General features: G+C 38.6%; 6 protein-coding genes across 6 annotated transcripts; 3 read left to right on the forward strand and 3 right to left on the reverse strand.

Moving 5' to 3' along the window:
• Nucleotides 1-2,631: 2,631 nt before the first annotated feature.
• LOC120777547 lies at nt 2,632-3,611 on the forward strand. The gene has a single exon (XM_040108936.1). The coding sequence runs from the start codon at nt 2,903-2,905 to the stop codon at nt 3,260-3,262; it is 360 nt and encodes a 119-aa protein (XP_039964870.1). The 5' UTR covers nt 2,632-2,902; the 3' UTR covers nt 3,263-3,611.
• A 5,412-nt stretch (nt 3,612-9,023) lies between these two features.
• LOC120778319 (cuticle protein 16.5) lies at nt 9,024-10,225 on the reverse strand. Its single transcript, XM_040110114.1, has 2 exons — nt 9,659-10,225; nt 9,024-9,589 (listed from the first exon to the last, which is right to left on the reverse strand). The coding sequence occupies exons 1-2, from the start codon at nt 9,668-9,670 to the stop codon at nt 9,257-9,259; spliced, it is 345 nt and encodes a 114-aa protein (XP_039966048.1). The 5' UTR covers nt 9,671-10,225; the 3' UTR covers nt 9,024-9,256.
• Nucleotides 10,226-14,346: 4,121 nt separating this feature from the next.
• On the reverse strand, nt 14,347-16,287 carry LOC120778318 (slit homolog 2 protein). Its single transcript, XM_040110113.1, has one exon. It carries the CDS (start codon nt 16,257-16,259, stop codon nt 14,544-14,546), a length of 1,716 nt encoding a protein of 571 aa, XP_039966047.1. The 5' UTR covers nt 16,260-16,287; the 3' UTR covers nt 14,347-14,543.
• Nucleotides 16,288-27,187: 10,900 nt separating this feature from the next.
• Nucleotides 27,188-27,650, forward strand: LOC120778712. The gene is made up of 2 exons (XM_040110674.1): nt 27,188-27,311; nt 27,389-27,650. Exons 1-2 carry the CDS (start codon nt 27,300-27,302, stop codon nt 27,605-27,607), a joined length of 231 nt encoding a protein of 76 aa, XP_039966608.1. The 5' UTR covers nt 27,188-27,299; the 3' UTR covers nt 27,608-27,650.
• A 2,194-nt stretch (nt 27,651-29,844) lies between these two features.
• Nucleotides 29,845-30,248, reverse strand: LOC120779002. The gene is made up of 2 exons (XM_040111105.1): nt 30,192-30,248; nt 29,845-30,128 (listed from the first exon to the last, which is right to left on the reverse strand). The coding sequence occupies exons 1-2, from the start codon at nt 30,201-30,203 to the stop codon at nt 29,856-29,858; spliced, it is 285 nt and encodes a 94-aa protein (XP_039967039.1). The 5' UTR covers nt 30,204-30,248; the 3' UTR covers nt 29,845-29,855.
• A 21,461-nt stretch (nt 30,249-51,709) lies between these two features.
• Nucleotides 51,710-54,035, forward strand: LOC120777978 (uncharacterized protein DDB_G0271670). Its single transcript, XM_040109618.1, has one exon. It carries the CDS (start codon nt 52,063-52,065, stop codon nt 53,353-53,355), a length of 1,293 nt encoding a protein of 430 aa, XP_039965552.1. The 5' UTR covers nt 51,710-52,062; the 3' UTR covers nt 53,356-54,035.
• Nucleotides 54,036-72,089: the final 18,054 nt, after the last annotated feature.

Raw genomic sequence — 72,089 nt, forward strand, 5'->3', positions numbered from 1 at the left:
AAAAAATTAAACAAACAACAGGGCAACATTATTTTTTAACTTCTTTGTTTCAAAAACTTCATTTATTTCCAATAAAAACAGACGTGATAATTGTTGAACATGTTGCTTTCACTAGCGATCAATCAATCATCAATGTGAATCACGATCCAAATATCATAATAAATATTGAAGATGTGACATACGGATTCAGTCAATTCTAGCATAATAAGTGATCCACATCATCATCAGTTCCACAACACAATTAATAATACTCCAATTATTTCTGTCCCCTGCTTGAGTACGCCAGCATCTTATTTCCTATGCTTTAGCGCCCTGGACCACACCATCACTCCATTTAAGCTTCTGTCTTCCTATGTTTACGTTATTTCTATATCTTCCCAGGAGAATTTGCTTAGGAGAATAGTTTATTTTTCGCTCCAATATATCTGAGGTTTCCTCTATAATATAGCAAACCCCTCTAAAAATAGCCAGAACTGGGATTCAAATCTTTATACATACACATATGCGTTCCGTCCCTTGTCCCGAAAGGTTTACCAGGATCACTGTGCTTCACTTTTTATTACTCCTACTCGTGATCAGATGAGCATTTATATAATTTCGAAAAGTTCGTACAAATAATTGTGCCTTGCGTGAACAAGTTTCATGTTGAATGGTACTCGTATGCGTACTTCCACAAACCTGACATTCTCTCTTGCAACCTCTAGTGATCACTAACTGTCCATCTCTCGCAAGTTCGTTCGAATGATTTTGTAGGATGTTTTGGGTATGAAACGCGATCTTGCTCGACTCGTACCGATCAAGCTGAACTTTTTTCAAAAAGAGTACCACAAATAGGTCTCTTTGGACATGCTTGCTGGTGCAAATTCCGATCCCACATTCATGAAGAGCATAACTGCTGATGAGACATCATGGGTTTACGAGTTTGACATACAAACAAATCAACAATCATTGGAAAGGAAACCCTTTTCAGTCGATCGAGGCGATAAAACAAAATTCGCTGAGAGCCATCCCAAAAAATGCTTTTGAAAGGTGTTTCGAGCACTGGAAAAATCGTTGACATAAATGTATTACATTACTTTGTAGACCAAACTTAACTTTTGTTAAGACATCGCTACATCTTCAAAAAGGCACTGTTTGTTGTGTTCTACGGGCATAGTGAAGCATTCGTCCATATTTCCTCAAAGGCGGCAAGAATGTTACAACCAGTGAAGAAAAATATAAAGGCATGTTTAAAGACTTTTTTCTGCCTGAAATGGAGGATGTTGAATTGGACGAGATTTGGTTCCAACAAGACGGCGATACTCGCCATACAGTCAACAAAACGAACAATTTAGTGAAGGAAACTATTGGCGTACGTAATTTTTTGCTTCGTGGGCCTTCAAGATTCTGCGATTAAATACCGATGGACTAACTTTAGTAGCGTTATGTGAAATCGCTTGACTCCGCAGATAAACTAAAGGGTTGACGACTTGGAAAAAAATATTCGGGGAGTTATTGGTGATGGTACATAATGCTAAACCTTATGTGTATAATAACGCAATGCTTTTCGACTACCAGGATGTCATGAAACGCATTGTTGCTGGCGATGAGTCTTGGGTCTATGCTATTTGTGGGCGTGGCAGTGGGCCGATTTTGCCCATCTTCGAACTTAACCTTCTTATGGAGCCAAGAAATACGTGTACCAAGTTTCATCATGACGGACGGACGGACGGACAGACAGACATCCGGATTTCAACTCTACTCGTCACCCTGATCACTTTGGTATATATAACCCTATATCTGACTCTTTTAGTTTTAGGACTTACAAACAACTGTTATGTGAACAAAACTATAATACTCTTCTTAGCAACTTTGTTGCGAGAGTATAAAAAACACGTCAAATGAGGTCAAAAATCTAGATTATGTTGACTGTTTTTTCGGTTATTGAGATCTGGGGCGCCCTAAATTTCTTCCGACCTGTCAACGAGGGATACCATTTGAGTATTATGCGTCGTTTTCGCTAAGCTATTCGTAAAATTCTTATAAAAAATGTACATCTAAAGGACGTGTGTGGGCGACAAAGTTCAAGGGTAACAGCAAATGGCTATTTTCTTTTTGTTTTTAGACTAAATGTTCGTCGTAAAAGCAAAATATTAGTGTAACAATGTCACCGAAAACTATTTACATATTCATTCTAAATTTATGCCGAAGCCCGAGCGCAGCTTAAAAGAACCTTAAAAACAGCCTCGAATGGGTTAAATAAAAAGAAAAGTAGAAAATCATAAACGCAAAAGCAGAGGAACGCACACGGAATGTTGATTTGAGAAAACAGAGCCAAGTAGTAATAAGCGTAAGTTTGTGTGCATAATTTCCACTGATGACATACGAACATACATACCCACCCACATATATGTATGCCTATACTATATGTTTCTACATATATGTAGTATGAGCGTATGGTTTGAGTATCAATATGAGTATTACGTATAAATTCTAAAAGCCGATATCAAATCACATACATATGTACATATGTACATGCATACCTTTGTATGTTAGTAAATGATTGCTTACAAAACACATTTATTTATGTTGTTTTTGTTTTGTACAATTTCATTTTGTTTTGATTGAATGCTGGCGCATTTGTTGGCTTGGCTGGCAAAAGGTTTTCTCATTGACTATATTCGCATTGAATTCCAGTCGCACGGAAAGCGCAGAGTGAACCAAACCGTATAAAAAATGCTTAATTTTGTAAGCTTTTTACATTTACAAAATCGTCGCGAGAAGCATACGAAAATCGACGATACCAACTATAAATACCAAACTAATCACAATCACAACAACAAAACGCCTAAGAACATTAAGAAGTTGTTGCATAAAACCAGTGAAGAGCAGCCACCACTTGTCAACTATTTGAAATTCCACAATGCCGAGCACCATACGACAGCTGATAGTCCTACTGATGCCGTTCCTGCTGCTGCTACTGCGTGGTGTTGCAGCCAGTCCGTCGCCAGGGAATTTCGCCGATGCAGCGGAGACGATCGATGTGCCGCCGGAACATCGTGCGCCACCACCCGGTGCTGCCGCTGCTGCTCCGCCCAGTGCGCCAGTGCCCGGCTTTGGCGTACGCCCACCCTTCCTGGCTGCTGCTGCGCCACAGCCACGCGGCGCTTTCCCTTCTGTCGTCTTTCGACCGGCATTTGCCCCATTCGCCAGCAGCTTCAATGGGCTCATGGTGCAGCACTTGGCCGCGTATCCGCGCCCGATTGCGCCGACTGCCGCTTAGCCGTTTGCCAACAAGAGACTTCGTCCTGCTGCCCACCGTGTTGCACCGCAGCTTCAGCCACCACTGGCAGTAACGCATCGTGCGACAACAACTGCTACGAATGTTGCTTCGCAGAGGCGCTGCCTGCAGTGCTCACAAAGCAGCTTCCTACTACAACTACATCTAAATTATCATCCACCAAACCATGGTCGCTAGCACCATTCCAAATGAAATTAAAACTGCTGACCGGTGCCGCCACGAATTGTTGTTAATCAAGCAACGTTCAGCGATCTTGTTACTCTACTAAATTACATCTGTGAAATTAAATTTAAAAGTGAAATAAAATTAATCGTATTTTTGTTGTTGCCAAGTGATTGCGTACTCATTTGTGTGTTGTCGTGCCGATAATTCTTTCAGTGTATTTTAATTTGCAATTCGTTTCGCAAATTTAATAGCCTCACTTTATTCGGCTCTCCACTAGGCTAACTGCAGAGCCATGTGTGTATATATGTTTGTAAATCGCTTGCGTATATAGTAAGGTATCGAAAATTATATGTTGTGTCTGTGTATTTACAATTTTGTTTTGCTGCGTCAGCGCAATTTTAAATACGTATTTATCTGCCTACTGGATTTTCCATGAGCCATTCTGATTTCATGATTATAATTTTTGCAAAGTTTGCAAACAACGCATGCGTATTGGGAATGTATTCGCATTCCAGACACACACGCGCCATTCACCTGAAACGTATTTTGATTCGCAATTGACGGTTGGTGTTCTCCAATGTTCTTCCGGGTCGGAATGCTGTTAAATTTTACATACGCGTACATACATTTATGTTAATTTACAAGGAAGAACTTGTTTATATTCTTAAATTGATTTTACATACTTTGGTGTTGCCAGTCTGAAGCAATTTCTTTGTCGTTTCGTGATCATTAATAAACATGGATCCACTATAACACTCCAAAGACCGCAGAATAACCGAAGTAGTGAACTTGTTCCATGGTAAGCTAGTCCGAAAAAGTTGAAGACTATGTCAAATAGGTTTTTTATAGTTAGGGGAAGCATCAAAAGCCCGACTGCGGAACTTTAATCCGCTAAACCTTACCTACTCCCAACTCATGTCTATCCTTCGGAACCACTTGATTACGTATTTCTTCATAGGAGAGAAAAATACATATCCTATTGTACGGACTAACTGACTCCTGGTCTGTTGTAAGTTTCTTAGTTCTGTCATAATTAGAGCTAATGCTTAGCTGACAGCTTTCCTTTAGCAGAGGACTGTCTGTTGTCAAATTTCCCTCCGTTAATTTAGCGCCGAGTGTAGATTTTAGCTTTTTCCTTATATTTAAAAAACGGAGGCAATGAAAAAATACGTAATCGGAGTCAATACGAATTAACGTCGTGACTAATTTGGAACAGATACTTTCTAAAGCATCCATGGCCACTCAGAATTTGGGTTAGGTGGAAATTTAGGTACACATGTCTCTATCGACGAATGAATTTCTAGGATCAGTCTGTGGGTCCACTATCCTTTGGCTGAGGTTTGCTACTGCTGCTGCCACATTGTAAGGCCATTGGTCCTCTCTGCTTTTTCGGCTTTGTAGTTAGCTCTGATAGCTGGTATAGTCGCGCGTATTCGTCTCCCTGGAAGTCAATAAGCGGCATGCTGGCTAGTACTTCAGCAGCATCACTTGATAGGTAAATGTCTCATTATTATACCCTAAACAGGGTATATTAAGTTTGTCACGATGTTTGTAACACCCAGAAACAAGCGTCGGAGACCCTATAAAGTATTTACATAAATGATCAGTATGTTGAGCTGAGTCGATTTAACCATGTCCGTCTGTCTGTCTATCCGTCCGTCCATCTGTATATATACGAACTAGTCCCTCAGTTTTTAAGATATCCTTTTGAAATTTTGCCTACGTCATTTTCTCTTCAAGAAGCTGCTCATTTGTCGGAACGGCCGATATCGGACCACTATAACATATAGCTGCCATATGAACTGTACGATCGGAGTCAAGTTCTTGTATGGAAAACTTTCACATTTGACAATGTATCTTCACCAACTTTGGCATAGATTATTTTCTAAGGCAACAATGTAATCTCCGAAAAAATTGTTCAGATCGAATTACTATAGCATATAACTTCCATACAAACTGAACACATAGTTACTAAAACCTGTGAAGGGTATATTAGCTTCGGTGCAGCCGAAGTTAACGTTTTTTCTTGTTGTATGGTGGTTTTATTATATGCAAGGTTGTTTCAAAAAACACTAAGTTCAAGAAGAGATAGGGGAAGATAGTGAGACCAGAAATCTATTATCGCATCAAAACACTATAACTGGAGGCTGCTACATTCATCAAACATACAGTTTCAGTGATTAAAATGATCAGCATTTCGAGAAGACAGGTTCCTCACGGTATCCAGAAAACTTCCATAAAGAAAGATTGCATGTGCGATCGAGGGTCTTAAATATTTCGAAAACGTTTACATTTCCCTCTGTAAAAGTGTGAACAGCTCCATCTGCAAGATGTCCAGTTCTAGTTCTCTAAGGAAATGTTAAAGATATTTTGATATATATTGATTTTAAACACAAGTCCAAGTTCCAAAAGAACAACAACAGTATTTAACAGAATATTTAAGATCTAGGTTGCAGAGCAATAACATATTTTTCAAAACAGACAAGATATAACTAAGATATGGCTCTAATGTGAACGAGCTAAGTTTCTAGCGGAGCGTAATCTCTCCAGAATCAACTTTGAAATCACGGATAAGAAAATTTATTGCCAATTGATGAATTAGGGCCTAAATATTCAGTATACTTGTAAATTTCTAGCAATTTCGGCCCTAGACATTCTCATAGTTTCAATAGTTTTTCACGTAGAGAAGCCGAATACATGCCATCCTTTTACCAATAACTGAGCTGCTATCCTACACGTTAGAATGTCTGGAAACGATGTATGTAACGTGGGCATAAATTGGAACTTTTTGTATCCTGCTATCTCAGAACTTTTAAACAGAGTGATATCAGCTCCATTCTGTAGACGTGTGTCGCCACCAGACAGTGACCAGTTGGTATTCCGATCGTGTTCCTACAGTCTCTCCTATATGTGCCAATAGGAATTTTATGTACTTCCGATCTACCGTTTTGCACATGACTTTTGCACCTCGTTATTTCGTTCCATCGAGTTTTGATTTTATTTACCATGCTTCTGTCCAAATCGTCGCATAGACAATGTGTGTCCATGTTGATGGCGTTTTCGGGTGTTAGCCGTACACCATTCATGGCAATCTCGCCCACTATTTTATTGCCATCGATGCCTTTGTAGCCTAGTACCTATTAAAAGTGAAATTGCTTGCTTCTGGCAACACTTTCCACAGCTGCCCTGCCTCCCAAGACACTTCTGGCCGATATTCGATACGAGATTACTGCCTTGATTGCTGCTTAGATGTTGATTCTGGAATTGCCAGCAGGGGCATTAGAGGACAGATCCGCGGCTTTCGCAGTAGCAAAGACCTCAGCTTGAAATAAACTGTAATGGTTCAGCAAACTAAAAGACTGTCTTATGCCTAACTCTGAACAGTATATCCCCGCACCAACTCTATCGCCCATTTTCTAGCTATCTGTATAAATGTTTAGAGTGTTGCGCGTTACGCCAACCATCTATTACTATATTTACTTTGAACCTTCTTTCACAGTTGAAAAGTGGGATCATGTAGTCGGTGTTTGCCAAACCGCCTGCAGCCAGTAGGCATCTCGCCGATTTTGCTGAGCAGTTTTCAGAAGACAGATATACAAGGTCTGTCGCAAAAGAAACAGAACTTTTTAAATATAACTGTTACTGGTGGCGCCAGCTATTGGTGGGTATATGAAACAAAAAGTTTGATCTTTTGTTGACATTTCGTAAAAATGTATTTTAAGACAAAAAAAATAAATTTTAAGACAATTGGATAACTACAATCGATGTTATCGATCAAAAAGTGACAACAGCTTTTGGTCATCGGTCGTAAAATGCAAAAAGCAAATATTAAATTTTGTTTTAAACTTGGGAAAACGTTTACTGAAACATTTAAAATGATGAAAAAAGTTTATGGTGATCAGTGCCTATCCCGTAGTAATGTGCATGAGTGGTTTAAGCGATTCCAAGAAGGTCGTGAGGACCTCTGTAACGATCAGAAGGCGGTCGTCTTCAGAAGTCAAAAATAAAGACAATGCTGATGTGTTTTTACGATTCCGAGAGAATTGTACACCGAGAGTTCGTCCCACCTGACCAAACGATTAATGCTGTGTTTTACCTTGGTGTTATGAAGCGTCTTTTGTCACGCATTCGTCGTGCTCGACCACAATACCGTGAGGCAGGGTCCTGGCGCCTGTTGTCATCGGTCAACGGTTGTCACTGATTTTTTGACAAAAAACTCCATATTAAGCATTAATCACTCACCCTACTCACCTGATGAGGCACCCTGTGATTTTTACCTATTTGGAAAACTTCATTTGCCCATGAAAGGAAACTGGTTTCAAGACATTTCAGCTATCCAAAAGGCGACGACCGATATTCTCAAGAGCATTCCGAAAAATGACCTTAAACACTCATTTGAAATGCTAATTGACCAGGCTAAACGCTGTATCGAAGCACAAGGAAACTACTTTGAATAAAAAAATATAACTTTTGAAAAATATTAATTTTTTGTTGTTTTTTTAACAGTCCTGTTTCTTTTGCGACAGACCTTGTATAGGTGTTAGGTTTAGTACCAGTTCAAGAGCCGCTATTGGAGTTGTTCTTAAATTCCCATTTAGGCACAGCGCAGCGAGCCTCTGAACCCTTTTCATTGGCTTCCAGCAGGTGGATTTCCGTACGCCTGTCCACCCTACCACTGCAGCGTAGAGCAGAATTGGTCTTACAGCAGCTGTGTAGCACCAGTGCATGAGAGAGGGAAAGAGCCCTAAAAATGGCTAAAAGCTAGTACAAGTATTATTATTTAGAATAGAGTTGACATAAATACATTTTTATTTTCTACTTAAGATTATTTAATCGTGCAAATATATAACCAGTGTAATGGTTCGTTTCGCGCGTGGCATCACACCCTGCGTCCAATATTTGGCAGACATAATTGTCCATCTGAGTCAATTATTCGAGCAACCGTGGATCTGTTTCACAACACGTTTTCTCTAGTGGATATTGCGCAATCTCAGAGACGCCGTACAGTGAACATTGAAGACGCTATTGCTGCGAATATCGACTTTTTGGAGAATTTTGCGAAAGAATCTTCGTTTGTGGGCTTTCAACATAATATTTGTGCAAGAAATGAGCCGAACAGTCATCAACCAAGTCGCACGTTGGGCTAAAGGGGCTCAACACGATATGGCCAACGATCCCGATTTTCACAATATTTTCATATTCATAATTTTGTACAGCTGAAGCTCACTTTTGGTTGAATGAATACGTTAACAAACAAATTTGTAATTATGATAATCCACAAACCATTATAAAGATCCTCAAAAAGTCACTGCTTGGTGTGCTCTATAGGTATAGGAAATTATTCTTCACTGGATAATTTTTGTAGATTTGGGCGAAACAAAAAAATTATTTTGCGTCGTCATTTCCCCGAAATCATTTTAAAACATAATGTCAAATCATTATAAGAATCATTCTTGGCCATAACATTAAATTTTGAAAACGTTTTGAATAGAATATCATAGTCACCTAACTATTTTAGTTTTAACCTTCAAAACGTAATTAGCACAGGTAAAGTAAACAATTATATTTTTGTCAACAATTTTGGAGGATTTATATTATTCCATTTATATAGCCTATTAACAATGTACAATGCAGGTATGCGGCCAAAAAACTGGTTACAAATCTCTAAAATGATCACAAACTATATAATTTATCTGTTAGACGAACTTTTTCCTTAGCTAGAGTCCAATTTAGCTGCCTTATTCCATTTTGTTCATTTAGAATTAGCCCTGAGTAGCATAATGGATTTACTTTCCACATTCGATCCAACATTTAGTAAGCCACGGTGTAAGCGGCGTTGTAAGGGTAATAATTGGCGTAAGAAGCGACTGGAGCGCTGTAAGCTGCGGCAACGGGAGCACTGTATGCAACCGGGGCGGTGTAGGCAGCAGCAACTGGGGCGGTGTATGCGGCGGCAACGGGAGCGGCAGCTACGGCGGGTGCGGTGTAGGCGGCGGCGACGACGGGGGCAGCAGCAACACCATTGTAATTGCGTGCAATGTATTGCGAGCTCTGAGCGGTAACCACAGCTGGAGCGCTGTAGGCGACCACGGCGGGCTTAGCTGAAGCGCAGGCGATCAAAGCGAAAACGGCGAAAAGAACACACTGTAAGCGAGTAATGTAAGATAATGTTACAATATTATATTTTTAATGTTCACTATTTAAAATATTTACCGATTTGAACATTTTGATTGTTGTTTGTTTGCTGCGAAGTTGCTAACTAGCGAAGTGCTGAAGTTGTACTACGATTCTACAAAAAAATCTAGCCAGCTTATATACCAGACTAAGCATATTTTAGCAGCAACTCAACGCCTGCCAGTAAATGCCGTGAACATTATCCATCTGCCCGCCAAAATATTTAAATTAAATGCTTTGTTTTATTTAATATTTTTTGTTTTGAATATTTATGTGTATGCAGTAGATCTGGTAACATCACGCACACAGTCGTAAATGTATTTAATACACTTTTAATTCCAATTGCCTTAATAAGCGCGTTGTGGGCAACGTCATTGGTTTATTTTGCATTTCTACTTGTCGCGCATTTTGCGAATCTTTTCAGTCGCCCTTCCACCGCATGTCCACCCGCCGTTGTTCTACAGAACAGAGCTTCGATCCACAAAGCCCGTTTGTTTGCCAAAAATTGTTATGCACACATACGGACGAAATAAGAGCTCCCATTATGCCCTGCGCCCGATGTGGGCCGAAGTGTGGATTGAGCGCCAGTCAAGGCTCAGCGATGTGTTTAGTCGCCGTACGTGTTTGCAAATACTAATTGTCGTTCAACTATGAGTACCGAACAGATTGATAGCACTACTGACTGATTTATAACAAAACCGAAGGGGTGTGAGCAGGCGGAGGGCGTGATGTATGTGGTTGCTACCGTCCATTGCTCACTGTTGCCGTCTCAAAGTCGAATATTTCCAGCTGCCTGCGAATATTATTGCAAGCACGTACTGAAAGTATAGCAAAAGCAAGAACAATTTCGAGGTGAATTCACAGAAAAGGTTGCAAAGAGTTTGCACATGCACACCGTTGAATATCGTTGATCAATCGAATGCATTCAAAGGAAACAAATGAAGCTCAAATCGAAATTGCGTTCAGTGTTAATAAAGATGCAGAAAATAACAGTTTCTGAACAGTTGGGGAATATGACCGTTTCGTGTATTATAAAGTAAGGTGTACTCAACAAGTTGAAGAACTTGCAACTTATCATCCAGAATATATACATATATGTATGTATATTACTCACATGATCCATGTTGAGAAATAATTTTAAAATAATTTTTTTCAAAAATATTGTTTAATTAACTCAAAAATTTCCATTTCATAATTTTTTTTATAGCAACAGCAACACTGTCGCACAACTCGCAATACTAAGTCTCACGAAACAATTTCATAAACGCACGCACGTGGGTTCAAAATGAGGGTTCAATTTTAAGCAACGCATTCAAAAACCAACGTTTTCGTTTTTCAAAGTGTATAAAGGGTACAAAGTGTATGAAGGGAACAATGTAATAATTATAAAAACAATGTAATTCTGTTATAGCTGAAGTTTATTCAATACTTGCTCCAAATTACCGCGTTGTCTATTATAGCCTGACATAGTTGATAATAACTTGCTCTCTAATTTTACAATGTGAACCTGGAAAGCGTTAAAAATACAGCTTGTGCAAAAACAGAAGTCACTCGACACTCCCAAGTGACATTGCTTCGCTCTATGAGCTTTTGAGAAGTTCCAAGAAAATCCGACATTTTCGAGCGAAATTTTGTTTAGCGATGATGCCCACACTGGCCTACTGTGCCCAAAAAAATATTTTGTTCTTCTTTATTATTCTTCCAAACCAATTTCATCCCCTTCAAAGTAATCCCCTCCCGATGCAATGCACTTATGCCAACGGATTTTCCAATCTTCGAAACACTGGTTGTAGTCACTTTCCGGGATGGCCTTCAGTTCCGTCTTCGCTGCGGCTTGAATCTTCTCTATCGTATAAAAACGGTGTCCCCGGAGCGGTCTTTTGAGCTTGGTGAACAGCCAGAAATCGAACGGCACCAGATCAGGTGAATACGGTGGTTGCGGAACGATATGGGTTGAGTTTTTGGCGAAATGATCCCAAATTACGAGGGCAGTAAGGGATGGTGCATTATCGTGGTGTAAAAACCATGAATTGTCTTTCCACAATTCCGGCCTTTTTAGACGGATTGCGTTACGCAAACGACGCATAACGTTCAAATAATATTCCTTGTTGACTGTTTCACCGGTTGGAAGGAATTCATAATGCACAACTCCACGATAATCGAAGAAAACAGTCAACATGACCTTGATTTTTGAGCGAGTTTGGCGCGATTTTTTTGGTCTCGTGCTCTCTTTTGGCACGATATTCGCTCGATTGATCGGTTGTTTCGGGATCGTAAGCATAGATCCAAGTCTCGTCGCCAGTTATAATGCGTTTCATTACACCCTGGTAGTCGGAAAGCATCGTTTCACACACTTCAACGCGACGCCTTTTTTCCAAAAAATTCAATGTTTTCGGTACCAGTCGAGATTTGACGCGCTTGAGGCCCAAAACATCTTTCAAAATGGTATTGGCTGAGCCTTTCGATATGCCAACTTCATCAGCAAGGTCTCTAATTGTTAATCGACGGTTTTTCAACACCAAATTATTGATTTTTTGAACGTGAGCTTCGTCGGTTGAGGTTGATGGTCGCCATGGACGCTCTTCGTTTTCGACACGTTCACGGCCGGCTTGGAAATCACTATACCACTTGTATAGCCTCATCACCAGAGGCTTTCTGCATCATCCTTAACGTATCCGCAGCAGAAAATTGATTCCGTAAACAAAATTTAATGCAAATTCTTTGCTTAACAAATTTCGACATCGCAAAAAACGAAAAACTCACTTTTGGCAGCTCGCAAAACGACACGTATCTCAAACACTAATGAATATCTTGACATGAAATTTGACATAAATGTGACTGACAGTACTACCAACCTAACAAAAATAATTCTCCAAATCCTTCGACGAGCGCAGTTTAAATTCAAATGTCACCTTATTTTTTGGGCACATTTAAACAAACAAAATAACCGCTTTTGGGACGAATAACAACCTCAAAGGATGGAATCATCGGTCCATATTTCTTAAAAAATTCTGACAGTGAGAACGTAACTGTCAATGGTGACCGTTATGCCGCCATAAAAACCAACTATTTGACGTCTGAAAATGAAGCTTGTGATCTCAGCGACATTTGGTTTCAACAAGACGGTTTCTATAAGTATAGGCGACGCTACTCAAGAAAAAATTTTTGAGACTCTGCAAATTTCTTTGTCCTCCAACTCTGATTACCAACTTTAGTCCAATTGTTTCAAAAATGCCCTTTCATATGGCTATCTGCAGCTATAAGAGCAGAAACATTGCCTTTAAGCTGCTGCTACGTGATGTTTACCTTGTTGCTGGGAGATCTAATGATCCTCATCGAAGAGAGTACTTCTTCACTGTTTTATCAAGCCTTCTAGAACTTCATCACTTTTGCCAAGTTTTAATCCCTTTTTCACAGAAGTGAAAACATTCAACTCCCCACCAAACCATTACAGCAGCTGGATGGTGACCACAATGAATTTTTGCGCCTTTTGAAGCTTTTACGTAGATTTTGTTGCTTTGCTTTCGTTCCCGTTTACCGCATGTCACTCAGAAAATTAGAAAGAAATAAGTTTCTTGTTGATTGTTTGGCCGTTCGGAAAGAAATCGGAGGCCACCGAAAAGAAGAAAACTGTCAACATAACTTTGATTTTTGACTTGTTGTGACGTGGTTTTTCGACTACGGCTCACCTCTGCCTTGTCATTCGGCCGATTGATCGTTCATTTCCGGGTCGTAAGCATAGATCCAAGACTCATTGCCTATATTACGTTTTTTGACATCTTATCATTTTAAAATTTGTTTCACAGGCATTAATACGACGCTTTTTCTCGAAAAAATTGTGTGATTTTGGAATCAATTTCACCTTTCAAAGGCCCAATTGAACTTTCAAAATGGTTTTCACTCTTCCTTCCGATATTCTAGCGATGCCAGCAAAATCTTTGACTGTTAATCGTCGATTCTCACGCACCAATTATTTTATTTTACTGACGTGTTGATCATCAGTTGATTTTGATGGCCGTTCTGGACGTGGTTTGTCGTCAACGCGTTCTCGATCCTATTTCAATTATTTGTACCAATCAAAAACACTTGCTCGCGACAAACAATTGTCACCGAAGGCCTTTTCCAACATTCTGAACGTTTCAGCACCCTAAATTTGATTCCGCTCACAAAATTTAATGGAACTTCTTTCTTGAATAATTTCACTAATCGTAAAAATCACCGAATGCATTTTATGAACTTCAGATTCAAATGTCACTGACAGTCATATCAGCCTAGAAAGAAAATATTTCGACGAATGGGTTTTCAAGCGAGGCTTACAATTTTTTGCCCACAGTAGACGATTTAGAAGCTTTTTCGTGTTAGATATGCACTCGGGGAAGACGAGCACTGTTTATGATCAAGCTCAAGCTTCTGAACTTTAGGTGAACTTTATCAGACGTAATATTAGAAGATTGTCGTTACAGAATCTTGGTATAACAATAACACTACAGTTTCGATGAATAGTAAATCTTATACGGAGGATTTTTGTTTGTTCGTAGAAATTCTGCGAATGACTTATGAGTATTATATATTATTCCCTCTTTAAGGCAGTAAGCTAAGAAAACCCGTGCCAAAATTTCGCAATATAATAAATAATCCACTGATTCGAGTAGTGCATGATAGCAGGAAAGGAAATGCTGAAACAAAAACGCCTTTATTAAATACATCGAAAGATTTTCACTTTTTTCATATTTTTTGTATATATTTTATTTATTATCTTTTATTTTTTATTTGAACTGCGGCACATTATTGTAACACACTTTCTTTTTATAGAGTTTTCTTATCTTAGGTTCTTAGTTTTATTCGCAACATTTGTGGAGAGTATTTTTTACATAATCACTTGAAGTTCTCTTTGGTATTCTTTCCGCTGCATTCGCCACATCACTCATTCGGCACAATGCTCTATATTTGAATTGACTGTTGCACTAGAATGAAAAACAATACTCGCTCCCCGTCTGGAGAAGTACTCGCGTCGCTTGATTTTCCACGCATAAACCACCACAACGCCGACCAAAAGCACGACCATCGCCAGCAAAGCGATCTTCATCAGCAACAAATACAACTCCAGACGTTTCTCGTGCAGACGCAATGTATTCATCGATTGTTGCAGCACTGTTTGTAACGTGTTCATATCGTTCAACTCATGCTCGACCTCTTGTAGCGCGGCCTTATCCACACCCTTCGAAGTGCTGACGCAGGATACATCGCGTATGTGTGAGCGCTCGGCAGCATTTTCCTCTGGCTCGATGTGCAGCATCACCGAAGTGGAGAGTTGCGGCGGCACCAGTAGTGTATGCAAGTAGGTACAGTTGAACTGATTGCGCGATACGCCGAGTTTGGAGAGATTCGGGAAGACATACGAGAAGCCACCTTTACCATGTACTTCGGTCAAATTATTGCCATCGATATAAAGATAACGCAGGTTGGACAGATACGGCACAAACATATCCAAATTCACTTCGGTTAGATTATTATAAGACAAATCGAGTGTCTCCAAATTCACCTGCTTGGAGAACATGCCAAAAGTAAGTTGCCACAAACCGATCGCACGCAATGAAAGCACACGGAGCCGTTTCAAGCGATCAAACGTCGTGATGTTGACCGGTCCAATGGGGTTGTTGGCCAAGTCCAGCTGCAGCAGACCGGTGATATTCGTGATATTCTTAATATCGCTCAGATTATTCGAGCCAAGTATTAAGGTTTCCAAGAACAGGGTATTGATCATTTGCACTTCGGTGATGCGATTGTGATCGGCACGCACATGTTTGGTACCGTTAACGTAAATACGCGTTAAATTATTGTAATCCACCTGCAGCTGTGTCAGTATGCTTTTATTACCCATCTCGAATTCGGTCAAATTATTGGCGGTCAACAGTAGATTCTCCAAACCATATGCTGACTGAAAGCTGTCCGGATGTAAGCGATAGATATTGTTGTAGGATAAGTTGACGTCAACAATGCGACGCAAACGATTGAATACTTCGGGTTCAATGTACTCCAAGCGATTGTTGTTAATCGCTATTGTCGACAAATACTGATTCTCCAGCAGCAAATCTTTCGGCAACTTGCGTATGGAGTTATATGAGAGCTGCAACTTGTCTAAACTACTTAAGCCTTTGAAGGCGTTCTCATTCAGCACCTCAATACGATTGTGACTCAGATCGAGCCGCATCAAATTGCTGGCGCCCATAAAAACAGATGTGGTTATTTGTGTAATGTTGTTGTTGCTCATGTTGAGTATGCTCAAATTGCTCGCTGCGCCGAAAGTGTTGCGTGGCACATCCAAAATCTCCGTAAACGAAACGTCCAGTGTCTTCAGATAGGCAAAGACATCGAACAATTTGAAGGGTATATAAAGGAGGCGTGAATCGTAGAATTTCATAAATTTCGTATTGTTCGCTTTGGGATATTTTTGTATTTTAACGATTTGACTGTGCGACACGACGAAGCCGGACACCGTGCAATAAGCTTCACTTGTGGACATATCGTACATGCGCTCGAATTCATCGCACTTCAATGTGATATCCTCGGTGGCGGCGATACCGTTTAGCACTACTTGCAGGATTAAAATTAGTTGTATATTATTTAGAAGTCGTGTCATTTTCGCGAACGGAACAAATTCACCAGGCGACCGCTGTAAAGCAACTAAATTCCACTTGTAAGCTGAAGTCAGCTCAGATGAAAGTCTCCAATGTCTGAAGCGATTAAGGAAATGGATGTTAGTCTGCTGATATGCATTTGCTGTAATAATATATTGACATATTGAATTACATACACCCAGACTTTAAGTAAAATATAATATATTTGCCACAATATAAGCCCATGCATCCTTATCAAGTACTGCCCAGCGTTTCGAACCGGAAGATAAGTCCACCACCGCGAATAAAACGCCATAAACATTTTTATATAATATATAGGGTAAACACACACCAACATACGCAGCACAGTAATATTTATAACTCAGACACAGCTGGACCAACTTTTATGATCAACGATTTGTATTGCCGCGCCTTAAAATTTTCGATTTATATGAAGCTAGTATATGTAGAGTTTTTAAAAGTTTTTTGAAAAATATATGTTTATATCTTCGCCTAAGGTCTGTTCATTTAAATTAGGCGCATATTGGCGCTAAGATTGTTACAATATCTGATTCGGGACTTCTCTTTCGACACGTAATTGTTCGTAGCTGTGTCAAATTTCTTATATTATATGTTTGTTGGTTAAGATACAGTGGAGCCGTAGTACTATCGATATTAGCTACTAACATTTGTTCCTAAATTATTGAAAGATTTGATGATCATTCTGAAGAATTATGTTTAAACACGCAAATCGTTAACTGCGGCTGCACCGAAGATGTAACACCATCGTTCAGTTTATTTGGCAGCTATAGAGGTAATCTGCAGTTGGCCAATATCTGCAGTTCCGAAAAATGTGCAGCTTCTTTGAATGAAAAGGACCAAGATGAGAGCGAACTTTACTTTTCAATTGCCTACGCAATCCGAAGTAATACCTGTTGGTAAGAGTTTTTCTGCGTTAAATTTCGAGCCTGACGTTGTTGCTAGTGTTCGGGGGGGTTGGGGTTTTTTCTTTCAATCTTTTTTGTCTTATCTTATTGTTTAACATTTCAAGAATATGTCCTTAAAATTTTAAGTCGATAGAAGTAATATTCTTAGAGTTATCGTCTTATTAGTCTCCTGGTCTTTAACGCTCTAACTCTAACAGCTGAGGGCGGTCGGAATAGAAATGCGGCTTTAGAAGCGTTTTTCTCAAAACTACTTTTTCAAAGTCCGTGCTCACTGTCACTTCAAAACTACTTGATCGATTCACTTCAAACTTTGAACACATTTTTAACATATAAAATACCGCAGTAAAATAATAAAATAAATTCACAAAAAAGTATTTTTTTTTTTACCTTGAAATCCCTACAACCCCCTCCCCCCCTTAATGCCGGTGCCAAGACGGACGAAATTATCCACGATTTTGAAGCTATGACTGTCAACAGTGACGAAGGAGCCAAGTCGAGAGTGCGACAGGCAGTGACGTAGCTAGGGGGGGGCGAAGGGGCCGTCGTCCCGGGCGCAACGTCTTGGGGGCGGCAAAACGATCTTCGCTGTTTTTTAATATTCAGAAAAATACTTCAACAAATTTTTTTACAAAATTTATTATAAAAGGTCAAGAGTTGTACACTCACAATGTAATAATCTGAATAACAATGAAAAATATTAATTTTTACTCGAATACTCTTCAGTTTTTGAATTTGTCTTATATCTTTTGGCTTATATCTTTCTTAAAAATAGTGATAGAATTTAAAGATGCACTTTTCTAGCTTTGATCGCTGCAAAATCACATATCATATCATTGTAATTTAACGGATATGTCACAGTTGAAGCATAGGGCAAACTGTGAGAGCGACACATTGCGACGTAGGAGTGACAAAAAAAAAGTATCTTTATTTTACTCTGTCGTCGCGACGTGTCACTCTCACAGTTATTCTATGCTTAATAGTCTTAGTCCGGAACAACGTTTACAATTCGTTCCAATCAATTACCAAAACAATGGTTCGGTTCGAGCAACACCTCGCTTCCTGAGTCCGACATTCGGTCGACATTACATACAGGATTAGACCTTCGGATGGTACTCATCGCTTAATTCTGCTATTTATGCAACAATGATAACTCTGAAGATAACTTTTAACAAGTAAGGAAAGCCAAAGCTCGGGTCTAACCGATCATTTTGTACTCTTGAAATTTCAAAGGATCAAAGCCGACAAAATACGTTTTTGAAAAGTTATAGTCCGATTTCGATCCAAGATGAAATACCTTGAGGGCACTATCTGTACAAAGTTTCATCCGGATACATTGATTGGAAAGTGAAAGAACCAGATGGAATTTAAAATTGTGTGAAAGAATAATATCAAGTAACGACTTTGGTTGAGATTGCTCGAGTAGGTCACAAGATATGGATTTTCACCTAAATATTTGCGGTGTCACGCCCATCATTTCAACTCGCCTCGTCATCCTGATCATTTGTAATATATACATATATCATTTATATATACATCATATGTATATATAATCTTATATCTAACTAGATTATTTTTAGATGATACAAACAAACAAACCACCATTTGCAAGAGTATGAAAATTGATATTTTTTTGCAAATACGAAGCGGTTCATGTCTGCAAAACAATAATAACCGCTCATATCACCAATGACGTGCTTTAGAACCGAATGAATGCACACAGACATATGTATAAGAGTTAGGCTTAAAAGAAAAAGTGTTACTTCCGGTGCGGCTGCACCAAAGCGGTGATAAACACAGAGACCTTGAGGAAGGGCAATGATTATAATTGAAATTAATGCGAATAAATGAACAACGCTTGAGCAAAAATAACTGTTTGTTTATATAGAGAGCGGACAATTATGGAGACCACCACAGTTGCACCAGCTTATTGATGCATAATACGAGTATCAAAGGTCAAGTGAAGCAGTGGAAATACACTGGGACTATACGAGTTTAAAACATTATCACAATTCAGTTTATGTTTTCTTCCGAAAACTCACATTTTATTGCAGACACATGAATTTATCAACAATATCGTATAATTTGTTTATCGTAAATATATTTTTTGCTATAAAATCGTAAATCACTAAAACAGCACACAATTGCATTCACTTCTTCAACAAAAGCGGTGCGGTGTAGGCAGGAGCGTAAGGCGACGCGTAATACGGCGAAGCTGCGTAGGGCGAGGCGAAGTACGGTGCTGGTGCCACGTAGGGTGAAGCCAGGTAGGGCGATGCAAAGTTGCCATGGTACTCACGGGTGTAGATGGCAGCTGACGGCGCGGCGGCGACCACGGGCGCTGTGTACGCGAACACGCTGGGTTTGGGCTCAGCACGGGCGACGGCAGCCAGGACCAAAAGGACGAAGGCGATGTACTTGAACATTTTGTTAATTTTTAATTTGACTGAGAAGCGCGTTACTGCTGAATATGTGTGATTAGCGAGTAGTTAAACTGCTTTGCTGCGGTAAGTTGGGTTTGCAGAGGTTTATATATTAAGACAGCTATATTATAAACATAGCCCATAATCAAGAACCTTGAGCGCCAATTCGGCTAGTTGGTACTTGGTTTTTACCAAGCGTAGTAAGAGTTAAAAGCAGAAGCAGAAACGTGGTAGCCATGACTCCTATTACCCGCAACACATTCCTTTTTTGGATCTCAAAGCCACATACACACATTTACATACATAGCGTGGCAAAGCAGCCGAGCATTGTCTAGTTAGTGACAGCTCTTTAAGGAATTGTCAAAATTATGCAATTTCACCAGAGCGTCATTATGCTTCAAAATACATATATACAATATGTCAGTGTGTGCATATACGTTTACTCTTTCATTTTAAAAGCTTGTTATACACATTGTTTTGCTTCGCTTGCGCACTTTTCGTAGCCGGCAGCAATGCAACGTGACTGCCATTGCTGATTAAGTTTGTAAGTAATATCGCTGAAGCGGCTGTCCGCCGACGCAGCGCAGAGAACGCAACTAATCAAAGCTCTAGTAAAGTTGTAAATGTGAAGCGACATAAAATTTCTTCTGTCTGCACAATCTGTGTTTATGAATTAATACTTTTAAAATCCTTAGAATTAAGAAAGACGGAAAGCCATTTTTAGTAGTTGTTGAACAGTGCTAGCCCAGCGACTCATAGTTCGGGGTGTACTGTGTCGAATACTCACAGAGATGGAGTATTTTTATCCATTCGGATGACAAGACCTAGCCACTGCCTCCTAATTAGCTGAAATATGTCAATGCCGTCGTATAAGTCGTACACCTCAACGTTCCATAGAACGCGATATTCGTCTTTGACAATGCGTAAAGCACCATAAAGCTTCTCGCGAAAGCTCGTAACGTCGACTCATAAGATGACAATCATCGTCTATGCCACCATAAAGCACGACAGGGATGATGAGTGGTTTGTAGAGTTTGGTATTTGTTCGTCGGCAGAGCACTTTACTTCTCGATTTCCTACATAGTCCGAAGTAACACCTGTTGGCAAGAGATATTCCTCGTTGGAGGACGGAGGCTGACGTTGTTGTTGGTATTAATGCTGGTTCCAAGATAGGGGAAATTATCTACAACTTCGAAGTTATGACTAATGGTGCAGCTGTACATCAATGCATCGATGTACGCTAGCACTTGGACAATCTTGTACTTGTACTTTCTCTATTAAGATCTACAGATATAATTTTTTTTGTCCAGCAGTAGATGGAAGAAGTCGCACGATAAGGAATTGCCTTGTCTGAAACTTATTATGATATCAAACGGCTTGGAAAGGTTCTTCCCGATCCTGACGGAGCTTTTGGTATTGCCCAATCTCAATCTATACAGCCGAATTAGTTTTGCGGAAATACCACACTCAGACATAGTGATAAAGAAGCTGGCTTTATGCTTCTTTTCGTGCTGTCAAAAGCAGCCTTAAAATCGACGAAGAAGTGATGTGTGTCGAACCTTTTTTCACGGGTCTTTTCCAAAACTTGGCGCGTGGTAAATACCTGGCCAATTGTTGATTTGCTAGGCCTAAAGCCACCCTGATATGGTCCAACCAGTTTGTTAATGGTGGGCTTTGATCTTTCACACAATACGCTCTATGAAATCTTATATGCAATATTGAAGAGGCTTATCCCACGGTAGATGACGCAAATTGTGGGGTCTCCCTTTATGTGTATTGGGCAGAGCACATTTAAATTCCAATCTTCAGGCTTGCTTTCTTCTGACCATATTCTAGAAAGAAGGGGATACATGCTACTCATCAGTTCTTTCTCGCCATATTGAACTAGTTGGGCAGGCAATTAATTGGCCCCCGCCGCTTTCTTCTTCAAACGGGTAATCGCTATTCGAACTTCTCCATGGTCGGGCAATGGAACGTCTGCTCCATCGTCATCGATTGGGGAATCGGGTTCGCCTTCTCCTGACGTTATACTTTCACAGCCATTCAGCAGGCTGGAGAAGTGTTGTCTCCATAATTTTAGTATGCTCTGGGCATCGATCACTAAATCACATCTGGGTGTTCTACAAATGTATGCTCCGGTCTTGGAACCTTCTGTTAGTCCCCGCATTTTTTCGTAGAACTTTCGAGCATTATCCCTGTCGGCCAGCTTGTTAAGTTCTTCTTACTCACGCATTTCGCCCTCTTTCTTTTTCTGTCTGCAAATGCGTCTCGCTTCCCTTTTCAACTCTCGGTATCTATCATATCCCGCACGTGTTGTGGTCGACTGTAACGTAGGTACGAAGTAGGCAGCCTCCACTGCGACTCGGCACACCTCATCGTGCAAGTTGTTCTTTCGACCTTTACGAAAGTCAATGATTTCGTTTGCAGCTGTACGTAAGGAGCCTGAAATTCCGTCCCACTTTTCCCTTATACTGAATTGGTATGAAATGCTCTCAGAGAGCAGGTGTGTAATTCGGGCAGAAAATCGTTCGTTCATTCAGCTTGGTCTAGCGAATAAATTTGTTCAATATCTTCATTTCTATAACCTCGTCAATTGTTTGCTCTTGAATGTGTGAATCTAGCAATTCTTGTACGCCATCATGATCGGCCTTTAAATTTAGTTGTTTGGCGATATAGACAACTGCTGCTTTAGGACTTAAAACTAATAATCCTTGGTTTTCAGTGGTGAAAAACATGGACACTTTTTTTTCAAGACATCATTCCAAGAGATTTATGAAACCTCATTCCAAGATTGTCCAGTAAATCATGCAGTATCAATATATAAAATATAATATAAAAGATTGAATTGCTTACAACAGTTTTTCAAGTGAAAGCTCATAGTTTTGTCTCATAGTTTCATGTAGATCTACAGATAATCGACTTGTGTAGTAAGATTTAAATTTTTTAATGACTTCGTAGTTCAACCATTGGTTGAAGCATGCAGTTATTTTTTGCTCGAAAAAATACAAAACAAAAACGGAAAAATAGCAACACATTCCTTAACGGTAACAAAGTGAAGATTTCCTACTGCACTTAATATTTGACGTCACTGTAGCGGTTGCCTAAAGGCGCCTAAATGCGCACCACAGTTTCACAACGTCGACTTCGTCTTGTAAATAGATGTGTTTGTTATTTGCATGAGCCAGTAGGAAAGTTTAGACTTTATGCTTATTAAAATAATGGAACGAATTAAATAAATCATTTTCGTTTTATAATAATTATATCTTTATTGGCTTACAAATGTTTGTTCAAGAAAAATTAAAACCACCGCTTGTTCCTAAATGAAATGTGAAACCAAAATTTACGGAAAAATTACCCACTGGCTTAAGTGCTAAATGATATCCCGTTTGAGTTGGTTTGCCATACAATAACGTCTTTTTAATTACTTTATATAACGAGTATCCTTTACGCTGTAGTAACACATAGTAGTGTTTTATATGCTGATTAAGTTCGTCAAATACATTTACGGGTAAATATTTCGTATCCACTTCCGGCGAAGTCAGTAAAATAACTACTGAATCGTCAGCTGACCAATTGGCCGAAATTTGTTGCAAAGCGGCCGTTGCATTCTCGTAATCTTCACTAAGACTACTTAGCTGGCGCCCACTGCTTGAATCAACTGAGTGTTCTGCCAACGTTGAAAGGAAAATTTGTGAAGGAGTCTGTAGAAATAACGTTGGTACACAAACGAATGGCCGACTGCTAGCAATGATAATATGAAATGATGTTATGATCAGCACTGCACCTATAAAATTAAAGAATACATATTTAGATTGGTTCGTTGACGCCGTTATATGCCAACCTTTGTTTACGTTCATGTTTTGACTGCGTTAAGTAGAGCGCGTGCGTAGATTTAGTGATTACTACCAATTATCTAGATACTGCATCTTTTATACCAAACTCCATCTTATAGAGTTAAATACTTCATATGTAATTGCTCCCGTCAGTTATGGCTCATAATTAATTTCATGCCAGTCAAAATCCCTCATGTTGATGGGTATTTAGTACAGAAGGATGAGCACTCATTTCAACATATGATATATATTCGCATACGATACGCTTTCATTATTTAGAAATATATATATATCTTCTTTATTTTGTTGTTTTGTGAACCGCGTACCCAATTTTTATTACATTTATACATACATACATACATACATATTTAGAATACACCGCAACGTATTGTTAGCACTGTAGCTTAATACCACTACTTACATATATAAACATACACATTAGGGTAGGTAAAAAAATTATTTTTTTCGCAAGGTAAGTATGTACTTTGACAATTAGGTCCTTAGACGCCTCTAAGAATGTATATCTAAGTACGAGCTCTTAATGGTAACGAGAAATAACAATTTTCAATTTTTTTTCTTATTATCAGATAGAAAAATTCATATCTCGCTTCCAACTTGTTGAAATATTATTCCGGCATATAAACTTTGTTATTTTAAATCTTTTTTCCCTTATGAATTTTAACGAGCAGAGGTGCTTTTTTCTATAGCCTATATAGAGTGGTGTCAAGCTGTCATGTTATTTTTATTCAGTATTGTTTCACAAAGATTAACGCTTGAATAACTTTTGCCAAATTTCACTTCATTAAGAAAATTCACGTTTTTTAAATAATTTGTTTCGGGCTTCGCTCAACTTATGGTAAAAAAACCGTCCTACAGAACGTATGTAGTATTCGCAACACCAGCACCCATATTGAGACCAAGCATTCATTTCCTTTTTTTTTATAATATTTTATCAAAAAAGACCACGTCCAGCACGCAGTGAATAAAATATATCAGCCGTAGCTGAGAGTATACACGAAGACCGTTGAGAGTCGATTCGTTGCCGTTTGCAGCAACTCGGACTGCTGTATACAACGACTTGACGCATTTTACATTGAGGTCTTAAATTAAAAGCTTACAAAATACAGCTGAGCAAGAGCAAGAGCTGAAGCCGCTCGACTTTCTGAAGCGACTTAGCTTCAATCTATGAAGTCTTGAAAATTTTTAAAAATATTTGACGTTATCGAGTCAAATTTTGTTCAACGATGAGGCCCATTTCTGGCTCAATGCATATGTAAACAAACACAATTGCTGCTTTTTGAACAAAGAACAACATGAAGATATTCAAGAGCTGCCATTTTATTCTGAAAAAACAACGGTTTGGTGTGGTTTGTGGGTCAGTGGAATCATAGGCCTATATTTCTTCCAAAATGATGTCTGTGAGAACGTAGCCGTCAATGACGACCATTATCGCGACTCTTTGATGACTAAAATTGAAGCTCATGATCTCAGCGACATTTCGTTTCAACAAGACAGCGCCATTTCCGCCACATAGCAACAATCAGTAGATTTATTGATAGAACACTTCGATGAGCAGATAATTTTACGATTTTGCCAGGTCAATTGGCCACCAAAATCAAGTTATATCACACGTTATATCAAGCGGACAATCCCGCTTCGAATCAGACCTTAGAGCAATACATCACGTGGCATTCGCCAGTTACCAGTCGAAATGATCAAATTAGTCAACGAAAATTAGAAACGTAACCGCTGCCAACATTTGAAAGAGATGGTCTTAAAATAATAAGTGCGAAAGAATGTTTTTTCGAATGATAATAAACATTCCCCCATTAAATATGAAGTTTTTATGTTTTTTCTTAAAAAAGTAGGGAGCATCGAAAAGGATCACCCGTTACAACTCAATGAGCAAAGCATTATAAATCGCAAAACTAATAGTTTTGTAGGAAATTTACTTCTCCACAAAAATTTTTTCTTACAATTACAAAATATATGTATGCACTAGCATCCAACCCTGTATACGATCAAGTTCGAGTGAATAGGATTTTCTTTGAAATAAAAAAAAATTAACTATTAAGTTATTGCCTTAAGATCTATGTTTAAGACTATGCAAATCATCAATATACCAGGTCGTTCGTTTTAACAACTTTCCAAACACTCTGATTTCTGAAAGAAATGCTGAACAATTTTTTAGAGTAAATATTACTCAAGAATAGGTATTGAACACTTTCCAAAAAACACTCAAATTTTATGAAAATGGTAACCCATGTTGCCATAATGGTCTATGGTTGTTAGGTAAGTAGGTATTACTAAGTTCGTTTTGTCAATGTTTAACCATTTGTCAAGCCAATTATAAAACATATTTTAATTCTAACGGGCGTTTTTTTTTATAGGTGATATTCTTAATGACGCAATTTCCGGAGTAGGTCCTTTTGACAGCTGTTAATTGACTCATACGCAATTTAGTTTGCCAATTCATAATGAACAGACTTAGTTCAGGACAAAGTTTGCAGGTCGTGCAAATTTATTATCAAAATTGGTTCCAATCCAGCGAAATATCGCCACTGGCTTCAATAATCGCCCAACAAGTCGATAACTCGAGCAACTATGGTTCGATTTCAAACCACAATTACTCTAGTGTATAATGCCCACACTCAAAGACGATGTACAGTACGCACCGAAGACGCTTTGCTGGTGTGGATCAGAGCATCGACGAAGACCTGAATGAGTCCATCTGCCAGTGCAACAAACTAAGTTGTGTCCATCCACTTTATGAAAAATTTTGCTGGAGCTCTTGGTTTCTGGGCTTACAAACTACATATGTATGTCTCGTTCAAAAAATGAAGCAAAATGACCATCAAGCGTGTCGCTATGGCCACTGATCCCAATTTTCATAAAAAAATGTCTGGATTTTGGATGAATGTTCCTGTCAATGTGGAACAGTAAAGAACCATGTTTAATGACTTTTTCGCGCCAGAATTAGAGGATGCTGATGTTGAAGGTCTCTGGTTCCACCAAGAAGGCGCTACGTATATGTTAAATGCAATATAGCTAAAAACAGAATTAATTTTTAATGAATTTTCCAGAGAAAAGTTCTGCAGAAGATTTATAGTCAGTCTATGGAACGATGAGCTGAACGAGTTATACGACGATTTTGACATAGTTCAGCGCATTAAGAGACAGCGGCAGCTGTCTAAGTCATGTTGTCCGAATGGATGAAAACACTCCAGCTCTGAGAGTATTCGACGTAACACCTGTCGGGGTAGCAGGGGAAGAGGAAGTCTTCCATTCCGTTAGAAGGACCAAGTGGAGAAGGACCTGAATTCGTTTGGAGTCTCCAATTGACATCAAACAACGAAAATGAAGAACGACTGACGCGCTGTTGTAAACCCGGCCAAAACCGCGTAAGCGGTGTCTATGCCAATAAAGAAGAAGAAGAAACTGGAGAAGAACCGTTAAAGTTCAAGCAAGCTCAAAGACAAAGCGGTGCAAAGTTTGGAAATAATATAAAGACTTACAAGACATTCTAATAAGGTAACTTGAGAACTATGTCTACGCATAGTCGGCAATATGCTCACGCGCAAGTGGAGTAAAATATGATATTTTTTAATGATGTTGCAACTTTTGACCAAAAACTGTCAGCGGCTGAACTTCAAAAACCCACGTACTGTTATAGAATTACAAATTATTCAATTGCCATCAGCACTAAGCAAGGAAGACACAAAAGTGCAGCAAACACAAACGCCGGAGGCTCAAACATTTGAAATTAGTATATAAACACCGGCTGACAGCTTACCGAACAACATTAACTCAACGAGTGTGCATCTTTATACTTACAGTTCTTAACTAGCAAACAAATAATCACAATGTTTAAGTTGGTAAGCAGAAGATAAATATTCATAAGAGCAAACATTTTACCAAAATACAACAATTCTTCACTACAACTTTATTTCAGCTCGTATTGTTTTGCTTCTTCGCAATGGCTTTCGCCCGTCCCGGATTTTTGCACTCGGCACCACTCCTAACCACTTACCAGGAGGAGCCACGCTTGGCCGCACTGCCCGCACTGTCTGCATTGCCTGCTTCGGTACATATTGTCGAGCCATTGATCACCACCCAACAAATTGTAACACCTCTGCTTCATGGCACCATACTTAACCGTGGCTTACACTAATTACAGAGGAGAAACTGAAAGACCCGCAGCCGCAAGCATATAATATATGAGAAGAATTTAAATTTCTGATTAATAAAGTGCTGCATTGAAAAAGAAAAATATTTCTTTATTTGTGTCTTGTATGAAACAGTCGGCCCTTTTTTGGTATTATCTCATAAAATGTAGGATTTAGTAAAGTCTTTAAAATGAATAACTTTGATGACTTTGGAGGGTCAGCAATGTAGTTGGCAAAATCTTTTTCTTCAACGCTCAACTTAAGCAGCCTTCAAATGACTGACGGATTTGAAAAAGCGCTTTAAAATTCAATGTCATTCGACCCATACGAATTTCCTTACCAACATTTTTAGTTTTCCTGACAATAGCAAATCTGAAAAATTCGAAACTCTTAAAAATTTGGCGAATCGAACAAGCAACTAGTATAACTTAAATATACTGTTATAGAAAAAAGAACTACCACTTTTAAGGTGTATCCATATACTCTCTGGTATTGAAATCGACTGGGTAATTTAGTCATTCAATACACATGTAAATCTCTTTGACAAGAGACCTCAAAAAATAAGCAGCTAGTGATAAATTGAAAACATTTGGCGATCGCACCAAAGTATGAGGTGCCCTTGAAAGTGTATTGAGATAGCCAGACTTTTTAAGATTTAACTTTTTTTTGGCAAAAGATAATAAAATTTTGGAATGATACCGTTTCAACTATAGTACCGTTTTAGGCTTTAGACACTACCCTTTTTTTAATAGCTTAGTAACAGGGGAGATATTTCGAGGTTCCCTACCTTTCTAAAGAAAAACACAGAAACTTCAAATTTAATGGAGAATATTCATTATCATTCGAAAGAACATTCTCTGGCATTTATTTTTTAAGGGTTATCTCTGTCAAATGTAGTCGCTGCCTACGTTTGCGTTGGTTCCTCCGTTGAGGCCATTTTTCGATGACTCGTTCGAGCAATTCCACGATAACTCGCGAATAACACGCGTGATGTTTTGCTCCAACGCTTGAATTGAAGCGGGATTGTCCGCATAGACTCTAGACTTTACATATCGCCACAGGAAAGAGTCTAACGGTATGATATCACACGATCTTGGCTGCCACTCGACCGGTTCAAAACATGAAATTCATTCACCGAAGTGTCCTCTCAAAAAATTATTGATGGCTGCGATGTGGGTGAAATGGCGCAGTCTTTTTAAATCGAGATGAAGAGCTTAAATTTCAGGCGTCAAATAGTCGATTTTCATGGCGCGATAATGGTCGCCGTTGACGGTTACGTTCTTACCGGCCTCACTTTTGAAGAAATATGGACCCGGTGGAACCACCGTCCACAAACCACACCAAACCCTTGTTTTTTCTAGATGAAATGACAGCTCTTGAATTTGTTCAGCTTGTTCTTCATCCCAAATATGGCAACTTATCGCTTGAGCTATAAATGGACCTCACTGCTGAAAACAATTTGTCTCGAAAACGTCGGATCATCTTGGAAACTTTCAAGAGCCCATGAAGGCAGGCGATGTCTCTTGCAAAGGCTGTATTTTAGTTCTTGCACAAGCTGTATTTTGTACATTTTTTATTTATGATATCGACCTAAAATGCGTTAAGTCGTTTCATATGTCAGTCCGAATTTCTGCGAACAGCGCCGAAACGACACTTACGGTGTTCGTGTATACTCTCAACTACGACTGCTATATCTTCTTCACTGCTTGCTGGACGTGATCTTTTCGGTCGAACATTATCCAATAACGAATGCGTGGTCCTAAGATGGGTGATGGTGTTGCGAGTAGTACGCTCAGTAAGCCGATTATGTTGACCTTAAGTTGAGCTAAGAGCGCGAAACACATTCTTTATAGAACGTGAATTTTCGTAATAAAGTTGAACGATTTGTAAACGTTGTTCAGGCGTAAGTCATTCATTGGTGAAATGCCAAATAATACTGAAAAAAATAACATGACAGCTTGCATAAACCACGCGCGATCTGTCAAAAAATCACCCTTTATAAGCAGCATTTTCTTATATATGAAATCTAAGATTTTTGGAACGAAGCTATCTCAACTATGGTATCGGTTTTGGCTATAGCTATAGCTTATAATATCTTACAGTCGAATTAGTACTTAAGACTTTGGGAACAATTTCTTTGAACACAAAAAAAGCATAATCACATGAAAACTACACAAACTTTATATGAATTTCAGTTGACTTTATTAGAAATCATTTCAATTTTTCAATTTTCATGCGAACTCTTTCCGATATTCAATGTATGAACTCATAGGTGACCGGTTTGTAGTCGGAACGATATTGTTGCTGAAACGAGTCAGGTGTGTGCACGCTGTTGTAGGTCTCTACAGTCGGCACCGGCACAGCAGCTTGAATGCGTGAATAAGCCAATGGCACAATTGCAGCGGTGCGTGCTGCCGGCACTGCGAGCGGCAGTGGTGCATAATAAGCTGCCGCAGAGCTGCCGGCGGGCGCATAGTACACCTCCGTAGCCCATGCTACAGTTCCCAACAGACAGGCGAAGAGCAACTGAAAAGAGGGAAAAGAATGAAACACTCCGGCTTCTTATTCTATAATTTCAATATAATTTACCACTTTCTGCATAGCACTTTTGTAATCACAATTTATCCGCTTCCTCGAAACACTTCTTTATCTTGCTGCCACAGGCGCACTGATGTGTCCATCGGCACTGCATTGGCACTTTTATATAAGCCATCCTCCGTCTGTTAGCCAGCAAGACATGCAGCAGCAGCAATCAGACTGCAATGCCAAGGACAATCGACTAAGGTCACTGCATTTGCCAGAAGTTGACTTGCTGTCACGTTGCATGTACGAGCATTGGTACATTCTTGCAACACCCGTAATTACCCATAAAAGTTAATATGTAAATGAAAGAGAAGTGCGCTCACTTTTCGTCTGTTGGTAATAAATAGACTTGGTACTAGCTTGTTGGCCACTTCGGAATGTTGGTATCACAAAACTAAAGTTAATTTAAACGCTGATTCGATGCGCATTCTTGATGCTGCTCTTTGGGAAGCAAGTAGAACTTCTTCTTCTTCTTTACTTGCGTAGACAACGCTTACACGGTTATTGCCGATTTAACAACAGCGCGCCAGTCGTTTCTTCTTTTCGCTATTTGGAGCCAATTGGAGATTCGAAGTGTAGCCAGTTTCTTCTCCAGCTGATCTCTCCAACGGAGTGAAGTCTTCCTTTCAATAGCCTGCACAGTCCAAAGTAGCACCTGTTGGCAAGACTTATTCTGCGTTGCATTTCGAGGCTGACGTTGATGCTGGTTCCAAGATAGTCGAAATTATCTACGACTTAAGTAAAACTAATTACTGAAAATAGTTTTCAATATTGTGTATTCTACAAAATGTAACAATATCGTTAATATTTAAAGTAAAATAAAGTAATCGTTACTGGCCCGGTTTTAAGAAAAAAGGAAAAGCTCTCGAACCTTCCGCAACTTGTAAGACTAAAAAGCATTTTAACATAAATACAATGCGAATGGCATGTGATCTTCTATAAAAGTACATAGTTAGTAAATGAAGTTAAGAACCCACCTACCCACCTTTGTCCCTACTTTGTCAGTATGAAAAACGATCGACGATCGCAGTTGACGAGGCCGATTCAGATTATTTATTAGAAACTCTTTTGAATGTACAACGAAAAGTTCTCACATCATTTCGTCAGGATGTTCAATAGCATACCATAAATCACAGGAATGAAATGGAACTGTTAGATTCGGTTTAAGAGTGCTAAGGCAAAGACCAGATCGATTTATAGTATTCAATTTGCGGTCACTAATTCCCATATTTAAGTTATAGATCAACCGGAAAGTGATGAAATGACTTCTAATACTCAGTATAACGGTTTCTGTGTTTTATATTTCAGATATTTTCTTTGATGATGATGCACTGTATCCGTAGTTTTGTTTAATCTTGCTGCTTTTAAACTAGTAGATTATTGACTTGCTTTAAAAAACATAAACATTTCGAGGTTTCCCTTTTTTTTTAAGGAAAGACACAGAAACTTAAAATTTGATGTGGAATGTTTATTATCATTCGAAAGAACACTCTTTGGAATTTATTTCATTTATATTTTGAAGATTATCTCTTTCAACTGTTGGCCGCGGCTTCGTCTTAGATGGTCCATCCCTTGAGTTCAATTTTCTATGACTCGTTCGAGCATTTCGACTGGTAACTGGCGAATGAGGCGCGTGATGTTTTTCGTCAACGCCTGAATCGAAGCGCGATTGTCCGCACAGTCTTCAGACTTTACATATCCCCACTGAAAAAAGGTGTGATATTGGTGGTAATTTGACATGTCCAAAACTTGAAATTATCTGCTCACCAAAGTGTTCTCTCAATAAGTCGGATGTGTGGCAAGTGGCCGTCTTGTTGAAACCAAATGTTTCCGAGATCACGAGCTTCAATTTCAGCCATCAAATAGTCAGTATTATGTTGCGATAATAGTCGCCATTGACGGTTACGTTCTCACCGGCATGATTTTTGAAGAAATATGGACCAATGAATCCAACGGTTCATATACCACACCAAACCGTTGTTTTTCTGCATGAAATGGCAGCTCTTGAATCTCTTCATGTTGCTCTTTGTCCTAAATGCAGCAATTTTGCTTGCTTACATACATAACTATTAAGCAAGAAATGAGCCTCATCGCTGAACAAATTTTGACTCGAAAACGTCGGATCTACTTGCAACTTTTCAAAAGCCCAAACGTTGCTTGGGAAGATCGAGTGTTCTTGTACAATCTGTACTTTGTCAGTCCGAATTGCTGCGAACAGCGCTGAGTCGACTCTCCACTCCTTCGTGTACCCACTCAGCTACGACTGCTATATTTTCTTCATTGCGTGCTGAACCTGGTCTTTACGGTCGAATATTATCCAACAAAGAATGCTGGGTCCTAAATTGGGTGATGTTGTTGCGAATAGTACGCTCAGTAGACCGATTATGTTGACCATAAGTTGAGCGAAGCGCGAAACACGCTCTTTACAAAACGTGAATTTTTCGTAATAAATTTGAATGATTTGTAAATGTTATGGCGTAAGGCTGTCCACATTGGAATGGTACTGAAAAAAATGAAATGCCAGTTTGACACAACTCAAGCGTGATCGGTAAGAAAAGCTAGAGAAAAAGGCATATTCGGATACCCCATTGATTATATACCTTTACCATTTGACGACTTTAGTTGATTTAGTATGTCCGTCTGTCTGTATATACGGGAACTTAGTTAGTACAAACTGAAGAATCATAACAAAGTTCTTACTACTGTGATCAAATTGAAAGGTGATACACTTATGCTAACGAATTTTCCAGTTATCATAGCCCTTAAAAAAATCCTCCGTCGTTAAGGCCATCACGCATTCTTCGATTCAGCTTTTATACCCTCAATTGAGTCAAAACGGTGTGCTCGTAGTGGTCATAAGAATTTGCTGAATAGTCAGAAGTTATACGAAGGCAATTCAGGTGAATGTGGTGGTTGTGGCACGATTTTAGTTAAAAATGTGGCGAAATGAGCACGAATACCAATGCAGTATGGGATGGTGCATTATCGCACTTGTTCGTTCAATAAATTTCAAATTTCAAATTTCATAGTAAAAATTGAAGAATTCACTTGTAGAGCATCACAAAACGACGCTTATCTCAAATACTGATTAATATTTTGACATGAAATTTAGCATAGATGTCACCAACAGTACTACCAACTTACAGAAAAAAATGTACCAATTCGAAAAGCACGCGAAGTATAAAAACTTTATATACTATATAAACTTTTTTTCACACAAAACCTTTCATGGATTATTGCTGAAGACAATGGTACAAACTCCAAAACTTTTTTAGATAGCACCACTATAGCATATGGCTGCCATGCAAACTGACCAATAAACACTAAGTTCTTATATGGAGAATTTTCTTATTTGAGAAGAGTATTATCGCTTCAGTGCAGCCAAAAGAAACGTTTTTTCTTGGTTTTAAGTGTCAGGGCAATTCTAGAACCAGATTATTGCAAAAAGAGATCATGCATCCATGCTATATCATTCAATCTCATTCTATGTTATCGTGTAAAATAGTCGAATAACCGGGTGTAATAACTACGACCATCTATTAGCATTATCTAAAGTTCAATAAATAACACCAAATAACAAAATAAAAACAACCAAACTTCAAGATTGATGCGGTAGCTGTAAATCAGTTCAAATTTGAAGGTGTATGTAAATCATCATTTACATTAGCTAAACGTCTTTCCAAAAGACATTTTTGGAACAAGCAGAAATGAATATCTTAAAATTAATTCGTCCAACTATTTGTACTAACGTAGTAGATTTCTAGTCTACAAATCCCGATATAACAAGCTATCTAATACTATAGAAGGACATGCGTGGCTCCGGTTAATATACGAGATATGTGAATAGTTCAACGGAGTTTGGTGCCCCAAATTGATATAACCGATTGATGAAATTATTTTCGAAACTCTGCTTGACTCTATAGACTACATCTTGGTCAATATTTGTGATTCGCTTCACAATTTAAAGTATTTCATTTAATTTCTTTACACAAAGTATTACTTGGTGTCAGAAATAGATGTAGTAGCTTGATTCAAACCTTCTCCTATATATCGACCATGACGATCCCTGCTTCTTCGACTTACCCTATATATATAGATAGTTTGTAATATTTTAATAATAATATTTTTGTCATATTAAAATAAAGTGAGCTTATTTCTGACGATATTTCGTATGTTCTATCTCAGTGAAACTTGTGTGAAGATTAAGATCTTATATAAATTAACTTGATACCAAAAATAAACGCAATCGAATGAACGTTTGATCTAGTAAATAATATTAGATACATTGTCAAAATAATTTATAAAAGTTTTTCAGAGAAATCAAAATATTTTAGAGTATTCCTACATATTGCGTCAATATCCATTGTTCAAATGCAACCAAAATAATGATTTCCGTATCCAGTTTCTCTACTCTTAACTTTTCCCCGGTATACATTTGAACAAAAGTCTAAATGATATCGTCTAAGTCAACAGCCGCCTTTTGGCTCCGACAGAACGTGACCGTTCCTTGTATGCCTTAAACAAATTCAAATTTGTTTCATCAGATTTCATTCATAATTACTTTGAAGTGAGTAACTTTGTGAGGTAAGAGTGAGTGCCGAGACATAAACATTAGATAAGCTAATCCACTGATAACACAATCCGCAAAACAGTTCGGCAAAGCATTGACATTTTATCTAGTTGTAAATGGATAATTACTTCCTGGCGCTGAGGAAACAGTTATTTTTTGGTAATATGATTCAGTAATTCAGAGATAAATAAAATGTCAACGGTATATCATGCAATGGAGTGACTCAGGTATTTGTTTATCAAGTAGACAAATCTATGCGCCTACGGAGAGGGATAATTTAGAGCAGCTTTCCACTATGCCGAAGATTTTTTGTTTTTGCTTCACATATAGTAATCGTGTTATCAGCTGTCTCGGCGATTACAAATAGGGAAGTTGAGATTTTATCAGCGATAAAGAAATGACCAACTTATTCCAGATGAGAGCACCATAAAATTTATAAATTTTTTATAACATTTTCCATTGTTGCCAAAGCAGACAAAATAGTCATTCTTTAGCATTTAAATTGAAACACGCGGAATTAAGTTCTTGTATGGAAAGTTTTTGTATTTGACGAAATACATATCTGCAAGAAATTTGGCATGGAATGGAAACTTGTTTACAAGATCGAAGCACTATATAATATAGCTATTTTACAACCGCCGATCAAAAACAAGTTCTTTAAGGAACCTTTTGTATTTGTGAAAGTTGTTATAGCTTCGATGGAGCAGACGTTCCATTGCCCGACCATAAAAGAGTCCGAATCGCAATCACACGTCTTAAGAACAACAAAGCGGCGAGGGCCGATGGATTGCCGGCCAAGCTATGCAAATACAGCGGCGAAGAACTGATGAGGAGCATGCATCAGCTTCATTGAAGAATATGGTCAGACAAAGGAATGACCGATGATTGGAATTTAAGTGTGCTCTGCCCAATCCACAAAATGGGAGACTCCACAATCTGCGCCAACTACCGTGGCATAAGCCTCCTCAACTTCGCACATAAGGTTCTTATTGTATTGTTCGTATTGTGTGCACGAAAAGGAGCAGCCTTTATGCCGCGATGTCCGAATTTGGTATCCCCGCAAAACTAATGCGGCTGTGTAAACTGATGTTGAGCAATACCAAAGCTTTCGTCAGGATCAGGAAGGACCTCTCCGAGCCGTTGGTTACCAAACGAGGTTTCAAACAAAACTACTTCTTCAATGTACTCTTGCATAAACTAATTCGTTCTGCAGAACTAAATGGAGAAGGCTGGCGTACGCCGATGATCAAACACCGCGCCGTTAGTTCTGGTTTCTCCAGAACGGATAAGGAAGCGAGGAAGCGAAGCAAATGGGTCTGGTAGTGAACGAGGGTAAGAGGAAATATATCCTGTCCACAAACAAGCAGTCGTCGCACTTGCGACTTGGTTCCCACGTTATTGTTGACAGTTATAACGTCGAAAGTGTAGATAATTTTATCTATCTTGGATCCAGTATTAACAACAACAACAATGTCAAAAGTTAAAAAAGTTAAAAATGAATCACCATAATATATGTACATACATACATCTCATAACTGCGCTCCACTCCCCTCTGCCTGAGTTGCTAAAATATCTCCCATTCTCGAAAGTTCAGTGCATCTTCATTCATTTCTACAATATTTATTTGTTTTTAATTTTCCCGTTGGTTTTCATAACACTTATGTTTAACTTATTTACAAAGCAATGCATTATCAGTTCATTAGACTGCAAGTCAACGAATTCGAGTCACAACGGTCAGGTGAATAAACCCCTGCCAAGTGCACATAGCGCTAGCCTTTTGCTAACATTTGCGTCCAAAATTATTGTTTCTACACCAAAATCTACCGGACTTTCGTGCTATGAACGCTTATCAACGCTCACACATACTTACAAACACACGATTACATATCCAGCGGGCGATGAACTGAAGCGCCCGTAGACATCACATGTAACTCCTGCATTTCTGATGGAATGCCATAACAATGGATGCATCAAACGCGAATCGAGTTCAAACACGGTGTTGTCGCGACATATGTACACCATCGCCATTGCCAGCAAGTACATCCTTGAATAGAATGCTGAGTGCGCGGAGCAACCGAACGAACACATAGAACAAAGCTTTAAATTGAAACACAATATTTGGCGAAGCCCCACACAATAGCGCATTCTAGTCGCACGTAAACAAAAGCAGAATGGCAGACACTTAACCATAAAGCGCGCATAATAGGTAAGCCAAACCCTGAAGAGATCCGCTTGACCCCAACCAATGCTGTGTAGTCTTAAGGAGCTGATGAACTCAAAAACAGCAAGACATCTGAAATTTTTCAAAATACTTGTACATACATACGGAGATACATGTACTACGTATGTACATGGCTAGACAAGAACAACACCAAGAAGTTTTATAAATACCATTGAGTTACTCTAATGTATCTGGCAGCGTTTGCATGTTTGTGTGGCTACCAAATTCAGCAGGGAAGCGCTGCCAGAGTCATTAAACTACACCAATTATATATAAAATAAATGAAGAAGTGCATACACATATGTATATGTGTGTAGCTAAGAGTTGTTACTATCAAATATTTGACGAAAGTCGTATCGATAACATGCTGTGTAAAAGAAATGAGAAAACTATTCACGTTCGTTTATCATATAAATATGCTGGTCCATTACTTGCAAAACATCATATGTGACCTGGTCTACGGAAAGGGGGCTTAGGTGTCAAAAAATCAATTTTCACTTTTTAGTTGATTCGGATGGAAGATTAGATGCTTTTTCACGTGATGTGATAACTAGTTTTCGCACGTTAGCTCCCTTTTCGTAGACCAGGTCACATATACATATTTATAAAGATAACCATATTCTGGACTAATACTTCAAGTTTGTTATCTGTTTTTTTGAAAACGGGTTCCCAGGGAGCGGCAATTTCAGTTCGAGGAACAAAAAAAAATCACACTTAGCAAAATCTGTTGAATACGGTGATTGATCGATGGTATTCATTGCGTTTTTGGCTTTTGGTTCGATCATAACGTGGCTCGACGCGATAGTGAGATAGCATTGTGTAAAACCCAGAATTGTTCTTCCACAATTTCGGTACTTTTCGACAGATGTTCTTACGGTAACGCCTCAATATGTCCAACTAGAACTCCTTATTAATCGTCTGTTCCTCCGGAACAAATCACTGTGATTTTTAAGCGACTTTCGAGTCAAGTTTAGCTTATTTCCCTCTATTCCGATGATGGTTAACTTGTGTGCATGTCAAACTCATAAGCTCATATCTCATCGGTAATTATAATGCTTTCCATGAATGTAGGATGGGAAATCGTTCAGACCGAAGCATGTCTTCGAAGCATCTTTGAAGGCTTTGTACGACTCGTAGGCTTGTGTTTATGATAAAACTGAATCACCGTAAGCCTTTTCCAACATTCCCAACGTTTTCGTACACTAAATTTTTTGACGAAATACAAAATTTTAGACAAATTTTTTGTTCGATATTTTTTCCATTGTAAAAATCGCAACGCCCTATTGAGGTGTACCGACTTAAGCAATAAGATGTCATTGGGTGCCTAGTCCGGAATACAATATACGGACGATGACTCATCAAATCGATGTTTTCAGTGCTCAAAAAAGTGCTCGGTTCAGTCAAGGTGTGAAAGCTCGCATTGTTGTAGTGAAGAGTGAACTAGCACAAAAATTGGAATATACATACTACTCAGAATTGTCCACTTTTTCCAAAAAACTGGGCAATCATTTGCTTGAAAGTGCTTCGTGAGCAAACAAATTTTGTTGGATTCGGCTAATCTTAAAGTCTCTTTACAGTCGACTGCTTTTTACTTTCGAGCTCTTACGCGTAAATCCACGATATCATAATATCATAGACGTGTTTCGAAGAACCGCTATTTTTAACATTTCTCTCGACCAATCGAAACTAGCCTTTTTAAGCGATTGACGAATTGTGTGGGATCCAATGTGAACAAATATTCTTTACAGTCAAATGTTCATGGAATATTGAATGCGTGCTGGTTCCACTAATGCCTATAGTTGGGTCAATCTCATGATATTTCTCATGACGAGCTTGCATTATCAATTTGCGCACAGCATCAATAGTTTCGGAAGAACAACTGATTTCGAACGATCTTCAAGAAATTGGTCTGGTAGTGGTCTACGAACTTGATTGAATTCACCATACCATAAACACTGATCCGTGATGGAGCTTCATAGTCCAATTATCGCGCTAAAACATTTAATGTTTAATTCATTTTTTTTGGAGGAAATGAACATTTGAAGTTACTGTAAACGAGCCAAATAGTGCTCTTGATATTCGAACGTTTCGAGTATGTATAATATCAAATTTACGATAAAGTTGTGAGTTGTCAGAGGATTACCAAATCCCTAAATATAAAAAGCAACCTACGAATGTTATTAAATTTTGTTTCGATTTCATTTATGCCAAAAAAGAAGACCTGCTCTGAATTTCAAAAACAGAGTGCAGAAGAATTTCACTTTTGTTGGTATTAAATCAAGTAAGGGAAAGAAAACATGGCTGGCGCGCTGTTATGGATTCAGCTTGAGTCATATCCTCGACTATTTATTGTTTTATAAAGTGGTGGCCCTGAACGCTATCATATAAAGCATCCGGTGCACTCAGCACAAATACAATCTATAGTATCCATCTTGACGCTAAAAACCGTATTTATCTAAACTTAGAATTTACTCAAGATAATCTTTCCGAAACGACAGAAATATGATTATTGAACACGTCTATCCAAGTTATACTCCCGCTGTGCGCAGAGTTTGGTGTAGTCAGGTGAAAAGATTAATAACGAAATACAAGCATCTCACAAGACACATACGGACAAACATATTGTGGATGTGGGTATGTCCATACACTCAGCTCTCTGACATGCCTTTCACTTGACCAAATCAACCATTAACGTTTGTTGCAACGCGACAAATGAAAAGTGCAGGTAGCGACACGACGGTACGTTCGTATACGTATCGTGTGGAAAAATATATGATTGTGTGTGCGTGCAAAGCGCTTAGTAACACCGTAAAAAGCGTACGTTCATGGCTAGGCCACACAAACTCACCGGACGGAATGATTGTTGGCATTTGCACTTGCGGTTGCAATGTGACCGCATTGTTGTAATTAAACGGAAGAAAATACACACAATAATAACCGCAAACTGAACGCATCATCATCACAGCTGACTGCTCGTAATTTCTAGCATTTCGCTTTCATTCCTTTTTGTTGTGGCTGGATAGTTTATGATTCCTGATGTGGTGGCTAAGCAAGGCGCACACACACTTCAACCTCAAGTATTGCACTCGTTCCAAAAACGTGACCACAGTCACATGGACCATTTTATTGGTTTTAACAACGTCAGCGGACCATCGTTGCCATCAAGTTTACTCACACACTTACACACTTGCGTAGTTGCGAAATCTAATTTGGCTTGCAAAGAAATAACTTACAGCATGTAGGTGTATCAGAGGACCAGATGTCAGCGTGCACAAGTGATGGCGCAATCAATTGTGTATGGTCCTTAGACACTAATAGGAAAACTGCTAAAGTCCCAGACCTCGTATTAAGAGACCGCTAATTGTAGATGCATGATATGGCTAGACAGTCGGTTTCTCAAAAGGCTGAATGGGTCATATCCAGCATCAAATATTATGCCTAAGAAAAATATCGTCGCGTTGATCCGCTTTCCGGCAGGAATGGACGCTTCGTAAGCGAAGAAACACCTGTGTCGTTTCGGGACAATCAACGCGAACCACATACCAAGGCACAGTTTAAACAATGAACCCCATTTCCTTGTTTTAAGATTTTCTAACACGGAAAAGGTTAAAACGGGCACCGATTTGCAGAAATTAACGGTAGAATAAAAGTGCTTTTTAACAGGGTCAACTGGAATAATAGATCGAATTAGATTACGTACTGTTGCCGCAACCACGATATTCTTCAGTTTTGGACTAGTACAATTTCCTTTTGTTTCCAAATTTCAAGATCACTCTCCGAGCAGACATTTTAGTCCAATGCAGAGATTGTCACCGTCATGGAGACATATGTACTTTTGAGACCTCAATAAAAAGCATTTTTCAGGCGGGTCATATAAGAAGAAGTTTTGGGTTAGATTATACTGACGTGCTATCATGCCGTACATAGACCTACTTATCCTTAGTAACGCCAAATAGAGGTACAGTTTAGTCAGTTTAGTTTGAGGTTGAGCTCCGAAACTCCTAGATACTTAAAATGCGATACAAAGGAGAGGTTCAGCGTCTTTCTCATGTAAATTTCTATGCACTTTCTCGCATGCGGTGCCAGTAGCTTGTGACCTGTCAAGAGGCCAACAGGAACTCACTGTCCGCTTTCCGGCTACATTTACTACTTCCCTGCTTCTAAGGACATTCTTTGAGGTAATGCGATGTGAGATTATTGCCTTAATTGCTGGCTGGCTATCGATGTATATATTTATACTTTTTATGTTGTTTCCTGCGTTGTTAACTATCTCGACCTCATTACCAACTGCAAAAACTTTCATCTGGAAAATACTACAGTATCCCAGAAGTTTAAAGGGTTGCCTGTTATTCAGCTCTGAGCAATTTATTCCGACTCCTACTCCATCAGCCGTGTTGGAGTCACCTGTTTAGATGTTCTAATTTCTGCTGGTGTGTCGTGGGCTTCTGCACCATCCGCCCTCTGTTAGTGTGACTGGGAACCTTTTCTTCCAAATAAAGCGTGCGGGTATGTGATCTAATTTGTCCATTATACCCCTGCTTATAGAGCTATGCCCGAAGGTCCTTCCAGAGAATTCAGCTAATGCAGCCAATCTTGCAGCTGAATCTGTCGCAGAGCTTTCCACTGAGTCCATCGGTTTCCTATATGAAATTTTTTCATAGCAGTCGCCAGACTAGAGCACCATAAAGTAATATAGGCTTGATTACCGCTGTGTTACACCAATCCTCCTGGCCTCGGTGTTAAGCCCAAACTATACCCTAATATTTTCTTACATGCCTATAAGGCACCACTGGTAAAGAGTACCAGATCCGTCTTAGCAATATTTACCTTTAGGTGCATGACCCCCAGAGCGTTCTGCATCACATTACTGACTGTATCTAAAAACTTGCATAGCTATGTTGTCTGCATAGGCTATGAGTTTGGGTGCTTACCTTTGAAATTTTTTCAAAAGCTCATTAGCTACAAGTGACCACAAGAGCGCTGACATCGTAGCCGTTAGCGCTAATTTGAGTAACCTGGCTTCGTCCCATTCCGCATTAATCTTCTTGCACCTCAGTAGAGCTTTTATCTTTTCGTTAAGGCGTGCCGTACTTTCAGGGCCCATTAACGCTTAAGGTGAAGCTCCATACACAGATAAGCCTAATTTCAAAATAAACTCTTTTATAGAGAAAGCACTTATACTATCAACCTCCTCTTAGATTGCATAGGATCTTAATCGTTGTTATTATTCATGAGAACCACAGGCCATACTTTACATCGATGTTGTGTTACTTACATTGTGGCATTTAGCTGGTAGTTCTTACTCTTTCTAGGAAGAGTAAATATAACGTTTTCTTTGGCTTGTATTAACCACCTACGCAATTCGGTTTGAATTTGGCTTCGGTTTTCCTAGAATACGAATAGAAGAAGGTACTTACATATGTCTAAAGCTGAATAAATCACTTTTTCCCACTGTATGCTTAACTGGGATCTTACTATCAATGACCACTAAACTATTTTACCTATAATTAAATAAATAAAACAATCGAAACTTCGCTTTAATGCATATTATTTAAACAAATGTGTTCAATATATAAACGGTGCAACACTGAACGAGCCGAAGCTGTAGCCATATGAGTAACCATACGAGTATGGATTGGTCGGGTAAAGGGGCGGATGTGGTGGCGTGGCCTGATAGTACGCTGTGCCAAAGTCTGGTGGATAGTACGGACCCCGGTTTGCTATAACGATAGGCACAGCAAGAGCCAGCTCAATGGTGCATAGGATTCCAAAAAACAGTAGCAGCTGTAAAATATAATTCATTAAAGTATTATAAGCATTTAAAATTGACTGCAGCGCTGCAAAACACCTTGCATTTTAAGCTCACTCACCAATGGCATCAAGAAATGCATTTTAAACATCACGCGGCGGTGGCGCTTTTATACCCGAAGCTCTCATCTGGCTGCACCATAGGTCAGGCTCGTGCAGATGAGCAAAAACGTAAACAAAATATCCACTGTGATCAAACTTGTTTTAAGTACTTATATGCAGGTTTAATTTTGTATATTTTCAATACACTACCAAGTTGGAGGTAAGTCTAGGTTCAGACAAGGACTCTTTTTGTCGCTGATTGCGGTCACTCGAGCTACACAAGTGCACAAACTTAAGTAGGAGAATTTTCTGCATTTTCTTTCGTACCACTTTCTCAAATTGTTGAATTGAAACTGACCGCTATCAGCAAACTTGAAAACCATTGCAAAGTGAAAAGTAATGCCGAATTGCTTAACCGCGAACTGCTACGAACAAGAACTCTTAAGTGTGGCACCCGAGTACGAGTGACACGAACACTTCGTCTTTGCTACAAAAACCGGTTTGGGCGACAAAAAGAGTCCTCGTCTGCACACAGTCATATAAAACTCGTTTTTCATTGTTTCAGTATCGCCCGGAACTCTCATGCATGCGGACAGTCTACCCTACCTCATGATGACGTTATTTGGCCGTGAACTTCATATATGTAAGTCGCATTTAACAGAGAGCAAAACAATTGAGTTTTAGGAATTTGCAACAGTTGTGTGCAATAAAAAGTTACTAAAATGAAAAAAGCTTCGGTTATTAGCTATTATGGTAGGCTATCATGATTGTATGGTTTGTAATAGTACAATAAATAAGGAAGCCTTAAATCGTTAAATGATATTTGAATTTCATTAAGAAACCTCCCATTCTGGCCAATATGTAAGGTATGTATTAAGTAAAGCGAAGGTTTAAAAACCCTTACATTAGGTATAGACTAGGAGAAATATTGCCCAGATTTCCTCAATTTTAGCTAAGAGGATATCTTGTTAGTTGAAAGAGATTCCTTTTGAATTTCTTAAGGTTTCTGATATATTATTTTATACTATAAAGTCAACCGGAATTTCGAAATATGTATTTATGTTTAACAGAGCTAAAGGAAGTATTGATCGCATTTTACCCATTTTTAACACAAAAGCATCATGTCATCACAGAAATATTCTCCCCGAGTTTCATTACTCGACCTCACAGATTAACTGATGTGTCCGATAAAAAGTGTGGAGATGAGAATTTTTACGCATGGGTTAAAACTTTCGGGGAGGTTTGGTTTCAGTTTTAGGCTTCTGCTTTGTAAAACAGCGGTATGGCCTTTGAGTTCGCTGACTGTGCGCTCAAGCCTAGTGAAGGAATGACTACGAGTATACTATTTATCTCCGCCATTGAGTGATTTAATGACTAGACTGGTTTCAATGCCAGCCAATCTCAATAATTGAGAAATAGGAACAGATAGAAGCTCCTTTCGGTTGGCTTCTTGTGGTTAACTACTCAACTTTTGGACTTTAGACCAAGCGCTGGTCGACTACCAACAATCACAAGCCCTTGCTGGGCAACGCTAAATCGTAAGCCTATTTCAGCTAGGACCACCCTAGTTGTTGGAGTCCTAACTTCGGAGAGTATTATTCGAATTCAACAAGGTTCACCTTAGTTGTTTGAGTTCTAACTTCGGTATTCACGCAATAATCACCTTACTGAATATCAGCTGCAATGAATATTGTGAAGAAGATAAGAACACTTCCTCGTCGAATGTTCCGTTTTTGCCAGATCAAGGCAAAAAAACATACTTTTAGACATTCAGATGAAATAGCGGTAATAGAAGTAAAACACCTAAGCAGGTTTATTACATGTTCAGAGCATTTTTGCCTATAGCTGATATCCGCTATAGGAGCTTTTCACTTTGCATCAGGACTAAGCTAAGCTAGACCAACTAGTCGCTTTCTCCAAAGGGCCGGAAACTACTGATCTTCTGATTGCCGATTGCGCAGAAATCTGTAGACAAAGGCTCAAAGCCCTTGGATCCATTTATGTGCAGAAGTATCACATTACCTCAGTTGTGCTCAGCAAGTTGCTGGAATTCTTTAGAAAAATTAATTTTCGAAAAATATATTTAGTAACAAATTCTATGGATCCATCTCTATTTTGACATCGAATTTGGAACAAATGCTATCCTCTTTCTTAAATTTTCAATCACAAAGTTTTCAATCAATCATCGATCAAAAATCAATTTCATCAATCCAAAATCAATTTTTTTCTTTGGAATACTTATATCGGCCGTAAATATGTATGAAACACATATATGTATGTATGTTCGCGAAAAGTCGAAAAATTATTTACTGCGTGAACACAACGTACAATGAAACCCGCTCGCATATGCAAACCCGTGACTAACTTAGAGTACACACACATCGGAGCACTCCGCCTTTTCCCGAAATGCAAACATATAGTACGTATGTATGTCACATGTACATGCATGTATGTTTGCATGTGTACGCACGTATGGAAATGCGCCGCTAGAAAAATGTGACAGCATTCATAATCAAAACTGCGGCACGTTGCCAGCAACGCACGCTCTGTATTTGCATAAAACGGATATTTATTTGTTCGCATTTTATTGGCAAAACAAATAACAAATATCTATTTACGCTAAGTTACGAAAGTCCCTCCATTTCATCGTTTAAAAATAGCCACAGGCGATCTAAAAATATTGACGATGTACTCGGGTGACTGATTTTCCGTTATGCTAATGATTCAATGGAAATCTGTGTCTGTTGCATCCCTCTTGCCGGAATATTGAGTGTAGCCTTGCGTCCGGCTTAATAGAATCTGCGTGCTTGTGTGTGTACTTGTGTATTTATTAGTGCTGCTGTATGCATATGTATGAGTTGGTGGACTCCTTGTGCGCTCAAGCTTTGCTAATTAAGTTTATCACAGAAGATTTCCGCGCAGATAATTGAAATTTTCTTGTTTACTTCTTATAAGCTGATGGGTTTTGGCTTTAGAAAAACAGATATTGCATAATTTTGGTGGGTTTTTGTTGTGATAACCGTTATTTATAATTAAAATTGTAGCGAAATGATTGCGCGTGATTTCTATTAAGGCTGAAGAGCTAAATGCTCTTAAATGTTGACGAGAAAACTCTTAAAAATCTATTTAAAAGGATTCGAGTGAGGAAGGGCTAAGTTGGAGCGCAACCGTACATTTTATACTCTTGCAAGGTAAAGTGATAAACATATGTACATATAAGATTTTCGAAAATAGTTTAATTAAAAGTAGGAAGTATGGCATCCACCATTTACAATCACAATCAAGAGGAGACAGTGTTATTAAAAAGATATATAAAAAGGTATATAAAAAGATACCCATTGTTTAACTTTTACAGAGAGAGAAAGAGAGAAGGTGTGAGAGGTTAGATGACTGTCAGTGAAATCTGCGCCAAATGTCACGTCACATCAAATCACTCACTTGTGTTAAGTATATCAAGTGATCAACACGTCAATAAAATAAAGACATTGGTGCTTAAGAATCGACGATTAACATCCTGACATCAGTGAAAACCATTTTCCAAGATTATTTCGGCCTAAGAAAAGTGAAAGCATAATCACTAAAAAAACATCGCCGCCTTAACGTCTGTGAAACAATACTTTTGGACTACCAGAATCTCATGAAAAGTATTATTACTGACGGTGAGTCTTGGATCTATGTCTACGACCCGAAAACAGACGATCAATCGGTCAAATATCGTGGCAAAAGTGAGGCTAAGCCCAAGAAGTCACGTCAAAGCAAGTCAAAAATCAAGATTATGTTGATAGTGTTCCTCGATTATTGAGCTATGGTACACTCAGAATTCCTTTTCACCGGTCAAACTGTCAGCAAAGAATACTATTTCAGTCTTATGTGTGTGATGGATGTAGGCAAACATTCGCAACCCAATTTATCTCATCATAGTGATCATATTGATATAGTACATATATTACTGCATTTCACTAAACTACTCTACTCCGTGCAACATATTGCATTGTCGAAAGTTCTAGTAGTAAACTGCTATCAGCCCTTTTTGATTTGACGTTTCCATGCAGAGCCATTACAAAGCGTGTGTAGCATGTGTGTATGTGCACGCGAACACGATTCTTAACACGTTTGTCTAACACGAGTTGCATTGCTGTTTCTGACAGATAAAGAATTTTGTTCGCCCACGAAATGGTTCATTTAAAGTCAATGGCGAATGAAAAGTGTTTAGGTGGTAAAATGCTCACACATGAAAGGTGCGTTGTGGACACATACATATGTATGTATGAACATGTGCCGTTACATGAATCATCAACAGCAGTGTATGCGGAATCCAGAAGAAGTAATAAAATGACATTTGGATCATAATTTAAATTTGGTTTACACTATAAAAATTATTATAATAAAATTGGCAATTTTATTTCGACAAAAAATCGGCATCCATTTCCAGGTTCCCTACTTTTTTAAAGAAAAAACACAGAAACTTCAAATTTAGTGGGGAATGCTTATTATCACTCGGAAGAACATTCTTTGGCATTTATTTTTGGAAATTGTCTCTTTCAAATGTTTGCCGAGGCTATGTCTAAGATGGTCGAGACCAGTCGAAATGGTAACTGTCGACTGACACACGTGATATTTTGCTCCAACCGGAGTTGTCCGCAAAAACGTGACCGGCCGCCCGGCCCAAAATATGAAATTATCTGACCATCAAAGTATTCTGTCAATAAATCCATTGATTGATGCGATGTTTGGGAAGCGGCGTCGTCTTATTGAAACCGAATGTCGCCGACATTATAAACTTCAATTTCCAAGTCATTCTATACGTCATTGCTCCGAACAGCGCCGAACAATAGTGGAGAAAAATAACACGACTATTGAAAAAAGTACTTCTGCTTGGATCACCCGTTAGTAATATTAATCTTCAAAATATTCCATGCTTGGCAGTTTCTTTCCAGTGACAGTTATTTTGCGTGTGAACAGAAGTTACTCCAGGTCCAGATCCCTAGAATACGGAGAATGTTGAAAGAGTTCGAAATCCCATCTATGAAATTTTGTAAGAAATTTCATTGATACATACATACATGTACATATGTAAATCACAATCTGGATTTGTTGAATGTTAACTTGAGCCTCACGAACAATACACAAAATTGTCAAAATTCCTAGATATCTAACGGACAGGCAAACAATCGAAGATAATTATACCTCAATTAGTTTGAAATTATTAGCAACATCATTGAACAAACATCTGCGCTCTGTGAAATTTTCAAGAAGAGATTACTAGCCTATAAAGGAAAAATTTTTAAGCCAGAACATTTCTTTCTCTAGATTCCAAATGGAGTCCCGGCAGTACGAATAAACTTTTTCCCGCTCCTTACAAAGTTGAGGTCAAAATTATAAAGTATACAGAAATTATATGGGGTCAATTACTACGTTCATCCGGTACCCCCACAGAGGACAAGGGGTTGAATATTTCCGTTGTAAGGTATGCCTGTCGTATGAGACGATTAAATACCAATATGTCTTTTCAGAAATAGTGTCGTAATATTCAGCTTGAACTGATATTGTGGACTTTGAATGAGATTCCTTCTACTGAAAAGACATGTGAAGTTAAAACGACAAATATCACCAGTCTGTGAGTTAGATTGGTGCTTAACTGGTTGTAGCAAAAGCTAGAAGGTCGGACCGGAAACTTAAATCCGTTATCACTGGAAGCAGTTAGCCCTTGGAGTTCGCTCCAATCTGCTCATTTCGTTGGGAGCCCTTTGGGGGGATTCGTGGTGGCTGTGGTTTAAACCTAATGGTAGAATTGAAAATTCAGTTCACTATGGAGTCGCACCGCGGCCGGGTGCCAAACCAACAGCTCGGCGAAGGTTTTAGGTCGGCCTCGAACCCGACAAAGGTGGAAAGAGTGCTCCTTCCACCTGACCAATTGAAACCAAAAATGCATGTATTATTTGGGGCTCTGATCAATTCATTGTTTTGATTTATGTACTTTAAAACAGAATCGTGGGGTTAGACCATCGTCGGCAGGTACTCACGTAAATAACACAACGAATGTTCATCCGGTCTTTTTCTTCAAAATGTGTTTTTTAAACAAGATCATATACAATAGTACATAGTACTCAAAGTATTGCTCATCTAAAGCTATATACATTTATAAATTATCCATCATTCTGGCAATTTGTGGACTCCATCCCAAAAGAACTACGCCGGCTTGGTAGCCAAGAATGAATCAAGTATACTTTTGATAACGTGTTCTGATGGGAACTGTATTCCAAAAATACAGGATTCTGGCACAAATGGTAGTCAGCATTGGCAAGGTCTGGCAAAAATGCGAGTGGGGCGAAACTTTCTGGCAACTGCTTATCAAATATATTTTTACCGGATCTTGAGCAAGAGGCCATGCGTTGTCATGATAGAAACTTATTCACCCGTGTCTGATCGTAAAAGCCGGAAGTTTTTTTTCAGCAATCGTTCGCTTCAAGTTGAAAAGTTGTTGTCGAAAGCGTTCCTCATTATAGTTTCCGTTAAAAACTTCTGAAAGCGCGTTAAATCAATAAATAAATACATAAAATATAAGGGTACTTTGTAGGAGTCGGAGTCAAAAATTGACGATGGGCGTGCTTCTGCCTACATTTCGGTAAAAATCTATTTATCGAGATATATTCCACCGATATCGACCAAATTTGACGTAGAATGTTACTTTCACATTACTCTTTTCCATTGTGAAAACAAACGAAAACGGACTGAACCACGCCTACTTCCCATGTAACCGAATTTTAAATTTCATCTGATTCTTTTATTTTCCAGAATGCAAATCAAGTAATTAAAGTATCGGGATAAAATTTTTCCCGAATAGTGCGCTTCAAGTATGCCACCTCATGATCTAAAAATGTTCAAATCAGACCGAAACTATTCAAGTCCCCAGATACCGAATATCGGGATTAAAGTTTTTAGGGTTTTTTCTAATAATGTTGCATCTTTGTGCTTAAAATGAATGAAATCGGGTAAAAACTAGCCTGGAAACCATCTAACTTACAAACCTTATACACCTGAAGGTATTTCCCTGGCTGCTTGAGTGACTTCTGCGAGCTCTTCTTGTATTTGGCAACAGTCTGCACAGAGTAATGCTTCCAGTTTCTAATTTTCCAATTTTTTTGACCGACCGCACTCCAAGTTATCATAATCACCACTTTAAAATCGCACATGCCACTTTTAGCATGTTCCCTCTGTTAGAACATACTCTAACTTCCACCAATATACAATGGTCATTTTGTCGATTTTTTCTTCATATTAAAGTGAGAAAGAAAAACCTGCAATAAGCCCACTTTTACAGCACAAAGCTCAACATATTTCAGTGAAAAAACAATATTGTTATTTACGCTTCGAATGCATGATATACAAGTAGACTCCTCCAAAACGGCGAGTGCCGTCTAAGCGGCGACGTCCAAGTCGGCTCAATCGAACTCTGCCTCAGCGCACGAGAACCATAGCTTTCCAGCGTAGCTTCAAGATATTGGAACAATGGATTAATAATGAAGTTCCGTCAAATGACAGTTTCTAAACAGCGAAGCATCTTCAGAAATTTTTATTTTCAAAACTTTCTTCGCATTTGAAAAATATGTTTTTTTTTTAATAATCAAGCAATTGGGTTCTTTAGTGTCCGCAACAGTTGCCAGCCGAGCCAGCAGCCACCGTGCACTAGCTGTGCATCATAAGGCTGCAACAACGTCAGAAATCGTGCTTTGTAAACAAAGGGAAAATGAAATAAATAACGAAATTACCATACGAGTTTGAAAAGTTTATGCCAATCGCCAAACTTAGTACTTCCTACACATCAATTGTTTTTAAAATACTAAAAATTCCTAAGTGACGCACGAACTCACGTGCACCGGCCAATCAAAACAAACGGAAATGCAGCGAAATGAAGGTGTGAAACTGACTTGGCCGCACACCGGCAAAGTTCGTCTGACGAAAAACAATAGCGCCGTCAAGAGTCACGTTGTCCACGCTTGCACACCTCGAAACAATCGCACGACACCGTACTTTCTTCGCAGGCGTGAGTGTCGAGCGTGAGTGTCGCACAGACCAATCAATGACCGCTGTCACGCTGCCGAGTAATAAACGTTTGCTAGCACATAATTGCATAGTTGGTCGCCTGCACTGCTGCCAAGTCGCGTGTTAAGTCAAACTGCATCACCAGAGTTGCAAGAAGCTGGCTGAGTACCGGCGGCGCATGCAGCAACACCGCTGCACCATTGTGCATCGACTAAGACACGCGTCTTACACGGCTGACGGCGACATGTGTGGCACAGAGCGCAAACATCACGGGAATTTGTTTGGAAAATGTGAGAATTTCCCTGTACGGCCGCGCTGGCTGCTGGCATTTGGAAAAATTCACGTTACGCGCGCGAAGACGCTGCGCAAAGTGTCAAATGCGTTGTGTGGTCCAACATGTGATGTGTGCCACAGCGAACGTGAAGCTGCGTTAGGCAATCCTAAATGCCATAGTATGATCCTTAAGAGTTCCGCATACGAAGGCTAACAATACGACGAGGAAAGCATGTGTGAGCGCAAAGTTCACGAACACTTGTTGCTTTGTCTCAAAGCTCGTCGGCACATGCTCGTCGCTTGCCATAGACGAAGCTTGAATGCCTTCGAAACTTTCTATGCGATAGTGTGCAGTGTTGTTGTTATTGCTGTTATTGCTACGATTGAATGTGGCTCGCAGGCTGGCAGCGAAGGTTGCATACGACGCAAATAAGCTTCGCTCCAACGTTGGCCAACGCAACGAAGTGGCGGCAATGAGGACCAACACGAACGTGTCCCTGAGGCAGCTGCTGTATAAAAAGGCTGCCCATTGCTGGTAACGGGCATATGTTCGTCGCGCTTCGAAGCTGAAATATCTCAGTGCAAATTGCGGAATATACTTGAGAAAAGCAAAACCGTTGATATTTGAAACTCAAAAACAATTGTTTGTTTACCAAATAATAAATCAAAGCAAGAATTTGGAAAAAGTGCAAGTGTTACACACAAGCAAAAAAAAACTTAAGCGTATTTGGATTAAAAATACATGCGCTAAAACTTTTAAAGCCAAGAAATAAAGTGTTTGAGAATTTTGTTACTAACAACAAAGTTTGTAACTAAGAAAATCTATAAGAACAAAGTTTCTAACTGACAAAGTCAAAGAACTGTTGATATCTCTAAAAGTCAAGTGAAAGTGTTACAAGCTAAACGCCAACAAAGCCATAATGGATAATTTAACGCCGCAGAAATTCACCAAACCCACAACATCATCTTCCAGCAGCACATCCAACTCATCGGTGTTCGTCGCGAAAAACACAACCGCTTCACCCGTGCATGTCGCACACAAATCCGTTTCCTACTCATCCACATCCTCCTCGAGCGACAGCAAAATGTCCAAAACAAAATTAACACGCGATCAGAAGACAACGCGCGGTTTTCTCAATTGCATCGGCAAGCATTTAGGTTGCCCCTTTCTACAGCAAAATGCACGACATTTACCACAACAGCAACTGCAGCGTTACATCTACAACAGTCAAGACGATTTGCCCAGCTCTTCGACAGACTCGTTCTCGCTCAGCTATGAACGCGGCTCACACACGGGCTTTCACCTCACCGGCTCCAGCATCGATCTCACTTGCGGTGATCTCAACGATTACGCTACGCAACCGAAAACACAGAAGCATCACCAGCAACATGCCTCACACAACACACTCTCCTCGTCAGCGTACAGCGGTTCCTCATGTTCACCAGCTTTTTGCTCGTTCGACGTTGATTGCTTGGTGGACATCTACAATGCTGACGGTGACGCAGATGGCGAAGAAGATGTGTCTGTCTCGCTGAAAATGTACCACCAGCAGCAACAGCAACAGCACAGCAACCACACCAATAACAATGTGGCGCATAGCTGCAGTTCCGGTCACAATACGGATACAAGTAGCAGTGATGACGATGATGAATGCTCCACACATGAGGAGTGCTGTGAACAAAAGCAGAAGCGTAAATGTCTGAAGCATGAAGCACCAGCGCATCAGCAGCGTCATGAGCAACAACAAAAAGAGCACCCAGCAACACACAAGCGTCTGCACTTGAGTCGGCTGTCGATTGCCTCGTCGGTGACACGCATGTTGAACCATTTCGCCAGCAGCACGTCGATGAGGTCGTTGTCGTGCAGCAGCACACCGTTGCGCTGCTTCAAGGATGCCAAACCGAAGGAGGCTGATGACGCAGCCGGCCATCTGAATGCCAGAAATGCCAAGCATGAGCACAAGAAGCACAGCTTGCCGAATACGTCGTCATCGTCGGCATCGTCCAGCGGCAGTCGCAGCAGCAGCAGTGGCAGCAGCAGCAGCGGCGGCGGCGGCGGTAAGAGCAGTAACAGCGCGAGCAGCAAAAAGAAGGATAAGAAGCAGCAGAGCATATTGCGGCCGCCAGTGCATTATGTCTACATGAAGGGCATGTCCGGCCTCTACTCGCGTGTGCCGCGCTACACCGTCTGCTCGCCATATGCAATGCATTAGGGGGGTGACGTTGGGTTGGCGTTGGTTATGCGTATGCAAATGTGTGCACTATGTACATGAAGTATGCATACATATATACACTATGTATACAAAAACACAGACGTATCGAAAAAGAGGCTGACTATCTAAGTATCATAGTTCGTAGAGATTTGTAGCTTTGGAGAAGTCGAACTTTTTTTCCAAATAACAACTGCAAAAGACTTGTAATTCATAACAGAAAATAATAATACCGTTAAGTGTACATAAGTGATTAGTTTAACCCGTAGTTACTTGTAAGCGCCTAAGTATAAGCTCGAAGGAATAAGGTTTGGTTTATGAAACCAAAGACATAATAATGGAAATCGCAGTGCCTCGAGTCTCAAGATTTGAAATGTATGAAGCATGTAAAACATAAAATGTATTGTACATATATAAATGTACACCAAACACCTAGTGGGTGTATTGTAGTCTGTTAAGTAAACTCAATGTAAAAGTTTGCAAAATTTCTTCCATTCCAAGCTGCATATTTTTTCCAAAAGAAAGCGGAAAACGAAATTAAATTCAAACTAAAAAAAAACACTTTATTGAAACAGCACTGAAAAGTTCAAAGATTTCTTCCATTACTACAAGGAAAAGTATTCAACTATCAAATAGTTTAAAAATCGATGTATATTCAATTATTCTAAATAATTTTAAATTATATTTAATTAATTATTTATAGATAATTAACACGTAGACAAATTTTTAGTATAAGTAAATTTAAATAATTACACCATTTATTTTGGCTACTTCACATTATATCTGAATAAATGCTATATTTCTGAAAAATACAACAACCTCTCGATTCATTCTTTACTGCAAGGCGTACATTAAGGAGCAGCCCATATTGGCAACAGCGATTCATTCTTTACTAAAAAGCATACATTAAGGAGCAGCACATATTGGCAACAGCGTTTCATGCTTCCCTGAAAGGTATACATTTAAGAGCATCCCATGTGGACAACAGCGATTCATTCTTTACTGAAAGGCATACATTTAGGGGCAGCGCATATTGGAAACAACGATTCATTCTAAAAACAGCGATTTATTCTTTACTGCAAGGCATACATTTAAGAGCAACCCTTATAAGCTAAAACGAATGGTTAATCTTTTCTTATATCAAAGAACTAGATATTTGACCACGTTTCAGCTTTACCAGGATGTGTTATTTCGAAGCGTGCTTCCTCTTACGACTTGTTTTTTTTTTTTTTTTTGATTTTTAATGTCAAAACTACCGATTTTGGTTTTTTTTTATGGATTTTCTGTTTGCATTTTGATAATTTTGTATGTTTTACAATCTCTTCGTATTCAGTTATCATTCAAAACCGCATTTTTATTGGTTAAAGTCTTTGAAAAACTTATTTTTGAGTCGTGAAAGCACAACAAAATGGCGGCTTTCGACAGTATGCATCGAAACAAACATTTTTTAATGTGTATTTTTGGGCTAACGACACAAGGGTATATAATAGAATCCTGATAGTGGCATTAAAAGCATATCAAAAGCAAGGAGAACAAAATTTTATATAATTTTTTGGATTAAAACGTAAACATTTCTGAATTTTCTCACTTCAATTTTATTTTGGTTACAAAAATAGGCATAGTAACAACAAGCGATAAAAGAGCTTAATAAATTCGAGTAATGTTAAAATGTTAAAACTTTCTTTATTTTTTATCGTAGAAAATTGTCGTTCGTAGGCTAAAGCTTATAGTCAAATATTTTAAAGACAATCTTAACAATAAATATTTAAAGGATTTTTCTTTAGGTTTTCTGCTAAAAAATATTATATCGTCAGCTGAAATCGAGCACAACGTGTCTTCAAAAAAGCCGACATTAAGTTTTTTATTGCATATATACGTAATATCGTAGAATTTCAAGCTTTCATTCTCAGATATACCCAATATGTAACCAATATATAAGCAATTTATAACCAAAACCCAAATTTTCTTTCTAATAAATGGTTATTATTATATCGTTTTTTCTTCATCTATAAACTTATGAAAAGTGATGTTACGTTCTTTTTCATTTTAAGTGACTATATATTTTATTTTCTGTATTCTAAAAATTTATATACGCCAAATATTGCCTACAATTAGGTATAAGTATAACTTCCTTAAGACCTCCGTGAGACTTTCCATAAAGAAGCATCTTAAAAGAATTGAGTATAAGTGTCCAAACATCACCTCAGATCCACTTAAGATATGCTGAAATACTTTTTGTACAATGCTTCATCAATCCATAATACTTTTTTAGCAAACAAAAAATCTCGAAATGATCTAAACTACCGCGAACAAAATTATTGTGAATTCCTAGGATATTTTCTGGATGATTTCAAATAGCAAAAAATTAAGAATTTGATATAAAAATCGTAAAACTCTTATATCTAACAATTCTAAAAAATTAAAAATTAAGAAAACGTATATTTTTGGCATTTTTTAGATTCTAAAGTTTTGTATTTTTTAAATTCTAAAAAATATTAGTCCGATTACTTCATCTCTATACTGAGCAAATCCATTTTTAATTTACAACATGCTTCAAGCAACTAAAAAAGCTTTACTCAGCGAACTTGCTGAAACCTCCAACTGTTTGAAGTTCTTCAAATAGTGCCTTTGCGCTCTAAATCGCGCTCTTGCTTTGCTTCGCGCTCATTTCGCTCATACCAGCGCAACGCATGCGCACTCAGTGCTTTGCATTTGTTGTGGGAACACTTCGTCGTTCCATAGGGTACAGTTGTAGCAATGAAAACACAGCACGTCATAGACAACAACAACTACTTAGAATGTGTTTATCAACCGACACACTCCACTGACACACAAAATTTTCGCCTTTGCTTGGCATATCCTCCATGCCTTACCGAATGCAATGCACTTGTGAAGGACTTGCGGTCGACCTTATTTACCTTTTTCGATCCAACTTAGCGCAGTTAACGTATGACGACAAACATTTCCTTGCCACCGGAATGACAACTATTTGACAGTGTCATACGCACTCGTATAACATATTTGGTGGCATAGAATTTGAATATTTCCCAGACCGGTTGTGGGCCCACAAATAGTTTTGCCCCGCTGTTTTGAAGGTTCTCGCCACTTCGCGTCGATTGTGTTTCGCTTATATTATCAATGTACATATACATAAGCATATAATGGTATATGTAAATTATGTACATGGTCTTGTAGTACATAAGACATTGCGGGTTTGTAGTTTGTTGCCGCTTGAGGCTGAAAATAGTAGCCATGTTTTTGCATATAACCTTTAACCGACTGCTGCTAAAGTGAATGCCAAATTGGCATATATACGAAAGGGCATTTACATGGACATTTTCATGGTATAAATGTATTTTCAGAATTCCGCATCTAAGGTCCTCTTTGACGTAATACTTTGAACTTCTGTATCGCATCGTATGCAGTTTGGCGTATTTAAATCATAATGAGCTGCTTGTTCAGAAGGCATTTTTGCTGGTTCAGTCTCCGAGATGCTTATAGTAATGAAGTGTATTAATAATTTAAACCTTTCATCATATCTATTTTGAAGGTAAATGTCCTGGAGTACGAAGAGAATCTACGAAAGTTAATAGTTTGTTATATCAAAGTAAAAATTTAATTACCAAGGAAGGGGTAAGCGAACTTTATATTCTCGCTATTTTCAAAGATCCATACCGGAAGCATACCCGGTGTTGGCAAAACTTTATATTAAAACCGCTTGTGCAAAAATTCAGCATTAATAACTCGACGAAACTGTGAATCGATACATATTTGGTATCTAAGATTATATTAGATAAGTAAATGAGGATTGCGACGCAACCTAGGGTCTATTGTGCCCTTTCCTAAGTAGCACCGTCTCAACTAGCCCCAGCAAATACATAAATAACATGGGAAACATGGGTCTTTATGCTGCTCCTACAGACTACTGTGCAGTCAATTAGCAAGTGTTCTGTTGTTTCAGACTCCAAGCCGCAGAACCGGAAATTCACACAAGAAACTAGGCCCATGTTAAATAAGTGCTTCTTGAGCTTACAATGGCCAGTGTAGAAAGCGAAACGTAGCCTTAGTTTTTCCCTTTGGAGGTTGATCATATATTTAAAGCTTTTAAGGTTGTAACCACCCATTAGCAGTTTGGCATGGCACATGCCCAGGAGTTGTTTCCAATGCTTTTCCCTACCCAGTGCTTCATCCTTATTCCTTTATGGTGTGGGGATCAGCCGCAATGATGGATTCCGGCTCTAGAATGTTGGTGGATGCTGCGGAGCGGCCAAGTTCTTCAGCCATTTCATTCCCGGCTATGCCTTTGTGACCATACCCCCAAATAAGGTGCACCTGGTTACGATCTGATAGACTATTCAGTCATTCTATACACTACTGCGCCAATAGCGATTTGATCTCGTACGCAGAAATCACTTTGAGTGCCGCTTAACTTTCGCTTAGTATAGCTATATGTTCATTACATTAGTTGCGTTGAAGGTTTAACTGTACACATCGACTGAGAGCAAAGAACTCTGCTTGGTATATGTTTGGACAACTACACAAAGGTATGGAGAGGTTTGTGTGTGGTCCTGCGCCAATTCTCTCCGCCGTTTTCGAGCCGTCTGTGTACCACTTGATTGTACTGTCCCTAAGCAGTAACTCGAGAACGGAAACGTTCCATTCTGCCTTACTGCTGAAGATAACCTTAAACTTCCTAGTGAAGTTAACCCTTTTGGTAATGCTATCTCTAAGGAGAAGAGCCAGTAGTATTTCGCCACTGAGGTCTTTCATGCGTTTAGAAGATATAACGTTACCTCTTCCAGACCCTCCTGCTGTCTTTTAGACTGTTTGGTGACTTGACCGATTACTAGGTGAAGTGACGTGAGTTCCACCAAAACTTTAAGTGCCGTCGTCGGGCATGTAACCATAGCACTCGACACGTTGACACAGGAGAGTCATTGCTGTTTTCATAGTTCTACCGAAATCTGTCATACTTCTGGAGCCCAAACCACCCCTCCATATTCGGTATCACGATAATGGTGCACAACCATTTGTCAATCTTTGGCTTGCAACCCCGAAATCAACCGACAAAGCCGATTGCACGTCATAAGTGCCTTCGGTTTCGCTACGAACTGCAGAGTAGAATCCAGCGTGAGACCATGATATTTGACCATATTAATCATCTTTATCTCTTTGCCTCGAGTGTTAGGTTCCTTAGGCCAGGCAGAGACTTGCGTCTCGTAAACGCGACGATAGTCGACTTCCAGGGGTTGATGTTTAGTCCAACATTCCCTGTGTCCTCAAATTTTCCTCTGGTTATGATAATAAGCGGACAGCTTATAGACCTTGACAGCGGATTCCATTGTTAGTTAGCAACACAAGTAATTCATCCACAACGAGGCTCTAAAACAGGGAAGATAGTGCGAAGACGAATATTAGTATCTCCTATGTGGTTTCAGCTATTCCGGTGGGCAGTACGGCCTCTATGCATCAGCGCACCAGTGCTCTTGCTACCTTCGTGTAAGACGTGTTGTTAAAGACAACTTCGATGTCTAGGAATTCGCATAACATTACCTCACCTTTTTAGAGCGAACTCTGTATCTCAAAGGTTAGCTGGTACAGAGCAGTATTGGTCGATATGCCTGCTCTATAAGCATGCCGGTTCGCATGGATTTGCTATCTTAATTATTTATATGTATTATAGGTCATTGATTCTCTTAGTTCCGTTACTTCGTGTCCGCGCTTATTTATATTAAAATCATCTTCAAATAAGACATAAGTATATAATATAAAATCAACTAAAGACATGAAATGGAATAATGGAATGGCATAAGTATGTAATATAAAATCAACTTGTACAGACATGAAATGGAATATAGTACATTAAATGTTTGAGAAAAGGTCTATCAAAGAACCATAAATCTTTATATTAAGGATGTAACAAACTATTAACTAATTTCATTCATAATACTCTTGCAATACAAGGTTTGTCCGGAAAGTAATAGGACTGAGACGGTTTAAAAAAATAGTTACAATTCTTAAAAAACTTTCAAAATAGGCTTCTTCTGCGTCGATGCAGCGCTGCCAGCGCGATTTCCAAGCATTGATGGCTTCACCGAAGGCATTCTCCGGAATAACCATGAGAGATGAGATGCATGCTGATTGGATCCTCTCTGTCATCTCAAAATGCTCAGAGAACTCGGGAGATTGCCTCTTTGTCTCGGGATCATACTCAAAGATACATGATTTATCACCTGAGATAACGTTATTCAAAAATTGGGGATCACTTTCACACATGTTCAAATTGTACTTGTGAGACCATCTTCCCGCACACCTTGCGCATGTTCAAGTGCTCCGTCACAACGTCATGAACCACAGATTTTGATAAATTTAACATCTGGGCAATTACCCGTCGACGGTCTGAGCTCAAAACTTTGCGCAAACGAGTCACATTGTCGGTGTTTGTCGAAGGCGCAGGTCTCCCAGCACGACCTTGGATTCGGTAGAGGCCGTTCCTAGCTAACGAACGAGCGGCTGGTCAGCTGTCTCCGAGCATCTGGAGAGTCAGGACAAACATTTTCGCGCGACGTGTTTCCGTGAGTAGTGCAAGCCGAAAATGCAGCGTTCGTTACGTGATCAAATTCTATGTGAAACCCGGTAAATTGCGACAAAGACGTTTGATGTGATCAAGCACGCTTACCCAGATGTTGCATTAGCAAGAAGTGGTGAGTTTCGGTGGTACCAGGACTTTTTGTTGGGCCGGGAAGAGGTCGTTGATGAAGACAACGACAATCTGACTCGTGTGCACATCAAAGGCATCGTCCACCATGAATTTGTTCCTCCTGGACATACCGTCAACGCCAAGTCTTACGTGGAAGTCCTCAAGAGACTCAAATGAAGGGTCAATCGGATCCGATAAGACATCGCAATCGATTGGAAGTTGCACCACGACAACGCCCCGGCCCACACCGCCTTTCTTGTGAACATCTACCTAACCAAGGTCGGCATCCCAAAGCTTTCGCAGCCGCCATACAGCCCAGTTGTGGCCTTCGGACATTTTTTTGTTTACTTGCCTGAAAAGGCCGATGAAAGCCAAGCAATTTGAGACGACAGAGGGGATCCAAGCAGCATGCAACTAGGTTCTCAAGGCCATTCCGGAGAATGTTTTCGTGATATTCCTATTTTGAATTTCTTTAAATAATTGTAACGATTCGTTGAATAAACTTTTTTAAATCAACTCAGCCTTATTACCAAATGTGATTTCAATTTATGCACGATTTCATCGAATACTGCATGGTTAACTCATATGCTAAATTTTTTAAAGTTAAATTTTATCAACTTCCGAAGACAAAATCCTGTCTTTGACCCTTGCAAGTTGAAATAATATGGAATTTTCGGTTACAAAAAACATTTGAAGTATTTGCTCTTGACTTACCGTCTGTAGATTACCTATGTATACATATACATATGCATGTACATTAGTGTCTTCTCTTGCTGCTTGCTTTGCGGTATCAAAAAATGCATAAACAAAGCGCCAAAAGTGAATAACATTTGCACACGTGAAATTCGTGGATTATAAAGAGTTTATTGCCTGAGTGATTGGTCTGTTGTTGATGCACGTTAAACAGTTGGTCAAGCTGTTGCGCAGCCAATCTAATTATACACAAAAGTAAGCAACGTCGGTTGATACATAAAAGTTAAAACAAATACAAATAAATCGCGGTGCAACAGGTTTGCGTCTCCGGTCAAAATCTGGATTTCATTTATTATTATTAGTAGAAAGTGTGGGCGTTACCGTAGAAATACATATACATATATCGCAAATCCAACGTATGGCTTTACAGTAAGCGTTCAACATATGCGTATGAATATATCTATTATCATTATCAATTAACTGTATTCAATTACCATGGGTCATTGGCAAATGACACATGATCAGCCAATTTTGCTTTTATATTCTTACGCATGTATATATATATATATACTATTAAGGTGCACATTATTTATTATTGACCATTATACTCATTTCCTTTGACATAAACTACTGCGAATGCATTCGAGAACGATTTTTATGACAGAATTGGTAAATTTCTTACAAAAATTGGTTTGGTCTCCTCACGGAGACGAACACTTCTCTTCATTAAGATAACTAACATATTGGCCGATATATGAGGTATAAAGTCAGCCATCAGTTTGAAAATCTTTCTACTTATTTTATAACATAATAATATACCATATTGAGTTAATGTGGAAAACGTTTCGAAATTCTTTATATCAGAGATATAAGGTTAATACCAAGATATAGACTAATTCCATTCTAATTTGGCTCTGAACCTCAAAATTTTTAAGAAAGTTTGTCCATTCATCAAAAATCACATTTGGACAAACTTGAAAGGCTTAAAATCAGGTGAAAGAGCATAATTCAATTATCTGAGTAGTTTCAGAAGCAGAGAAAGGATGAGCTGATTGCATTCAATTGCCCAGGTCTACTTAAAAACGTATTTTCAATTAACTTTTTACACAATTCACACACTGATGGACTTATTCTTCATAAGGTTTGTTAAAAAAAACTCAAATACCAGGAGTTTTCCAAAGTAAACAGGGCCTTTTGAATCTAGCGCCCCCTGCTGGCGCCATCTACATGTCGACTGGTGCGTTAGAATCTGCTATCTCTATTAATTGTGCAGTGAGAATTTCCTGATATTTCATTGATTGGAATTGAAGTTATTGCGTTTTAAGTGTAAGTATGTTTGTGTTATCGGTGCGAAAATGAGCTTCGGACAAAGTGCCAACATTATTTTTTTTTTTTTTTAAATTGGTAAAACTTTTACTGAAACATTTCAATTGATGAAACAAGTTTATTGCGATGATTTCCTATCCCGTAGCAGAGTGCACGAGTGGTTTCAACGTTTTCAAAGTGGTCGTAAGGACATAAATGACGATCAACATGTGGGCCAATCAAAATCCGTGATCACCAGAGATTCCATCGAAACTGTGCGTGAATTCATCAAATATCAGCCGAAATCATCATTGAAATTCATGGAAATTAAATTGAATATCTCCAACACAACGGTTTTTCGCATTTTGACCGAACATTTGGGCTTACGAAAGGTGTGTGCACGGTTTGTTCCGCACAAATTGACTGACAACCAAAAATTGCTCAGAATCCAACATTCGAAGGACATCATTAAAGAGGTCAAAAAGGACCAACACTTCTTTTACAAGATTGTGACTGGTGACGAAACGTGGTGTTTCCAATATGAACCCGAAACGGAACGCCAGAGTGCTGAATGGAAGACAACGGACGAGCCGAAACCCAAAAAATCGCGCATGGAGAAGTCAAAAGTGAAGACAATGCTGATTTGTTTTTATGATTCCAAGGGTATTGTCCACAAAGAATTTGTTCCATCCGGCAAAAACGTTTATGCGGTAGTCAACCGTGGCGTGTATCACGAAGATGAAAGTTGGCGTTTGTTGCACGATAATGCGCTGTCGCATCGATCGACGCTTGTGACTGATTATTTGACCAAAAATCACATTTTAACCATTAACCACTCCCCGTATTCACCTGATATGGCACCGTGTGACTTCTTTCTTTTCGGAAGAATGCATTTGCCCATGAAAGGAAAGCGTTATGCAGACGTAGAGGCCATTCAAGAGGCTTGCACCGGCATACTGGCGGCATTACCGGCTAACGAGCTAAAACACTCGTTCGACATGCTTTTGAACCGTGCGAAAAGCTGTATTGAAGCAGAAGGAGACTATTTTGAATAAAATGAATTGATTTTGCCCAAAAAACCATATGTTCTGTTTTTTTTTTTAAGTTACTTTGGAACGCAGCTTGTAATTATAGGATAATTATATGGGATTATGGGGTAGTATCGAGCCAATTTTAACTTTTCTTGCCAACACCATATACTACCAACATGCCACATACTAATAAAATGTTCCTTGGGTTCCATTAAGATACCTCACATACCACCAAAAATCGTATGGAGTCAGCAGGATTTTCGAAAATACTGATGTGAATTATATGGGGGGATTGGTGTTTGAGGCATATGTCCTCAGCGAATTTAGTAATTTTACCTTAAGCGGTTTATTAAATATGTACATTGAGCCAATTAGAGTACGAGGCCTCACCCGGTTTTTCAAAATTTATAGCCCACAGATGCCTCTTGCTACTACAATCCGCTGTACAAAGTACGGTTCTTAAGAGTGATTCACTTCGAGGCTCCCTACATTAAAAAAAAAAATACAGAAGCTCAAATTTAATGGGCAATGTATACTATCATTCGAAAGAACATGCTTTGACATTAATTTTTTGAAGATTATGTCTTTCAAGTGTTGGCCGCGGCTTCGTCTATCCGTTCAGTAAAATTTTCGATAACTCATTCGAACATTTCCATTGGTAACTGGTGAGTGAGCCGTGTGATGTTTTGCTACAATCGATGGAGGATTATCCACATATCTCCACAGGAGAATGTCACAGTGGCCAGTCGACTGGCCTAAAATTTTTCTCGAAAACATCAGATCTTCTTGGAACTTTTCAAAAGCCCATAGAGCGAAGCGGTGTTGCTTCAGAAGGTCGAGCGGCTTCAGTTCTTGAATAAATATGTATAAATAGTATGTATGTACATATGTCACCCTAATTAATATACTTGGTAGTTGAAAATTGTGGTGAATGTCCGAACATTCAATACAATACAAACACACGTATTCATATATAGTATATAAGTGATACTTAATATGATGAACTCTACTTAAACTCAAAGTAAATTAATACCATGGAAGAGAGTGGGCGGTATTGAAACTTTGTAGATGTAGTAAATAATCCATGCAAAGTTCATCGCTCATATGTAGAAGTATACTCGTATATTCACATATCTATATATTTGTTTAAGGGCCAATTCAGTCACCTATAATTGATATGTGATATTTCTTAATTACAATTAAACGAAAGTGGCTCAGTATAAAGCATATGGTCATATAGTTCATTTACCCCAATATGGAGAGATGCAAATCAGATTCATTTCACGTCAATTATCTATTATCTCATTAGTTAAACTAAATTACATTTTGGTGCATATATGTGTATACTTATACATTATCTTCAAAATTAGATAATCAGTCCATTGATTGACATAATATCCGCTATATTCGGTTTAAGTGTTCGCTTAAGTCTAATTGCATTCCTGAATTCAAACGGTTCGCCATATAAATGTCTATGAGACTTAATACTAATCGTCTAGCAAAGTTTTGCGCTGGGCTTGCGACCCACCGCATAGAAACCTCTCCCAAATTAAAAGAAACAACAGTCTCGGAGGAAAGCATCCACTTCTCATGACAACCTCAGCAATCGTGTAAAGGATTACGACACAAGGGCATATACGTATAAAGTCTGATCCCTAATGGTGCCGATGCTCAGCTGATGAATGTCCTATTAAAAGTAAAACCTAACATCAGGAGACGAGTAGGTCCTTAAGACACTTACTGCAGCGGCTATATAAAGAAGCGCAAATTCGGTGTAATTTGGTGGGAAAAAGACTCAGTCATCGAGTTCTGGCATTTACGCCGGTAGATGAGCAACCAACAGGGGACCCCGAAATCTGCGGCTATTATCATAGGATAAGCCTCCTTAATACCGCATATAAGGTATTATCGAGCGTATTGTTTGAGACTCTGAAGCCAATCCGTCAACAAACTGATTGAATCTCATAAGTGTGACTATAGACCTTGTATACCTACGATCGACCAGATTTTAACCATGCGCTAAATCACAAATGACCTCCTCGTCGATTTTAAAGCCGCCTTCAACACCACGAAACGGAACTGCTTTTATGCCGCTATATCTGAATTTGGTATCTTCGTAAAAGTAATACGGCTGTGAAAATTGACGTTGAGCAACACCAAAAGCTCCTTCAGAATCAGGAAGGACCTCTCCAAGACTTTCGACACCAAACGAGGTTTCAGACAAGCACACACCCTATCGGATGACTTCTTCAATCTAGAAAATAATACGAGGTGCAGAGCTACGTAGAGAAGGTACCATCACTGCTGGCGTACGCGGATAATATTGATATTATTAATCTCGACATCAGCGCCATTACTTATGCTTTCTCCAGACTAATAAGAATAAGGAACCGAAGCGTGTGGGTCTGGTTGTAAACGGGGATATGACGAAATATCTCCTGTCAACAAACAGTAATCTGTTGACAGTCATAACTCTGAAGTCGTACATAATTTCGTCTATCTTGGAACTAGGTGCTACTTTGGCCTGAGTAGGTAATTGTAAAGTAAAGAGCGCTCTTAATAAAAAAACCAAAATCTATAAGTCACTCATTATTCCCGTCCTGCTATACAGTGCGGAGATATGGACAATGACATCGTCTGATGAGTCGGCCTTAGGAGTGTTCGAGGGAAAGGTTTTGCGGAAGATTTAAGGTCTTTTGCGTATTAGCAACGGCGAGTACCGCAGTAAAAAGAATGATGAGCTGTACGAGATATACGGCTTATCATTGATCCGATTCTAGAAAGCAAGACGCCAATTGAGATTCAACTCAGTCCCACTCGGATGTGAGTCGGACAAGAATGTCTCCACTGGCTAGCTCATCGGCTTCGCAGTTGTCAGTGGTTCCGCTATAACCAGGTACCCAAACGAGTCTGACGATGAAGTAGTTCGCTGCTATTTCTAGTGAATACAAACACTTCTAACTTTGAGTACACAGTTAGCACCTTCTGCGTTAGCATTGCCGCTCTGCTGTCGGAGAGAATGAATAATAGCAGTCACTTTGGCTGAAAGACACTACAGAAATCCAGTAACCTGAAGCTATGGCTGAGCGAGAGCTCCGTACTGATAACTTCTCCTACAAACTTCCCTCCTAGTTTCGACCCTTCCGTGAAATAGCTCACTGTGCCTCTACTCCAGAGGCTCCTCCCTATCATATCCCTCGTCGATGTGGGAGCAGTGAAAAAGCCGGCAGGAGTAGCCTCTGCAGTTGAAGGAGCAGAGAATTTTGGCGTGTCTATATTCGGACCCCTTCATATGCCCAGCTTCCCTGAGCCTAAGACTGCACTTTGCAGCAATGCACCTCACATAGTCAGTGCTTTTGTTCTGCGTAATTTTTTGTGAGTGCTGCCACATCCTAAATAATATTGGTACTAAGTTATACTTATTTCGATAATTTTTTGATGCTTGTTTTAAAATATGGTAAAGGGGAAGTGGAACCTGAAAGGTCACTTGAGTTGGAATGCAATACCAGTGTCGGCAGAAGACATTTGATGCAAAACAGTTTTTAACTTAATTCAGAAAATGTGATTTACATTTAGTTTATTTAAAGAAGCCACAAAAAACGCTTTAAAAAGTGCTTAACGGTAATTCTAACGGTAAATTTTAACCGCACTACAATTTAATTCGCAGTTGAGTATGGCTCTTTGTCCTTGGGTAAACTATTAAATAACAGCGAGTGCATCATTTTACCTCAGAAGACACGTCCAATACACAAATCACTAAGCATATCTGCCAACAACAATATATGTTCACTACAAACGGCATTTTTTCTTCCGCTGCAACCGACCACACGTCAACAGCTCAACAACTCCGTACTTTTCTTTGTTTTTTTGTTGCTATTACAATTGCGTTAACGTTAGCGGTTTAGCGGTGTTGCTAGTTACTTAATTGCTGCACCCATTGGCAGTACGTATACACGCACACAAGCACACACACCTGCATACAACCGCACCGATGTTTAAATGTGCAGCGAGCAACAGGCAACTACATTAATCTCTTTTAATGCCAAACAAATTGATTTATTCTTATCTACTACGTTTATCCCCCCTTTCCACACATATTCGTATGTCTAATATAATTTGTTTCTTTGTGTTTTTTATACACTTTCCTATTGTATTGACGCATTTCTTTGTTGACATGTCGTCGTCGCGACACGGCAGCGTGGACAATGTCGCTGATGTAGACGCTTTGATAGGGTGGCAAGTGCGGTGTGAGAGGCCGTGCCACTGGTGGGAGGTGCAGTTGTGCAAGTGCTTAATAAATTCAATTGTTCTTAGCGTAATTTATTGCACATTGGCGTTCTTCGCGAATGACGTAGCACATTTGACATACACACTTATATAAGTGTATATATATAATATATATTTATATAACATTTTAATTATTTAAAATAAAGAAATTTAACAAAAATTTATAGGTATACTTTAGATATTTCAGCACTGCCTAATTATCGAAAAAAATTTAAATAAAATATATAGAATTTTTGAATAAAACAAAAACGACTTGGGATATCAATGAAATTATTTATTCCTGAGAGAGTACATTTCCTACGCTGAACCCAATTTTCAACGGTTCTCAAGCATAAATTGGCCGATACTGATACGAAGTTCATCAATCGTCGCTGGCTTGTTGGCATGGGCCATACACTTGATATAGCCCTACAGGAAATTGTCTAATGGCGTCAAATCACACGACCGGGACGGCCAATTTACTGGGCCATTTCGTGAGAAAACACGTTTACTAAACTTGGCTTATTGACAAAACCATTCAGTCAGAAATGAGCCCCATCGCTGAAGATGATTTTTCGATGAAAATCCGGATCTTTTTCAAATAGTTTCTTAGTCCAACTCACAAACATACGACGGTTCTAGTGGTCAAATTGCTGGAGTTCTTGCATCAATTTGATCTTGTAAGGATGTAATTCAAGGTCTTTTCGCAAAATTCGCCACAACGACATTACAGAGAGGGTATTCCCCAATTGATGCGCTAGCGGCAGCATTATTCTCGACACTGCGGGCACTTCTTTGTTTCACTGGTACGGGAACATTATCTACTGTACCTGTGGATTCAATTTTTTCCACTAGACGCTCAATTGTTGATCTGACCGGACGATTGTGACAACTATAAATTGGACGTAGCGCGCTTAAAGTTAAGACTACTGATTCCGAATTCCGGTTGGATCGCATATCTTTCTATGACAAAATGGCAAATATTACTAAAGAGAAAATGTGTGGCCCCTTTCGGTCTACCTTTGTAGCTTCTCTATTTAAAACCACCTTATAACCACATGAGTACGGTTCGCAAGGTACTGCTCTATGACGATTCGGCGCCGAATAGCTGAAAAACAAACAAAAATTATTTTCCACCAACACAACACATTGACTAACATTTAGAAACCTACTACAACCACCCATTTTTTTAAAAAACTGTATTACCAATACCAATTGGTCCTACGCTCCAGCCAGAGTTAAATGAAATCCTAAATATATTGTAGTTGCCTCTCACTGCGTTTATGCTCTGCAACCATTGTTACCAACTACAATATCAAACTACTCAGTTTATCAGAATACATATCGACATATATAAATATGTCTGTCTCGCTTCATTTTATATAATGTACTGATTGCCTGTTGTGGTGATTTATCAAAATATGTGATATTTTTGGCTTTTTTAAGTAACTCATACGCCATGGTCAAATAGTCAAATATACCCAACACTGCCTATGAGTTACTTTTAATGGTTTACACACGTATTGAAATACATATTTAATAATAGTATCAATAATGTAAAAGTTTTTCCAAAAGGCAACTCAAATTACGTTAAGAGCAACTTTTTTAGTGTACAACCTGCACAACCAGACAAGCACCCTTTGTAAACCCTTTTTAAGTTGCTTCATGAAATTTTAATGATCATGCTATTTTCAGCAAAGCAATTCGATATGAAATAAAACGAACACCCGTGCAAATATTTTTACTTTCCTCCTGCGAGCATATACCTCAAAATTCTTATATACATACTTAAGTACACACCTTTATGTGCTGGCATGCTTATGCTTATGTACCTAGCTCGTACTCTCCGTAATTTTATGGACCTCGCCATAATTTTCTAGTATAATATGTATAATATTTGTATATATCTATATATATCTATATATATATATATATATATACATATGCGGTAGGTAGTTTATAATGGTTTACTTTCAACCTTTCAATGCAAGTGAAACTGTTTTGCAGAAGCTGTGTATGAAAGGACAATGACTCCTGAGAGCAACCAGAAATGCAGCGACATCATTTGAGAACGTTTGCGAGTTTGAATTGTTGAGCATTTTACAATAAAGAGAATGTTTTGAAGAGAGGCATAGTCCAAAAAGTAGAACCAAATACTTTATATTATATGATTTTTGATTTTTTATGAGTTGTGGCTGGCAATATTTTTAAATAATACTTCTGGAAAAAAAATTAAAAATTAATTTATACGAAAAAACTTCATTTTTCGTAGAATTAAACCTCAAAAAGCCTGTGCTCGTACAGGATTATAGCTAACTTGAATTAGCATTTAAAATTTAAAACAGTGATGTAAATGCTTCAAAGAACAATCCTTACTTGGGTCAAGAAATTGATGTTATATTAATCTGAACAATCAAAATCAAGGTCTTGAATTAAATTTGTTTGTGTATTTTAGCTTCGAAGCAATCCAAGTTGACGTTTTTTCCACCTTTTTCAGTATTCTAGCGATTAAATAATATTTGCTAAGATGTAAAGTGTTCTTTAAGTAAAAAAAAGTGTGTAAAGAGCTGCTTAAGGGCGTATTTTAGTCGAAAGATATGAATTTTGTGTAATTTTTGAGGTGTTTTAAAAAAATTCAGTTGAGGGGGTATTGCAGTCTAGAGGCCCAAATTTCGATTATTTTTTGGCATTTAATGACCAAAACGAATTCAATACTTTTACTATAATTTTTTTATGCGCCTTCATGTAGAATGTGAATAAATATCGTGTCCTCGTCGCCAAGATGTCTACGTTTGTGGTCATCTTAAAAATAAAGTATTGCTGTATTCTAGTATAAGTACTAACGTCGCTATTGCAAGAAGTTGTAAAACTGAAAAAATACTTTTTCATCAAATGGGAGTTGCTCCAAACTAAAGATAAATTTTTTTACTTCTTTCTTAATGCTTCCTAATTTGTTAAAAATATTACAAACTTACTTTTTTCACTTTTGTTGCTTTGCGTGATTGAAAAATGTTTAGAAAATATTCATGCCATATTTCAAGCAAATCAGCTGATTGGAACTAGAGCTGCTGTGTCGAATGTTAGGGCGATGTTTTTGAATATCTAGACTACCGAATAATGAAAGAAGAAAATGTTAGACTTTTTTTAATTTTTGGACTAAAAAATTCTCTAAATATTTACACTATCAATTTCTTTATTAGATATTTATTAACCTTTCAAGAATACGGAAAACATAAAAAAAAAAAACAAAAATAAAAATTTTAAAGTCAAGGACTGGCAGCTGATAAAGTGAGAAGTCACAAAAAAATAGCACGTGACCATACTCACAATTTCGCATCTACTAGCAAACTGAAAACAAAAAAAGGAATTGAATTAAGCTAGAATTAAGTTGATTTATATATAGACAAAGAAAAAGTCTTAATTCTTTTTCACAAAATGGCGATTGGCTGAAACAACATCAAAAATCGATTTTTTTTTATTTCTACATAAACTATGAAACCTTATTATAAACGAATATTTTAGAAATTTTAAAAATTTTAGTCTCCTAGTATAAGCCGTAGGTGCTTACATATTTTATATACATACTAGAGGATACGGCTACGCATTGCTGTGGTATAGATTATATACTGTTATTCATATAATAAGCTATTTAATACAGTGAAAATTTTAATTACGAATAAAGGCAAAAACATTTTTTCGATATAAGAATCGAAGGGATTGTACTTGAGGATTAATTTTGAATATGTTCATACAAAGAAATTTATTTAGAAGAAATAACGAATTTTAGGCTGATTTCTCAACGTCTAGTTACCAGCCTTTCGGCACAGTTAATAGAGTTGTCCGCATAATAGAGCGTCCATTTAATAGAGCATTCACTGTATTTTTATTTATGAATTGTTTTTACTATCCTATCTTCTAAGTTGATGCGAACTACACCAAATTTTATAATTCTTAATTTAAATTCATTAAAATCTATTTCTTTCAGAGAGACAAGCGCCCCCTTCAAGGTAATCCTCTTTGGCCACAACGTTTTTTCCAATTCTCAAAATCGTTGTTAAAGCCAATTTCCGGAATAGCCTTCAATGAGTGTAGTGATTCATGTTTAATACCTTCAATTGATTCAAAACGGTTTCCCCGAAGCCGTCGTTTGAGTTTGCCGAATAGCCAGAAGTCACACAGAGCTAAATTAGGAGAACACGGTTGCTACGGCTTTGTTGTTGAAACTTTGGCCAAAAACACAGGAAGAATCAATTCAGTATGCGACGGTGCATTATCATGGTGCAAAAACCAAGAGTTATTGCCCCCTAATTCAGACCTCTTTCCACGAATAGCTTCACGCAAACGGCGCTTAACACTCAAGTAGTATTCTTGGTGGACAGTTTTAACTGTCGGAAGGAATTCGAAGTGCACTGCACCTCGCTAATGGAAAAAAATGTCAACATAATCTTGATTTTTGATTCGAAACTCTTGTTTTCAAAGCTATACCCTCGATTTGTCAGATTAACATTTTAAATAGTGATCTTTATAGACTTGTCTTTATTTGGAACTATCCAAATACGCGATTTGCTGTTTTTAAAATATACGAAACAGTCAAAAAAAGTGGTATATGTTTATTGCTTTGATATCTTATAAATGTGATAATAAATATTTATTTTTAGTAAACCAACTTATGGCAACCCTGAGCGGTTAATTATTCGACAACAGTGTTTAAATAAAATAAGTAAGTTTTACGCTCAAATGTA

Source organism: Bactrocera tryoni, chromosome 5 (genome assembly GCF_016617805.1).
Source record: "Bactrocera tryoni isolate S06 chromosome 5, CSIRO_BtryS06_freeze2, whole genome shotgun sequence".
NCBI classification, from domain to species: Eukaryota; Metazoa; Arthropoda; class Insecta; order Diptera; family Tephritidae; genus Bactrocera; species Bactrocera tryoni.

What these genes read in the sequence shown, in the direction of transcription:
- LOC120777547 (XM_040108936.1), top strand. Translation starts at nt 2,903, where the DNA reads ATGCCGAGCACCATACGACAGCTGATAGTCCTACTGATGCCGTTCCTG.
- LOC120777978 (XM_040109618.1), top strand. Translation starts at nt 52,063, where the DNA reads ATGGATAATTTAACGCCGCAGAAATTCACCAAACCCACAACATCATCT.
- LOC120778318 (XM_040110113.1), bottom strand. Translation starts at nt 16,259, where the DNA reads ATGACACGACTTCTAAATAATATACAACTAATTTTAATCCTGCAAGTA.